General features: G+C 47.4%; 1 protein-coding gene and 1 long non-coding RNA gene across 2 annotated transcripts; one reads left to right on the top strand and one right to left on the bottom strand.

The window, feature by feature from the left end:
* The first annotated feature begins 4786 nt into the window (after positions 1–4786).
* Positions 4787–19340, top strand: LOC119283803. The gene is made up of 3 exons (XR_005139068.1): positions 4787–5557; positions 18732–18815; positions 19134–19340. It is a non-coding gene; the product is annotated as an uncharacterized LOC119283803 (long non-coding RNA).
* A 1740-nt stretch (positions 19341–21080) lies between these two features.
* LOC119269643 lies at positions 21081–31017 on the bottom strand. Its single transcript, XM_037551531.1, has 8 exons — positions 30753–31017; positions 29826–30245; positions 29323–29375; positions 28770–29177; positions 26582–28265; positions 26005–26093; positions 24648–24789; positions 21081–21972 (listed from the first exon to the last, which is right to left on the bottom strand). Exons 1-8 carry the CDS (start codon positions 30940–30942, stop codon positions 21365–21367), a joined length of 3594 nt encoding a protein of 1197 aa, XP_037407428.1. The 5' UTR covers positions 30943–31017; the 3' UTR covers positions 21081–21364.
* Positions 31018–72089: the final 41072 nt, after the last annotated feature.

A 72089-nucleotide genomic window follows, 5' to 3' on the forward strand; every position in this document is an offset into this window, starting at 1 on the left:
GATCCAGCGAGCTGAGCTCGGCTGAGGACACCCGTGCGGCGGACGCGCTCACGCTGCGAGGCAGGCCGGGAGGTGAGCTGGGTGCGCCACGCTCCGTGCGAGACGTGGGCATGTCCAGCACCTCCTTCCCTCTCCTCACGCGGACCAACTACCCCAGTTGGTCGGTCATGATGAAAGTCATCATGGAGGCGCGGCATATGTGGAAAGCCGTGGAAACCGGCGATGTTGAATACGAGGAGGACCGGGTGGCGATGGAGGCGATCTTGCGCTCCGTCCCAGAGGAGATGGTGCTCACCCTTGGCGCCAAGAAGACGGCCAAGGAAGCATGGGAGACCATCAAGACTCTGCGCATCGGCGTGGAGCACGTACGGGAGTCGAAGGCCCAGACCTTGCACCTCCAGTACGAGGAGATCCGGTTCAAGGCCGGTGAACAAGTCGACGACTTCGCCTTGCGGCTGCAAGGTCTCGTCAACGAGCTCGCAACGCTCGGAGATCCCATCGACAACAAGATGGTGATTCTGAAGTTCCTTCGCGTCGTCCCCAGGCAGTACAAGCAACTGGCCTGGTCCATCGAGAGTTTGGTGGATCTCTCCACCATGACGATCGAGGAGCTGGTAGGGCGGCTGAAGGTCGTCGAGGAGCGCGGCGACGAAGCCGACAACCGTGCTGGCGGCGAACTACTGCTCACCAGGGAGCAGTGGGACGCGCAGCTTCAGCAGCGCGGCCGCGACGGCTCTTCCGGCAGTGGGGGAGGCGCCCCCACGGGAAGCAGAGGTCGCGGCAGAGGCGGAGGCCGTGCCCAGAGCGGTGGCGGCAACCGCGGTCGCAGGCCAAGCCAGGCAGGGCGAGGCGCTGGCAACGGTGGCAAGTGCCGCTACTGCAACATGCCGGGTCACTGGATCCGGGATTGCCACAGGAGGAAAGCCGACGAGGCAGCCACGGCAACGGCAAACCTCGTCCAGGCTGACGTGGATGGTGGGCCGGCAATGATGCTGGCAAGAGTCGAGCCCGTGCAGGAGAGCTCAGCGTCTCCCACGACCACGGCCCCGACATCCACCCATTCCGTGCAGGAGGCACGGAGCCCGTCCACGGGAACCATCACTCAAGTGACAGGCCACACCTCGACAACTACGTTCTCGGGGCCTGTCGACTGGGAGGCGATGAAGGCTCGGGTGTGGGGGAGCCACACCCCGGCGACGGCGTCCCCGACAACCTCGGGACCCGACAAGATCGCGCAAGTTGGCGCGACAACGACGCATATGGCGGACCATGCTCCGACCATGATGCTGGCGACCATCGACTCCGTGCAGGAGCGCACGGAGACTCAGGTCAGCCACACCCCGACAACAAAGTGTTCGGGGTCCACCGTGTTGTCAGGAGATGGCTCCCTGACAATGGCATGTGCGTGCGGCTACGTCTTCCTCAACGAGGAGAGAGCCGTGACCACACCCACGCTTGCAGGAGGCAAGCAAAGTGAGGGTTGGTTCCTCGACACCGGCGCCACGAACCACATGACTGGTTCGGTCGACGCGTTCGCAGAGCTGGACCGCTCAATCACCGGGAAGGTGCGGTTCGCGGACGGATCCGTGGTGGAGATCCACGGGCGCGGGACCGTCGTCTTCGCCGACAAAGGGGGTGATCACAGGGCGTTCACGGACGTCTACTTCATCCCGGCGCTCACGAGCAGCGTCGTGAGTGTCAGACAACTCGACGAGGGCTGGTTCGACATCGGCATCCGGCGCGGTGTTCTCACCGTGCACGACCAGCAGAAGAGGCTGCTCATCAAGGTTACCCGCTCGCTGAACCGCCTCTACAAATTCTTCTTTCAACCCGTGCATCCTGTGTGCCTTGCCGTGGGCCATGTCTCCAACGCGTGGCGTTGGCATGCCCGGCTAGGACACCAGCACTTCGACGGGTTGCGAAAGATGGCGCGAGGCAACCTCGTTCGTGGGCTACCTCACATCGAGCACGCCGACGAGCTGTGAGATGCATGTCTTGCGGGGAAGCAGCGGCGTCTGCCCTTTCCCGAGAAGGCACGCTATCGGGCGCAGAAACTCCTGGAGCTGGTTCATGGGGACCTCTGCGGCCCAATCACCCCGGCAACGCCAGGAGGGCGTCGCTACATCCTGCTGCTCGTCGACGACTACAGCAGGTTCATGTGGGTGTTGCTCCTCGCCTCCAAGGATGAGGCGGAGCGAGCCATCGTCAAGCAGCAAGCGGCAGCAGAGGTCGAGTGTGGCCACAAGCTGCGCGTGCTGCGCACGGACCGTGGCGGCGAGTTCACATCGGCCACGTTCTACAAGCACTGCGACGAGAAAGGGGTGCAACGTCACCTCACAGCACCTTACTCGCCGCAGCAGAACGGCGTCGTCGAGCGGAGGAACCAGACAGCGCTTGGGATGGCACGCTGCATGCTCAAGGCAAAGCAGGTGCCGAGCACGTATTGGGGGGAGGCCGTGCTCACGGCCGTCTTCATCCTCAACCGCTCCTTCACAAGGAGCGTCGACGGAAAGACGCCTTACGAGGCGTGGTATGGGAGGAAGCCAGATGTACGCTTCCTACGTACCTTTGGCTGCGTCGGGCACGTCAAGATGACGCGCCCACAGCTGAAGAAGCTCGACGACAGGAGCACCCCAATGGTGTTCATGGGCTACGAGACGGGCTCTAAGGCGTACAAGATGTATGACCCCGTCTCAAAACGCGTACATGTCTCTCGCGACGTCATCTTCGACGAAGACGCGCGATGGACTTGGGAGGCGTCGGGGGAGGCCCCGGCAAGCAGTTCCTTCACTGTGGAGTACCCGATGTACTCTACAACCCCGGGAAGCAAGATCCCTGGAAGTACCACCCCGGGAATCTCGGGAGGTGTGGATCCGGGAACAGCGACCCCGAGAACACCGTCCCCGGGTACGGTGTCGCCGGACACCACGACGTCAAGCAACATGGGTCCTGGGAGGCAGTTCGCAACCCCGCCAACGGCGAGGTCGGAGCTATTCGACGCCGACGACAGCGTAGGCGCCCCCCACAGGTTTCGGCGCATGGGGATCTCCTCGGCGAAGCTGCGGCAACACCGCAACAGCCCGAGGATGAGGACGCTGATGACGACGAGGTCTTGCATCTGATGGCCGGCGAGGAGCCGACCACATTCGTGGAGGCCGAGCAAGAGGATTGCTGGCGCCACGCGATGCTGGACGAGCTGGCGTCGATCAACGACAATACCACTTGGACACTCACCACGCTGCCTGCTGGGCACCGAGCCATCGGGCTCAAGTGGGTCTTCAAGGTGAAGAAGGACGAGCACGGCGCCATTGTCAAGCACAAGGCGCGCCGCGTCGCAAAGGGCTACGTGCAGCGTGAGGGAGTGGACTTCGAGGAAGTATTCGCTCCGGTGGCAAGGCTGGAGTCGGTGCGGCTCATCCTTGCCGTGGCCGCTCACCGTGGGTGGGAGGTACACCACATGGACGTCAAGTCGGTGTTTCTCAACAGCGACCTTAACGAGGAGGTGTACGTCACCCAGCCACCCGGGTTCGTTGCCAAGGGCCACGAGCAGGGCGTGTATCGACTACACAAGGCCCTCTATGGTCTCCGGCAAGCCCCAAGGGCGTGGAATGCCAAGCTCGATGCAAGCCTTGCATCCCTTGGGTTCTCACGCAGCGCTTCTGAGCATGGTGTGTACTCGCGTGGCACCGCGAACACGCTGCTCATCGTCGGCATCTACGTCGATGACTTGGTCATCGCCGGGGCAGAGCCTGAAGAGGTTCAACGCTTCAAGGGGGAGATGCATCGTCTCTTCAGCATGAGCGACCTTGGGCTGCTCCGGTACTACCTCGGGCTGGAGGTGAACCAGGAGGGTGGTCGCATCACAATCACGCAGACGGCCTACGCCACCAAGATGCTCGAGCGAGCAGGCATGAAGGACTGCTATGCTGTGCATGCTCCAATGGAGGCACGGCTGAAGCTCAGCAAGGAGAGCCGCGAGAAAGCGGTGGATGCCACACTCTACCGTAGCATCATCGGGAGTCTCAGGTACCTCGTGCACACCCGACCGGACATCACGTTCGTTGTCGGATACCTGAGTAGGTTCATGGAAGCTCCGGCAAGCGATCACCTGGCTGCCGTCAAGCACCTGCTCCGGTACATCGCGGGTACGCTCACGCATGGATGCGTGTATCGTCGTGGCGACGGCGAGAGCTTGGTCGGGTACAGCGACTCCGACCACGCTGGTGACGTGGACTCCCGGAAGAGCACCTTGGGCATACTATTCCTTCTCGGGAATAGTCCCGTCAGCTGGCAATCGGTGAGGCAGAAGGTTGTCGCCGTATCTTCGTGCGAGGCGGAGTACATCGCGGCAGCTACAGCGGCCTGTCAAGGCATTTGGCTTGCTCGCCTTCTCGGCGAGATGCTGAATCAGGACACCGCCCCTGCGCTCATCTTTGTCGACAACAAGTCGGCGATTTCCCTCTGCAAGAATCCAGTGCTACACGACCGCAGCAAACACATCGATCTCCGCTATCACTTCATACGTGACTGCGTCGAGAAAGGCTCGGTGATCGTGGAGTTCATCAGGACTGGTGAACAGAAGGCGGACATCCTGACCAAGTCACTTGGTCGTGTCCGGTTCCAGGAGCTGCGCGACAAGGTCGGAATCATCGACGGCAAGCTCCTTCGACAAGTTTGAGGGGGAGAATGTTGAGTCAAACTTGATCTTCCGGTACACACAACGGCAACAGCAGCATTTACGTCTCAGATGCATGCATGGCTGCATGTCGGCACGGCAGGAAGTAAAATCTTTTTTACTAGCAAGAGCAGCAGGCGTGCCTTAGTAGCTAAGGAAGTAGTATAGGTCAGCAGTGACGTGGTGTTTTGGAATGACGTAAGAGCTTAGCTCATTTAGAACAGTAGGTCGGTTCAAACTGCTATATAAGCAGCAGCACACACCCCGGTTGTATGCATTCCATTCCAAGCATTTGAGCTTCATACAACTAGTATCCCGTGAGCGTCTTTCCTCGTGTGTGTGTGTGTCTTGCCCTGCACTAGTGTGTGTGTGTTATACTAGTGAGCTGAGTGCAAGTACTACCAGTAGATAGTCACGACCCTCTAGTCACAGTAGTTCGGGCTAACAAGGAGCGGGTGGCCCCTGATCCCCGGACCCTGTGCAGATACCGGCGCGTTGGGGTCAGCGAGGGGAGGCTGCGTTACGCCGTGGTGTCCCAGTGCGACGACCCCTTCGTTCTCCGTTCGTTTGCTCTCAATGGCGACGACGATTGGACACTGGAGCATGAGGTGGCGCTTAGCCCACTCTGGACGAACGGGGGCTACCCCTGGCTGCCTATGGAGGAGACACCAAGGATTGGCGTCATCGACCCCATGAACGCGAGCATCATGCATCTCACCATCGGCAACTATGTTGTCACCGTGGACATGGACACGGGGAAGGTGGTTGCTAGTGTAATTGTCTCGGCGGCGCATCAGCTTGGTCTAATCATGACCGATGGTGGTTTCTTTCGGGCATTTCTGCTCTCGCCGTGGCTTGGATCAAGCCGGATTCCTCGTGCAGGTAATCGACTTGCATGACTCATTCTTCTGAAATGCATGATTGAAAATAGCTAAGTACTCCCTCCGTTTCGAATTATTTATCGCAGGTATGGATGTATCTAGATGTATTTTAATTTTACATACATTCATTTCTGCGACGAGTAATTTAGAAGAAAGGGAGTAGTACGTATAATATAAGATCCAATTAAAGTTGTACGTTCAATTCTTAATCATGATGCGTGAACTCAAATTCAGGGGGGCATTTGACATGCATAGGCTAAGTACAATGCTCAACTATTAAGTTTGTTAATTGATTGGGAATTAGAAATGCGTGAAGCGTTTGATTTGCCTCGGCGAAAGATTGTGTAACCTCCCAAAATTGATATATTGGGAATTAGGGGCCAAACTGTAATCAAGCTTGTTTCGAACATGAGAATGGTGTTACGTTCTAATTCAATCAAACAAGGTTGTTGGCTTCGCAAGGATACGATTTGTTGACTGGTGTGGGAATAAGAAGTTCCTCTACACTTTCTTTGTTCACATTCTACTTAAGTATTGAACACAAAACTTTCTGCGTCAAACTAGCAAAGCCCAAATTGTTGTCCGGTCTAAAGCATGGCTAGGGGGTTATCTGCCAAATTTCAAAGTTACTGATGTATGTTGTACATTTTTCATCTCTTTGTCACTCGGTCTTAGGTGAAGGATGTCATAGCCTCTTAATCATTCCTCTATACTTTCTTTGTTTCACGGACTACTCAAGCTTTTTTCTTGGACGTCATAACTGCCACACGTGTGGTGTATCGGGTGGTTGTGCTGCACGCCCTGTGTGACACGGAGACGACCCCGCCCGCATGACCGCGTCCGGGCGCGCGCAGCCACAGACCGCACGTCCGGTGCAGCACGATCGCCCCGCACGAGCACGTACGGGCGAGCGAGCACGCGGCTCGCACGACTCGTTTCGGCCGTCGCCCCTCCCCGCCTGCGAGCCACACGTCCCGTGTGTCACACACCCTGCGTGTCAGTAACCACGCGTCCCGTCGCGATTGCCATGGTCCGGACCCTCTTCAGTTGCCATGTTGCCATGTTGCTGAACTACAGTTGCCATGTTGCTGAATTACAGTTGCCATGTCGGACAACTACAGTTGCCATGGTTTCTCAACTGCAGTTGCCATCTTAGGTCAAGTGCCGGATGTCATTTTTGGGCAACTGCAGTTGTTGCCATGTATGGTCTTGTCTACTACAGTTACCATGATTTAAAAAACTTTAGGAATTGCCACCTACTAACACTGGACAGTTGCCATGTAGCACTAAAAAAACATGGCAAAAAGTATGTTTCGGGTAAAGAGAGAGTTGCCATCTGCTTACAAGCACGCTAGAGGCAGTTGCCATGTACCCTGCAAAAACACATGGCAACTGATAGCTTTGGTGTGTGGGAGAGGAGACAGGCATGTGGGCGATGGTGGTATCTTTAGGAGTTGCCACCTACTAACACTAGACAATTGCCATGTAGCGCTACAAACAGACGTGGCAACAATAACATGTTCGGGTGAAAAAGAGTTGTCATCTGTTTACAATCACAAATAGGGCAGTTGCCATGTACCTCTCAAAAGACATGGCAAATGACAGCCTGGGTGTGGGAGAGTGGGAGAATGGGCAGTCGTGGGAGATGGGGAACAGAAATGGTGCGTGGCGTGCAGGCGCGACATCAATTTCATCGCACGCCCCGACTGGCGAACCGTTGACCGCGGAGAGAAAACGGCGTGCGGGCGAACTCCCTCACACGCCACACACACGAGTTGTCCTACGTGGCACACAAATTCAGTCTTTTCATGCCAAGATTCGTGCAAAAAGCGCTGGACGGCAATGAAGGCGTGTGGACGAGTTGGCTAGCGCCCACACGTGTGGGCATTAACATTTTCGTTTTTTTAGGATAAAAGAAATGCATTAAAATAACCATCAGGGTTGCAATCGGACAGTAGAATTTCTTTCAGCTCCAAAGGAACTTCTGCCATGAAGAAAAAATCACCATATCTTCTAGCCAAGTCAGCAAGGCTATGTGCTAGCTTATTCTGCTTCCTACTCACCCATCCAATCTAAAACGAACTGAAAGAGTTCAGCAGAGCCTGAATGTCATTGATTATGGAGAAAAGACTGGATTGGTTAGGGACGCCAGGTTCCAATGCTTTGGACAGAGCCATAGTCTACTCAAGTAATAGTATATTGTTGTCATGAAAAAAAGTTTGACCGCTTTAATCGGCATCAAGTTGTGGATATGGGTATGCTGTGACGATCTACTGGAAAACGTAAATTCTTCATTTGTTTTGGAAGGAAATCTCAATTATTATCTTTAGTGCACAGAAAACTCTACTGTTATAAGCTGTTTCGCGTTGGTATTGTTTTTTTAGAAAAAGGGACATCCCGGCCTCTGCATCAGAATGATGCATATACGGCCACCTTTATTAGCGAATAAAAACAGGTTCAACAATAGTCTTAATGTCTCAAACAAAAGCTGCTCACAAAGAGCTAAGGAACCAAAATAAAAGCCACAACCGGCTGACAAAAAAGAGATAGGAAAACTAATTGCCTATCCTATTACATTACCGATATCCAAACCGGCTGAAAATATCCCGTGCTACCATCTTTCATCGGATAGATCCAGTAACCAAACGCTCCTTGGCCTCCGTCGGAGTGAGTAACGACCACATACGGATCCACGCAGTGGCTTGGAAGATAACCTGCAAAAAGTGAGTGTTTGTTGTTCTGTTAAAGACCAAATCATTTCTGCAATTTCAGATAGTCCATAATAAAGCACATATTCCTACACGAATGTGTCTTGTTGTTTGGGACTCAATCCCATCCAACCACGTCCCAAATAACGTACTAATACTATTCGGTGGAGTAATATTGAAGGCAATGTTAACTGATTGCCAAAGAATCTTTGCCAAAGGACAATCGAGAAAGAGGTGTTTGACTGTTTCATCCGTATCACAAAAGCTACATCGAGAGGATCCACTCCAGTTGCGTTTAATCAAGTTATCCTTAATTAAAATGACTTGTTTGTGTACAAACCACATAAACACTTTAACTCTCAAGGGAACTTTGACCTGTCAAACATGTTTCGAGGTAGGAATAGAACTTGAATTAATGACATCCAAATACATGGATTTAACCGTAAAATCTCCATTCCTAGTAAGCTTCCAACACAACTGATCCGGACGTTGAGAGAGTTGAACATCCATCAATCTTCTCACAAGATGGAGTCAAGCTTCCCAACGGTTGCCGGCTAACGCTCTCCTGAAGCTGATATTTAGAGGGGTGGACTGGCATACTGACTCAACGGTTGCATCTCTCCGTTGAACAATACTATAGAGAGAAGGATACTGAAGCGCGAGGGGCGTGTCCCCTAGCCAAGTATCCTCCCAGAATCTCGTAGAAGTACCGTTACCGACTATAAACTTGGTCCGATTGAGGAAAACCGACTTTACTCTCATCAGTCCTTTCCAGAAAGACGAATCCATCGGCCTCACTGTCACCTGGGATAAAGTTTTGGATTGGAGGTATTTATTATGCAGAATCTGTGCCTAGGTGGCCTCGGTCTCTCGAGAAAGTTTATACAACCATTTGCTAAGGAGACATTTGTTCTTTACCTCTAGATTTTCGATACCTAGACCCCCTTGGTCCTTCGGTCTACAAATAATGTCCCACTTAGCTAGTCTATACTTCCTCTTCAGGTCATCATTTTGCCAGAAGAAACGGGATCGATAGAAGTCAAGTCTTTCCCGAACTCCGACTGGTACCTCGAAAAAAGACAATAGGAACATGAGCATACTTGTATAACGCCCTCGATGCGGCTATATCTCCCACGTGTTGAAGCACGACTTAGAGGCATAACCGCATTGAAAGCAATGTCGCAAGTGAGGTAATCTTCACACAACCCATGTAATACATAAGGGAAAGAGATACATAGTTGGCTTACAATCGCCACTTCACACAATACATGAATAAAGCATTACATCATCCAGATACAATCAAGGTCCGGCTACGAAACCAAAATAAAAGAAGACTACCCCAAATGCTACACAGATCCCCGATCGACCCCAACTGGGCTCCACTACTGATCAACTAGAACGAAACAACACAAAGGACAAGATCTTCATCGAGCTCCTCCTTGAGCTTGCTTGCGTCCTCTGCACGGTATCGTCGGCACCTGCAAGCTAGTTTTGGAAGTATCTGTGAGTCACGGGAACTCAGCAATCTCACACACTCGCGATCAAGAATATTTAAGCTTATGGGTAAGGTAAAAGGTATGAGGTGGAGCTGCAGCAAGCGACTAGCATATTTGGTGGCTAACATACGCAAATGAGAGCGAGAAGAGAAGGCAAAAGCACGGTCGAGAATCTATGATCAAGAAGTGATCCTAGAGCAACCTATGTCAAACATAACTCCAACACCGTGTTCACTTCCCGGACACCGCCGGAAAGAGACCATCACGGTAACACACGCGGTTGATGCATTTTAATTAAGATCAAGTTCAGGTTTTCTACAACCGGATATTAACAAATTCCCATCTGCCCATAACCGCGGGCACGGCTTTCGAAAGTTCAAATCCCTACAGGGGTGTCCCAACTTAAACCATCACAAGCTCTCATGATCAACGAAGGATATTCCTTCTAGCGGGAAGACCCGATCAGACTCGGAATCCCGGTTACAAGACATTTCGACAATGGTAAAACAAGACCAGCAAAGCCACCCGAATGTGCCGACAAATCCCGATAGGAGCTGCACATATCTCGTTCTCAAGGCACACCGGATAGGTCAAGCTACGAGTAAAACCAACCCTCGAGTTGCCCCGAGGTGGCCCCGCAGGCTTCCCGTTTCGGACCAACATTCAGAGGAGCACTGTCCCGGGAGGGGTTAAAATAAAGATGACCCTCGGGCTCGCGAAACCCAAGGGAAGGTTATAGGTTGTTAGTGCAAATGGTAAAACCAAGGTTGGGCCTTGCTGGAGGAGTTTTATTCAAGGCGAACTGTCAAGGGGTTCCCATTATAACCCAACCGCGCGAGGAACGCAAAATCCGGAAACATAACACCGATATGACGGAAACTAGGGCGGCAAGAGTGGAACAAAACACCAGGCATAAGGCCGAGCCTTCCACCCTTTACCAAGTATATAGATGCATTAATTAAATAAGAGATATTGTGATATCCCAACAAAATATCCATGTTCCAACATGGAACAAGCTCCAATCTTCACCTGCAACTAACAACGCTATAAGAGGGGCTGAGCAAAGCGGTAACATAGCCAAACAATGGTTTGCTAGGACAAGGTGGGTTAGAGGCTTGGTTCAACAATATGGGAGGCATGATAAGCAAGAGGTAGGTATCGCAACATAGGCATAGCAGAAGAGCGAGCAACTAGTCAGCAAAGATAGAAGTGATTTCGAGGGTATGGTCATCTTGCCTGAAATCCCGCAAGGAAGAAGAACGAGTCCATGAAGAAGACAAACGGACATAGACGAACGGATCCTCACAAACGTGACGTTATCGGAACCAACCCGACGAAGCAACACCGGAAAGAAGCGCACAACATAGTAAACAGCCAACACATGAACATGGTATGATATGCGGGATGCGGTATGCGATGCATATGCATGATTTGCAAAGGAATGATTGAACATGGCCTCAACTTGGAAATCCAAGAGTGCCACTGGAAAGGTGAGGTGATTTCAGTTGAAATCGATATAAAGATCACCGGAATCGGATGCACGGTTTGGAAATGGCAAGCAAAACAAATATGGCACCGGTCTGCGATAATCAGCGAGTGACCAACTAAATGCACCAAGTTAAATATGCTACAGCACTCAAACATGACAACAAAATACATGGCAGGGTTCCAATCATGATGCTTGACAAAAGATGAACACTGAGCTACGGCTAATTCATCCATTAACAGGTTCAAACAAGCATGGCAAAAGGGCAAACGATAACAGGTTTCAGACTTAGTGAAATTAACACAAGTCTGGAATTTATTATCAGGAAGCACACTTTAGAACATGAAAACTACATGCTACAGGAACATATCATGGCAAAGCAAGGCATGGCATGAAGCTACTCAAAGCACTTAACAAAAATTCCTTAGTGACCTTGAGCCAAAAGGGATCCGAAAATACAGTTGCAAGCATGTGAACATAGCAAAAACATAAACAGATTCAGACTTAGTGAAAAACTGGAGCATGCAAATCAGTTAACGAGTAGGCATGTTAACGAGCTCGATGCACTCACTACAGAGCATTGCATGACAAACTAAGCATACACCCCATCAAGAATACATGGCATAGAAGTTAGACATGGCAAGAACATCAACATAGCATGCACGGATCAATAGCAACATCCTCGGCAAAATCGCTAAACATGTCAACAATCTGTCAGGATCATAATTTAGCAAAAGTAGAGCTCGATTGACTCAAGCTAGGGTGCTCCATAATTGCAAACAAAGACATGGATGGATAGAGCACCACAATGTTAACAAAACATCCTTACTGATCATCCTCAAAAGAGGCACGGATCAATAGGAAACAACATGAACATATGGCATAACGACAAAATCAGGACAAGGACTTAGTGAAATTCTAAGTCCCTAAAATCAGCATTACCGATTACGCTACTTTGCAAACTTGTGCTAGTCACCACACATATCACAAAAATACATGGCAAGCACCTCTGTAAAGATAGCATGGTATATCACAAAACACATGTAGAGCTCAGGATCATAGCATGCACACATTAATCATGGCAAAAATGATAAAAAGCTATTTGATGAAACAGATCTGACAAATTCATCACATAGCCCTCTTCCAACAGCATTTCGGGCATCAAGATGAGCTCAAATGAAAATGATGCTATGATATGAAATAATGTACTCGTGATATGCTACACGCACGAATCAGAGCTACGGATGCAGAGTTATGATGCTATGAAAAGAGGCATATGAAACAGGAAATCTCAGGACTTAGACAAAAAAATGAACACACTGAGCGGCAGATAACTAAGATATGCGCTGGGCGGGGTTTAGCGGGGCTACTCACCATGGGCCTGGCCCAGTTCAGCGGAGAGGCGGCGCGGACCGGAGGAAACGGGCTGAGGCTAGAGGTGGGCCGGTCGCGGTGCGGGCCCACAGGGCTGATTCCTCGTCCTCCTCCCGATCCGATCGGGAGCGAGAGACAGGGCGGCGGCGGCGCACCATGGAGCTCCGTCGAGAACGCTGAGGACGGCGGGAAGGCCGGGACCAACGACAGGCGGCAGATCCGGTGAGGTCCGGCCCGTCCGGCGACGAGCAAGAGGGCGGCGGCGCCATGGGGACGGCAAGGAGCTCGGGCGGCGAGGACACAAGAGCACGGTGCTTCGACGAGGTTGCAGGCGGTGGCGGAGAACTCCGGCGAAGGGTGGCGCGCGGGCGCGGTGGCCGTCGAGCGGCGTCTCCGGCCAGAGGCGCATGACGGCGGGCGCGGATCCGCGCCTGCAGGTGGCGGCGGCGGCGACCGGGCCCGTGCGGGCCTGCGATGGGCTCCGCGGGCCGGCGCGGTGGGGGCGGCGCGCTGGACAGGTGGCGGGCCGTGATTGGCGCGGGACGGCGACGCTGCTGAGGTGGCACGCTCCGATTGGTCGGAGTGATGTGGCGGCGGGGTGGACGCGTCTGGCGGCGGAGTGGACATGTCCGGTGGCGCGCGGAGGAGGTTAGGGTTTCATCCGTGAAAATTTCGGGGAAGGCCACATATTTATAGGTAGAGGGAGTTAGGAGAGTCCAAATGAGGTGCGGTTTTCGGCCACGCGATCGTGATCAAATGACCGAGATGATGGAAGAGGTTTAGGTGGGTTTTGTGCCACTTTGGAGGGGTGTTGGGCTGCAACACATACGAGGCCTTTTCGGTCCCTCGGTTAACCGTTGGAATATCAAACGAAGTCCAAATGACACGAAACTTGACAGGCGGTCTACCGGTAGTAAACCAAGGCCGCATGACAAGTCTCGGTCCAATCCGAAAACGTTTAACACACGCACACGAAAAGAGATAGAAAGGACCACCGGAGGACATAGGAGCGCCGGAATGCAAAACGGACCTCGGGGAAAATGCTCGGATGCATGAGACGAACACGTATGTAAATGAAATGCACATGATGACATGATATGCAATGCATGACACGCAAGCAATGACAAGGCAACAACAGCGAATAACTGGAGGACACCTGGCGCATCGGTCTCGGGGCGTTACAACTTGTGAGCACCGAATTAATGAGAATTAAACGGTCTCCACATGACATCAGTTTGCCCTTCCAGTATCCCAACTTCTTCTCAAATCGATCATTAATGCACTTCCATTCTCTATTTGTTATCTTACGATGATGAATGGGTATACCTAAATACGTGAAAGGTAAAGCCCCCAATTCACATCCGAACAATTGCTTACACGCCTCTTGTTCCTCTTTGGCTCTTCCAAAGCAGAACAATTCGCTCTTGTGGAAATTGATTTTTAGTCTGGTCAATTGTTCAAATAAGCATAACACCAGCTTCATGTTTCTCGCTTTTACCAAGTCATGCTCCATAAAGATGATTGTATCATCTGCGTACTATAGGACAGATACACCTCCATCAACTAGATGAGGTACCAAACTACCTACTTGGCCAGCATCCTTAGCCCTCCCTATAAGAATTGTCAACATGTCGACTACGATGTTGAATAGAATATATGACATTGGATCTCCTTGTCTCAAGCCCTTATGCGTTTGGAAATAGCGACCTATATCATCATTCACTCTAATTCCAACACTTTCTTTTTGCATGAAGGATTCCACCTGTTTTCTCCAGGCTGGATCAAAACCTTTCATCCTCAACGCTTGTTGGAGGAATGGCCATTTGACATTGTTGTACGCTTTATCGAAATCCACTTCGAAAACAACCCCATCTAGTTTTTTCGTATGGATTTCATGGAGCGTTTCATGCAGGACCCCCCCCCTCTCAAGGATGTTTCGGTCTGGCATGAAAGCAGTTTGGGACAATTGCACCATAGAATGCACAATCTGCGTGAGTCTATTTGTCCCAACCTTGGTAAAAATTTTGAAACTTACATTCGGAAGGCAGATAGGCCTGAACTGCTCAATTCACACTGCCTCTGTTTCCTTAGGAAGCAAGGTAATAGTTCCAAAATTCAGATGAAACAAGTGAAGCTGTCCAGAGAATAAATTCTGGAACATCAGAAGCAAATCCCCTTTAATGATATGCCAGCATCTCTTATAAAACTCCGCTGGAAATCCATCCGGCCCCGGAGCTTTATTATTCTTCATCTGAGAAATAGCTTCAAACACCTCTTTCTCCGAGAACGGAGCAGTTAAAATATCATTCTCATCGGAAGCAAGCTGAGGGACATCCTCAATCCGTGACTCATCCAGAGAAACAAATTATCCTCCGGAGGCCCAAAAAGCTGCTTATTGTAATTAGTGATGTATAATTTAAGATTCTCCTATCCTACAATCGTCCCTTCGTCTTGCTCAAGCTGAAAGATCCTTTTCTTTCTATGCTTGCCGTTGGCGATCATATGAAAGAATTGAGTGTTGGCGTCCCCCTGGATCACCCTGCGAACCTTCGCCTGCAATGCCTACTTCAATTCTTCTTCTCGCAGGGGCTCTTTCAATCTCATGTCCGCATCTAATTTAACATGAAGTTCCGTTGAATCTAAGATCATGGACTCGGCTTTGACATCTAGGGCCTGAATAAGGGTAAGGAGCCTTTCCTTTTCAACCTTATAAATCTCACTGAGATTCTTAGCCCACCCACGCAAGAAACTTCGCAGGTGTCGAATCTTATTCTGCCATCTCTCAATCGGAGACCTTCCTCCTGCATCTTTAGGCCACTCCCTGGCTATAAGATCAAAAAATCCTTCTCTCTCGAACCATGCTAGTTCGAAAGAGAAGGAATTCTTATTCCCCATGTGCGTTGCCTCGCCGGAGTCAACCAGTAAGGGGGTGTGGTCCAAGATTCCGTGCGATAATGCCTGGACAGTAACCAGGGGAAACTTCTGTTCCCAGTCAATGCTCGCGAGGACACGGTCTAGCTTCTCAAAAGTGGGGGTTGGCAGAGAATTAGCCCATGTGAATTTTCTTCCCGAAAGCTCTATCTTTCTCAGATCCAAGCTTTCAATAATGGTGTTAAACATGAACGACCATCTGTCATCAAAATTATCATTGTTCTTTTGGTCTCTCCTTCTAATGATATTGAAATCACCCCCCCCCCCCACTAAGATTGGAATCTGCTCAGACCCGCAAATGACTAAATCCGCCAAAAAATCAGGTTTGAGTTCTGGTTGTGCAGCCCCATAGACCGCCACCAGGGCCCAATTAAACCCGTCGACCTTCGACCTAACCCGAAACTTGACGGCAAAATCTCCCATGACCACACTTCGGACTTCCAACGTCTCGCATTTAACCCCAAGTAAGATCCCACCTGATCTTCCTCTCGGGCGAAGACAGTGCCAGTCATAATCAACACCTCCCGACAATGTGTTTAGGAATTGAGGAGAAAAGTTGCCTCTTCCTGTTTCAGAAAGGGCAGTGAAGTCCAACATATGTTCGATAGAAGCCTCTGCTAGAAATCTTCTTTTAGCCAAGTCCCTCAGACCTCTGCTATTCCAAAAAATTCCTCTCATAACTCGTCATGAAATTTTTTGGTCATCCGGTTCCTAGCACTTCTACGCACCGCCGAAACTGGGTAGGTTTTGCGTTGCCACTTGCGCTTCGGCTTAGCAACTTCCTCCACCCGGTCCTCACAATCGGGTTCGGTGGGTCTACCGCAAGGATCCTCTATAGGTTCACTCTCCCCAAGAGGTAAAGAACCTTCCTCCTCCTCAATCTCAGAAGGGGAAGGAGCAAGATCTGCACAAAGTGTATCTAACACCCTGACACCCAACTGAGCAATATCTGAATCGTTCATAGGTTTAATGGCAGCTAAATTGTGAATCATGTCCAAAGCCCGATCTGCTTCAAGATCCAAGATGTCATTAACCGAATGCGAGATCTCATTATCATTGCTACCTAGTGAAACTCCTAACTAGTTTGCATTATGAATAATCTCAACATCTGAAAAGTGCAAAATAGAATTGAAGGTATTGACCGACATACCAGTAGTGACCTCAATATCACGAAGCTTGGCCGCCCGCCTGGCGCACCTCGGCTGCATGTCATCAACGTCCGGCTGGTCCTGAAGATCCGGGATACCTCCAAAGGCGATGACCTCCTCCCTAGTGGTATCGATAGGGGTAGGGCCTCCCGCCCCACCCCCACCGAGCGGATGTAGAGAGTCCTCAGGACCCGCCGCCGACACCAGCCCCGGCGAACGTAGGGGGAGAACGCTGGGCCACCTGCCCACGCTCCCCAACAGCCGCTGACAGCTCAGTCGTCGGCTCGCCCATATGCTGGCGATGGGAGATAAGAACAGGGGCCGCCTGCCCCTGCTCCTCTCCAAGAACAGCTGTCGCGCCGGCAGGAGAGGCACCCACAGAAGCCGGCGTCGGCAGGAGCAATTCCTGCGGCGGAACCGATGACTGCAGGCCCACGGAGCCAACAGACAGCGCAGGCGTGTTCACCCTGACCACCGCAGGAGAAGAAGGAACTAAGGCCTCCTGCCTCGGTCTCCCTCTCAACCTTGGGCCATCACCGAGCGGCAAAGAAAGCACCTCATCCGCGGTCCCCAACCGTGGCTCAGCAGCAGAAAGAGAAGGGGAAGAAGGGGCCACCTGCCCACGATCCTCCACCCCCTCGGTAGAGACCTCACCCACAGCAAAGTCTAAAGGGGGAAGCATGCCCTCCAACACGTCATCAGACTCCACCCGATCGCTCCACAGCCTAGGAGGAGCAGAAGCAGGCTCAAAAGAACCGAACCTCAGCGTGTTCATGGGTACCGTAGTAGAAGGAGCAGCCCAGACCCAGGCGCCTGCAAGGTGGGGCTCGGCCCGTTGGCCGTCTCAGGCCTAACATCATCCCCTCGCGTCTCCGTGTTCCCCGAACCATCATTGTTATCATGCATATCCACATTCGTCCCAGCCATAGCCTCAGCAAAAAGATCTGTATCCTCAAACTCAATATCAAGATCGAAAACCATGCCCCTGTAAGTCCACTTGACCATGTCAGGCACAAACTCAATATCGAGGACACTCACTAGCAAGCGTGCCACTCCATTAGCTCTGGTAAAAGCCATATCTACCTTCTCGGTCTTTCAGACCAGAAACCCCAAGCTAGCAACAACCCGAGCATCCTGAAGCGGCTTGTAAGGAGCCCCTGGGAAACGCAGCCAGACCTGGGTAAGAGGCTTGCCCTGCGGCTCAACTCGCTTCCACTCATGGAACTCGAGGATGCACTCAGTACCAGGTACTCTGCATAACCCAAAACTCAACATACGCTCCCAGTCCTCCGAAGTAGGAAAATCAACCTTATAAGAATTGGCATCGAGACGCTTGAGCTCCCACTCAAAGTTACCAAGAACTAACTCAGTGAGCCTGTGCATAATCTGCGCCTCGGACACATCACTCTTAGTAACTTTGACAATCCCTGTAGTTGTGCTCTGGGGTTCGTCAGGTATCTCCCTCGCACTAGGAGACTCAAAAAACATCAACTCAGCACAATAAACGCCATAGATGGTGATACTCGGCATCTGATCCCGCAGAATAGGGCACTCCCCCGTGTCATGCGTAGGCTTGAGGCAGGTATCACAAAGTTCAGTTACACATTCCCCAATAAAGTGGCCCCTCTCACCACAGCGATAGCACAACATCTTGCCTTTCTTACGAGCATACTTGGAGGTTCTATCTGCATCTGTCTTATCGGCAGTACCAACAGCATCCGACAATAAGGTCTCAGTCTCAGGAACCACAGCAGACGCCAGCGTCGTTACCACCTCCATAGCCTGTCGAGACACATCCGACACCTGGCCGGTAGCAACCACCTCGGAAGATGACGACGGTTCCGCGAACACAGGCGGAGGAGGTTGGCGATAACGGTTCCTACCACCGCGACCACCACGATGTCCTCGGTAGCCATCTCGCTGCCGGTAATCTGGGCCAGATGCCCCCTCAACAAAACCTTGATATTGTGGGCTGATGCTATGTTCAAAGTTACTATTTCAAACGTTTGTGACGAAAAGGAGCCATTTTCAGGCAAGCGGGACAATGCCAGGAACAAGACTCTGGCAGATGTTCTGATTCGCTCAAACTGATACTAGAGCAGATGAAGCATGCAAGGTACCAGCCAATATCTTTCGATACTTTCTTATATTTAATTCTTCTATGACCTTATCAGGATACTGCATTCCTTTCTATCCATCCAGCGTGTATACATATCTGTGCTCCTGCTCGGTATTCTTGGTGTGTGTTCAGACTTCAGAGAATCTGTAGGGGAGTTATTGATCTGGATAAAACAGATCAGGGGTGCTGGACAGCGCTAGTTTAGATCGCTGCTGCTGCTCTTTCCTGGGCCCTTGGGCGTACCATAAACGATTTGATCTTTTGAAGCTACCAAGCTAATCCATCATCTGGCTGACGCACTTCGTCAATTTGCAGCAACGGCGTGCTTTTTGGAGTTAGATGCAACAGGAGGTGTTCGAGATCATTTTCGACGGGATTCAACCTATCATCATCAGGGGGAGCCATTGGAGTTTGGGGAGTTTTTCTTAGCTTCGATCAAGACTCTTGCCTTTCCAAGTTTTATTTTGCTTTGTATGGCTATCTTGTAAACAGGGCCAAACCTGAAACCTGACAACTTTTGAATGGAAGCTGGGCGATAAACCTTTTCTCTAAAAGCGTCATGAATATTTTACCAAGTACTCCCTCTATGAACTAATATAAGAGCATTTAGATCACTATTTTAGTATTCTAAACGCTTTTATATTAGTTTACGGAAGGAGTACTATATACTACTACTAGTTTTAACTGGTTCCTACGTATTGATTATGAAGGCACATGATAAAAAAGAGGAAGTCAAAGATGAAAGAAGATAAAAAAAAAAAGCGAAAGTCAAAGATGAATGCACATGAAGAAGAGATTGTAGGCTAGTTCACAATGTCGAAAAAGGCTTTCGCCGCCCCTCTTTATATATAAAGCAATGACCAGAGATATAAATCCGGACACAACACGTCACCAACCCATACAACACATACACCCAAAGCAAGATACAAGGGTGTTCTTCCCCATTAATGAAAGATACGCATGCTATGCGTATCCAAGAAAAAAAAAGATACAAGGGTGCCGATGCACCGCAACACTATCCAATCGACCACCAAGCACACTAAGGAACCATTTGGGGCCGGCGAGGACCTTCCGAGACCTAGCCACCGAGAAGAAGTGAAGCATGACAATGGCGAAGTATGGAATCCAAGGCGGTGCCTTCAAGAAGGGCACGGCATCGAAACTCGCCACCGCCCGATCCTGAAGATCAAGTTTTCACCCGGAGCAACATGGAAAGAAGAGAAAACCATGACGGCGCCTTCATGAAGGAAACGACGTCTGCAGCCGTCGCCACCATCGGCCGGAGAAGACCAGGCAAGTTATGCACTCTGGTGTTAACCCTCCGCCAAACATCACCAACCATGCCACCCACTGTGACCATGGCTGCCCGACGGCACCCAAGACGCACGCTCCGCCCACGAACACCGCGTCTCCCGCCGCCAGGGCCGCCACCCTGCATCCAAGCAACTCCGTAAACACCCAAAGGCCTTGGCTTTGGCCTAGCTAGCAGCACCCGCCTATGGAGCAGCCAACAACCGCCCTGCCTCGAATATCATCAGAACCCGTTAGAGGGCACACGGCCGAAGAAAGGGGGAGGAGAGGACGCATCTGGACCGGTGCACCCCCGCACCGGCGACGGGTGCCCATCAGGGCCTCCCATCCCTCTGAGAACTCCCCACCCGACACAACCCTATGTCGCCTCACCGTGGCGGCCGACGCAGCTCAACGCGAGGCCACCAACGATAGCCCGCCCAACCATCAACAAGGAGCGCGAAGCCAACTCTCTCTCGCAGCCAAGAGCACTCACGGAGAGCCATCTCGATCTGCCCGCCGTCGTCTAAGGGCCGACACAGGGGAGGCCTGACTGGAGCTCAGCCAACACGCACCACCAGCTCGCGTGCTCTCCTTTCCTTGGCGGTTTGGTTTGCTTGTACTAGAAGACAACCAATATTTGATCATCTTTGTGTACTCATCTTGTCTTGAGTTCGTCTTTACCTCCCTTTAGCTTGATCTTGTGCTATCTTAAAACGGTCTTGTTTTGTACTACTTGAATCCCGACCTGACTTCGAGAAGACAAACAGCAGTGACCAGGGAGAAGTAAATCATCAGTGGAGAAATTGGCGTGCTCCGTATGATGGTTTTATGAAAATCATCACCAACGGGCCCTTCTCGTCTAGTACTACCTACCTCTGCTGAAGGGCAGCTCTGCTGGACGGGTGACTATAATTAACAGCATGTCACTGATGCTTTCCATGCTATTTGTTTTGCTAGAGATTGCTGGCATGGCATAAATAGCAAACTTCTAAATTCCAAACAAGAGTACGATCTACAAGATCACAAATGCAATGCTTTCCCTTATCCATCCAACTAACTGTGCACCAATGTGCCGAAACTAATTTAGCTCAAAACAACCAGAAATATATCAAAAATTTCTGTAGCCTCGACACGGGCGTTAAAACACAATGTCACTATGCCTCTGAATGACCGACTGATCCAGGAGAAACTGCAGTATGATGCCATACTGTAGTGTCAGCAGATATGTGCAAAATGGACTAAAAAGGAATCTTCTAACTGTCTGGCCATTCCAAGTGCCTGATCGGCCCTGCACTAACGTGCCACGCTCCTTCAGATAGCTCGTCAAACAGTTGGCTGTAACCCCAACCAGCGTAGCCGAGGAAAAACCACAGGTCCTCGGCAGATTGCTCGCCCGCCCTGATCCCTGCGATTACCCGGCCTGTAGCAATTATGTTTCCATAATAGAGGTCGGGTATGACTGGTGTGTAGCCCTCCAGGGCGGCTCTGGACAAACTCACAAGGTGGTAACCCTGCACCACAACAGGTCCGCCGTAGAAGAGAGGGGCAAGTTTGATAGGCTCCAGGGAGCTGTCCAGGTTCTTTAAGGTGTCCAAGCTTAACCTTTTGTTGATGATTAGTCCATGAAATCCCTCGTGAGAATCAGCCGATACAATGAGCACTCGAGCATTATCGAATGGAACTGCAGCACCAAGCTTTTCGGTGGCGTCGAGGATGGACCCCGTGACGATATGCACCTTGCGCTTTTCAGGTTGACTTGGCGGATCGGAACCAACATTGCTGCCGCTCTTGTCCTTCATGTGAAACCGGACAGTCTGCGGTGCTTCATGTTGCATTACCATCCTCTTCTTTCGCAGAAATCCTGTTTGCCAGAAAGAGCAAGGCTTTAGAATGTTTATTACATACCACAACATTACCAAGCAATACATTCATAATAACTTTCTTATTGTCTTTTGTGTGATAGTTAGGGATGCATGAGCCAGCTGTGAACCAGTCAAGTAATACATCATAGGCAATATTCCCTCAAATTTCGTTTGAGCAGAACTTTCTTGTTGTGGCACTCTACAAAGCATGGACGCGGCCAAAACAGCCGAATTGCCGTTAGTTCGGCGGGACACGGCAATACGCCATGATTCGTATATTCCCCAGTATCCCCTGATTTCCGAACTAAAAAAAAGTACACGATGTTAGGGACACAGAAAGCCCAATAATAGTCTCGGCCCAATACAGCGCCGCAAAAGTAACGCTGCTCCACGCTCCAATGAACGCGCCGCCGCTGCCTGGACTCGACGCTACTGCCACCTGGACTCGGCCTCCCGACGGCAACCACGCTCAAGCGGGTAACCCAGCAGCCTCTCCTCAACCTCTTCATATGTTTGCTCATTTCTTGATGTTGAGTTGCTGCTGCTTCCTTCCCCATGTGCCCATGCCATTGTTGTTTGATGTTGAGCTGCCGCTCACTTGAATGCTGGTGTTGCTGTTTTCATTGTTGCTTGCTGTCAAATTGTTCCAAATGGCGAGTTAACTGCTACTCAGAGGGTGCCCAGTACGAGAAAACCCCGATCGCTGCGTTTCTCGGCCAGCCAGTTAATCGGGCTGTCAGACCGATTTATCGGCTGTCAGAACGAGAAATCGGCCCGCAGCGATTAACTGGGCTGCCACTTTGGCCTATTTAGAGCCCAAAATATCCACCCCGTCCACATCTCACAGCCGCGCCCGCGTCTAGGGTTAGGGAAATTGGGGCTCCCGCGCGTCCTCCTCTCCTCTCCCGCTCACGGGCGAGCAGCCACCGGCGCCACCTCGACCACCAAGCACTGCAAGGACTCGTCGCCGATCATGACCGACGCATGGACGGACAAGAAAAGGAGCATAATGAACTTGTGTGTGCATTGCAAATTGGGGACTGCCTTTCTTGAATCAAAAGAGGCATCGACTGATGCACACACGAATCTATACATCTTAACCAAGTGGATGAATGCATTGCCAAACTTGGTATGAAGCTGAATCTTAACTACTGCATTACTTCCATTGTTCCTTTCATTGCTTTGCATCAATTTTCTTTCACTCATTGCTGGTATCATTCATTGCTTTGTAGGTGCTGATAATGTTGTGCAAGTAGTCACGGATAACGCTTCCAACAACATGGGAACAAAGGCACTGCTCAAAGACTTGAGACCAAAGATCTTCTGGACCTCATGTGCAACTCACAGCCTCAACTTAACGCTGCAACACTTCTCCTTGTTATGTAACCTAGGATTGCATATTTAGAAATTTAGTACATTAAATGGTGCTATGTGGCCTAGGATATATATGGATATGGCTCTAGTTAACCTACCAATAAATGAGTTACCGATAAATTCAGTTACATGGTCGATTTGTTGATTAATCCCGACTCGGCACCCGACCGAGATGGTGATATCCCGAACATTGGCTGTCAAGGAGCATGGCGTTTGGGAGCGCCACTGTCTGTGCCAATTGTCTGTGGGTGAGAGTGAAAGGCAGCCTGGTCTCTACTCTCTAATAGACTAATACTAGCATTTGCCATTTGATGTACTGTTTTTATTTTTAACTCTGTATATTACATGGCATCTTTTTATATATATATACTTGCCATATCCACGAATGGCTGTTTTTGGAAAATGATGTATCCTGTGTCCCCGTTGCGTAGTCGCCGTGTCCGTGTCTACGTCCGTTTTTTTTTTTTTGAGGGAAACCTTAAAATGAGCCTCCAATACCTCATATGTTCAGGATTCGGGGCAAAATTTTCAGTTCACCTTAAGCAAAAAAGACGGTAGGTGGGAGGAAAGTTTCACGTCAACCGCCACCGCCGCTAGCTCCTGATTCCAGCCGTCCCCGCCGCCGCCGACTAGCCGGCTGACGTTCCCTGCCCTTCCTCACCTCATTCTCAACGGCCATCATGCCTCTCGAGCTCTCGGGTGGCTGCGGCAACTCCACCATGGATGCGGGCTCGAGGTTGCAGCCGGGGCCTGACGGACATCGCGCCCCTCAGCGCGCGTCCTTGCGCTCTTTACTGCACGACCAGCATGCCGCCGAATGGCCAGCAGAAGCTCATCGTACTCTTGCAGCTAGCTCAACACGACGGGCAGCGAGGCGGCCGCCCGGGGACTTGGCTCTTCGGCGGGAGCGGTCGCGGCTGGGGGTGGCTGCTTATGTGGGTGATTTGGGGAAGAAGATGACCATGGGGGGAAAACAGAAAGGAAAAAAAATAAAAAAGCACCGATGGATGGAATATTCATTTTTTACTGCAGAAATTTGTGGTATCTGTTCTACCGCAGCCTGTACGGTATCGTAAAACAGTTTTGGGTTTCCTTTATAGTGGTTTTACGGTACCATGATATAAGGGATCGGCTAGAGATGCTCAAAGATGTTAGTAATCTGCACTTCTGCAGTTGTATGCTTGGACAGCAAATGAACACAGGAGGGTGAAAACTCTTGTGAACAGTAGACAAACATAGATTACAGTATTTCGCGGATCCCAAATTCTTACGTACGAGTAGACGCTGCTTTTGCACCAACCTTTATATTCCGACATATGGCGAGAATTGCTCGCATGCGACTCCAGAAATTCAATTAAATTACCCAAAGACATTCCTCCTCCATATGATATTGCGCTTTTGTTCTCTGCCGGGAAAAGCAACACCGTAGGATAAAGCTCCTCCTGTGAGCATATGGAAATAATATCAATATTAGTCAAGTAAGCACTCAATACCAAAAGAAATGGTCATGTCATGCAAGGTAACAATTCAAGTGGGCTTGAGAGGAAAAGGTTTCCTAAAATATCCACTTAAACCTGGGTTGTTGAAAAAACACCGATAGCCATATAACATACCTATGGAACTCTGAGGAATGTTGGGTGTGATATTGTAATGATCACTGGATCATTGCAAAGGTAGCAGGGGGGGGGGGGTAGCGGAAGACCAGTTTATTGACTGACGATAGATGGATACATGCATCCGTGTATAGAGGGATGCCTTACTTGGTTCTCAAGTTTTATCTTATCTAATCTCATCTCTAATTCAAGGAAAGCTAAACCGATCTCTAGCTCTGTTTTTGTAGCTAATCTTTATTTGATTGTTGCCTGGTGCTATGGTTGTGGACATACCAGTGGAAATCTAGTACCGCAAAAAAAATGTATTCAAACATTTTAATACAGAACAATTGTCTTGTGTTAAATGAATTGAAGTTCCTGGTCAGCATTCTGCTAACACCATTATGTCCATAAACTGAACAGGTGGAGGGAGTTAAAATATCCCATTATTTCATCTAGCTCTTTCAAAAGGGATTGGGCCGAGTATGGGCCAGAAAGGAAGATTTGAATTTTGCACGAACCAAATGCCAAGTTGGCCCTATCATATGTAGATTACAAAATATGCTAATTAGATTGGCCATCTCTATATTTTAGTTACAGCTCATACCACTGCTTAACAGACTGTAGATATCAGAGTGAATCTAATGGTTGAATGACGAGGTCTTTTCAGACAGACCAGAAGCTAATGTACTTCCTGCATGATTATTATCAGTGCAAGCACCTTTATTACAGGTTATGACAAGCTATGAGGTCACTTGTTCTCTTCAACTTGAGCACATGCCCTGGCTGGATGCCTTCACTAAGTGTGCAATAGTGCTACTACTCTAGCTAACTAATAGTTTAAAGAGTTTACTAAGCACCATGTTCCCCATACTCTAGACTACTAGCTAATACAACATATTCCAAGCCAAAGCATGGTAACACAATGCGGAGAACTCATTACCAGTGCTAAAAATAGGGCTGTGTTTTTCCCTTACGACAAAAAACTGGGCTCATAAGAGAGTTCTTTTTGTAAATTTGGAGAAGTTAAATAGATAGAATATGCAATCGGTTATTCATTACTACCTTGTCTGCTGATTTTAGTAAATGATGGCAATCATTTGCTGTGCAGTCCATCATGTAAATAGTTGGAAGGCCCAAGTCTCCGCCATTCTCTGCATACAATATAATGATCTTTTTTGTAACAATAAATAAATAGCATTTGAAATGTAAGTAATAAAGATACATTCTTAGCAATGAACGGGCTATAATAAAATGTTTTCTGTACAATGGTTTCCCATTAATGTTCATATACTTTGCCAGTCTGCTTTATAAGTTGTACCTTGTATTAGTGTCCTTAAAAAGAAGTCATAAAGCGTCATGGTCCACTAGGTTAAGGCATTACTTTCGTTATAGAAAATGCAAATTGTGCAGGACAATTCCAGTCTTTTCTTGCTTTTAACTCGTGAGTTATGATTCATAACACCTAGGAGCCTAAGATAAGATTATATTTTCACCAGCATAAATGGATATATGTACAGAATGACTAGCATTACATCCCAAAAAATAAGTTCACTGAGATAGAAGGAAATGTTTGCACAGTTCAAAAGACAAAGGGGCAATGTAGGCTCTCCGCTTTCAACTGATGAGTTCAGGTTAGTACCTTCAGTCTGCAAACCTTGAGCCTTCGCAAACTGAGAATTCAAACTCATATAACTTTTGAATGATCGGTGCAATTCACGGACAACAAGCTCTGTTCTCTGGCAAAACCCACACCAGGAGTTGCTGAACAACACCAGCACATCCTTCTTCCAAGCAACACCAAGAGTTGCAGTATTCAAAAATGGCGTTTCATTTTTTGAATCACAACCTTCAAATCCAAAGACCAAGCGACAAAAACTACTTGCTGTCAAGAGAGGGATAGAATTTGCCTCGTGGAAATCTTGATTGACCAAAGGCGGCCTTGGAAGCTCCTTTGAACTTATGACAGATGAGGCTGAACGATAATATGGAGAAAGACTTCGATTCACAAAACTATCAAAAAAAATTGCCAAGGAAGGGTAGCTAAATTCACTTTCCTGAGGAAAGACGTAATGCTTTTGTTGAACTGGATCAATTATTACCAGGGATGGCATTCTTGATCCACCAGTTAAAGTTCTCAGAAGCCTATGACCACCATCAGAAAAGAAGAATGAACCAACAAAGTGGTTATCTGATATACTTGAAGTTACCTGCTCCGTATATTCAGTGTTGTCACTTGCAAGGATGCTGGAAGAGCTAAATGTTGCACGTGGAGAAAATTTGCTGCCACCTTTTTCTGATTCTTCATCTATATTAAACAAATCATCCTCGGAAATGAAATTTTCAATTCTTTCAGATTCTTGACTCAGGACTGAAAATACATCTTGCTGATTTGGCAATCCTGATTTCTCTTTGTTAGAGTTCGCTTTTCTGCCATCAGGTTCCAAAAAGTCCAGAACTTCTGTAACAATTTTCTCATCTCTGTGCTTTTGTAACTTGCCATGAACTTCATTGCTGCTATGCACATCAATGGAGGCCTCTTCCCGAAGATCAGGGCTTACATCAGAGGCCTCGACGGCTTGTTGTTCCTCCATTTCTGTATCACTACAATGAAGATCATTATCATTGATACCACAGTAGTGTGCAGGAGTTTTCTCAAGTATAGTCGGTGTTTGTCCATCATCAATATATTCAACTTTTGTTGCCTTGTTGTTTTCATGCACAGAAACTTCAGCGATACCATCATTGACACTCTCTGAGCTGGCAAATAAATCATCCATTCTTTGACTTTCTTGAATTGACACGGAATCCACCACTTGGACCTCAGGATCGTCAGACAGCAACTTTAGATCATCATTTTTTGTTACAAAACTTATCCTTGTTTTCTTTGACCTATGTGCTGATCTTGTTTTGTGAATCAGTTTTGTTAAAATTTCATATAAAGGACTATTAGTACTACCTTCGCTAGCACTTCTGTATGAAATACTTTCTCCATCTCTAACAACCATTACTGACATTTTCTCACCTAAATCCATATACTTCGAGGCCAAATCATGCAACCTAGCTGTCCCAGAGTGGCCATCTGACTTACTTGTGCTCAGTGCAGAAGGATCCGCTTTTGTGCGCATTCTGGAGTTACCACTATTTAGATCACCAGAAATGACATAAGGTGGATAATTTTTCTGAGCATACTCTCGTAGTAACTTGAGAGATAACTTGCTTTCATCTCTAATTTTTAAGGAATCAGATAATCTATTGATAAATAGAATAGCTGAGGGCCTATTTGCAGGAAACGTAACCTCGCCGCCACTCGCATCAGTATCAATCTACAAATATAACATGCAACTCCAAACGTCATGGCATGATGCATGTAAAATTAGAAGCATTGGATATTTTGGATAGGCCATGAGAAAAAATAATGTAGCAGAAATTCATAAAAGACAATGCCTTTTTACCAGATAAAACAAGATATTCTGTTATAGAGATCAACAAATTACATACTCTTACTATATTAATTATGAATAAACTGGATTGTTCTCTTTATCTTTAGCTTAAGAACATTTTTTGTGAGATATATTTGCAATAAAATAGAACCTGGTTCAAAGGATTTGATTGGTAAGAATAGATAAACAAAGGAGATATGGACAAAGTAACAAGAATACAATAAACACACCATTCTGACATGCATTCTCCTCCTTTATTACCTACTAATTGACAATCACACCGAGAATACATGGAGAGAATAGCTATCTTCGTCTCAGAGTAATATTTAGCACATGTCATGTTCTTTTGGTAAATTTATAACGTACATGAAACGGACTTTCACTGACCTCTTTAACGTCAAGATTATGATAGGATTGCAGCAGGCTTCTTAGGTCATCCTCCTCTTTTGCTATAACTGAACAGGATGTGCATCCCAGATAATGAACACTGAGGAACCATGTCTCTGAATTGCTTGCATTGGCAATATCCAATGAAGATAATGGTAATTTTTCAGTAACAAGGCCAAATCTAACTTTCTCCGGAGGAAGAAAGTGTTCTCTTGACAGGGCAGTAAGCTTTGCATAGAAGCTTTCAAACTGTTGGAACTTTTGCACTGTGCACAACTTACTATTTTCATCAGTTGATATTCTAATGTGATCTGAGACACTTTGATTTGCTGTGGTAAATCCACCTTTCCAAGGAGAACCAGTAAGCTGACTCCCACCTCCAAAGGTCAGTTCATCATCTTCTATAACCTGTTTGTCATCTCAAATAAGTACATTTTCAGGGATCTGTCCTCATATATGCTCAACCGTCATGGTTCAGACAGACATGAGTCCTCTCAAAAAAAAATCAGGAATATTAACCAGAGATAAATGCGACTTTCTTTGCTAAACTTACAAGCTCTAGACGCCCATCTGATTGTCTGGTCACTGTCTTCCCAGAAACGTCAACTGTATGATATCAATGAGTATAGCATCCAAATGTCAGAATCGAGTTGACATGATTTATCATCCATTCAGAAGTTTTATGGTGATCATGGAACATGAAATAGAAGGATTAAGGTAGATCAGTTTGAAAGAATAAGGCAGACCACCTAAAACTATGTCATCCTGAGTTTCCGATTATGGATATTTTACCAACTTACACCATGTGTTCTTGTGAGATCTTGAATCATTTATTAATCATTAACGTTGGTCAAGATGGAAACCTAAATTTAAGGTGTTTCTTCCCGTAAAGTTCTAAAAAAATGCATGCTCACTTTTGAGAGAAAGGGAGAGAGACAAAGAGCTATTCATGAATCGTAGTAACCAACCTCAATTTTAACAAGTGCCTCGTCACAAAGCAGAAAACAATACAAAATGTTGGATGAATCGAGGACAGATGACACAGAGTTGACTAACCATTCTCTGCGTGAGTTTTTGATGGAGTGACCCCACTGCTTCTGTTGCTTCTGTCACTAGCCAATCGAGTAAACCAACCACAGAACTCAGACAGAAGTACAGCTCTGTCAGTTGATTGAATAAACTCCTCCACATCATCTTTTGTATGCAAAGCCACAAAAGGGGCCTCCTCGTGCTTAAGTGGCATGATATGTCGTACTGAATACAATATATCACGTGCACGAAGCTTTCCTTGATATTTGAACTGTATGGATTGTTGGTAGTATATGAACTTTGTTCCTTCAGTTGCACCAATAGCATCCGACAGCAACTTCTCAGAATTTCTGTACACAACCATCAACTTAAGGCGACCTAGCTCCATCTCCTCGGTTGCGACCAGCTGCTGTATTTCGGCCATCAGTGATCTTGACTCACCATACCCTATAAATGATCATAAGAAATAGCGGTTACAGTGAGTTGGGACTCAATCTCATGCACACATTCTCATTTTCTGGAGCATGTGGGGCTTACCCAGATGGTAATGACTATGGAACAAACCTTGTACGTATTTGGAAATAATAATGTCGAAAACGTGAAATTGTGGAAAATTCATCGTAGTTTAAGAAGCGGCTCCAAGTCAATTTGGTCAAATAAAAAATGAAAAGACAGACTGCCTAAAATTGTCCAGGATCGTGTCATCGTGCAGAGTTTTGGAGTAAGAAATCGCACGGTTTGCCTTGTCATGTCGGCTGCATCAAATACTTCCTTGGCGCAATGGATTTTAGTGATTGCTTACTTATCCTTCCATGTACTTCAGAACTACTAGATTTCGAATGCAACATGGACAGAAAATTCTCGACTGTTTGATTCAACAACTTGACCTTGGCAACTACTCATGCAGTCAGAAACCAGAGCTTTCAGCTAGACAGGATAGGTCGGAGGGCTCACATGGCATGGTGACGACGAGGAGGATGTGGGGGTGGAGCCGGATCTGGGAGGAGAAGTTAGCCCTGGTCAAGACCTGCCACTCTGGGCGGCCAGCGGTGGCGCCGAAGCTTGACGCCGCCTTTGACTGTGGCGCGACGAGGAGGAAGGAGATAAGGAGGTGCGGCCATGCCGCGACGAAAAGACGGCGCATGGAGGCCGCCGTCCTCGGCTCCTCGCGGCCGGAAAGAAGATTTTTCTTTTTTTTTGAGAGAGAGAGAGAGAGAGAGGGGAAGAGGAAGTTTGGCGACACCGAGCGTATGATTAGTTTTTGGGCAAGTACATGGATGAACCCATGGCTCGGAAAGCTTATTTCTAAATGACAACAAATTGTGAAAAGTGTTTCATGCACACATCTTGACACTATATGTGCGGGCAAAAAGTTTAGCAAAAAACAACTTTTTTGGCCTGTGTAAAAAGACAAAAAATGTGTCGTGGAAAGTTATTTAGTAGCACTAAAATTTATCTTTTTCAAGGAGGCAAAAATAAAATATGTTTTTTCGCAAAACTTTGTGGGGCGCACACATGTTATAAGATGTATGCATGAAATTTTGTTTTGAGTTTTTTGACACTAAAACGTGTTTTAAATGCATTCTTAAAAAATGGATTCATATACCCATGAGTTCAGAATGTCTCTAGTTAAGCATATGATTATTTATGTAGTTGTCAGGAATGAGAAGACAAGGTTGAGTAAAATGCATCGAACCACCACAATAGCAGCATCATTAGCGAAAAACAGTCACTTTATAAATCATGGTAAAAACCACCGCACCAAAAAATTAACAGTGACAAAAAAACTAACGATAAATGCTAAGTGCTTTGATAATGTCACTAATTACTCGGGTCCACCTGTCAGATTGAGTTGGCAAAAAAAGTGCCATGCGGACATGTTGTCTTGGTATTCTTCTTTCTCCTCCTCCTCTCTCCTTTTCAACACGCACATCATGCCTACCAGCCAGTCATCCATGCCGCGGTTTATATATGGAGCTCTCACACTGCAGCCGTCACAGTCCAATGACGCAAGTACACAACACCATCGTACCCCTGGCAGCGCTGGCCCTCTCGTGTCGGCAATATCTCATGTCTGTCGTGGCGGCGGCATCGTCGGTGCAGCGTGGCTGCTACTCCTGTAGGAGTTGTTGGATTTCCCCGAATAGAAAGGGTGATGTAGCACAATAGCAGAAAGTAATTTTGTGAAAAACCGAGGTTTAATCAAAACAGCAGGAGTCCACAAGCTAACAAGATAAACGACACCCAAACAGAAATAAAATAAATGCTTGCACCCAACTTGGCAAGGGGGTTGTCAATCCCTCGTCTTACTAGTCGCAAGGTTAAATGCAAATAGTGGATGATAATAATATAGTGGAACGGTAAAATAATGGAGAGTAAATAAAAGAGCAATTATGTAAACGCAAGGATTAATGAGAATAGACCCGGTCCATAGGTTTACTAGTGGCATCTCTCTCGAAAGCAGGTAATGGCATAGTAAATAAATTATTATTGGGCAATCGACAGAAAAGCAGCATTCACAGCTATTATCATTCATGGCATAATCCTGTATAGGGATCACGTCCATGATAAGTAGACCATAATCCAACTGCATTATTACTTCAGCCCGAAACCGCTATCCAGCATGCATATGAAAGTATTAAGTTGAATAAAAATTAGAGTAACGTAATAAGAAAGATGACATGATGTAGACAGAAAGAAAATCTAGCAATAAGATTAAACCACGTCGATTTATCCTTAATGACAACAATGCAAATATATTTTGTCCATTTTTGTCAGTGGGATATAGGACACCGCAAGATTGAACCCACTACTATGTGATACGTCTCTAATGGTATTCATGCTATATTTATATCAATTCTATATGGTTTTGATGCACTTTTATGTTATTTGTATGGACTAACATATTAATACAGTTCCCTGTCAGTTCCTACTTTTTGTTCCGCAAAATCCATACCTAGGAAGGTCCAAACGCGACGAAAATTTACGACGATTTTTTCTGGATCTAGAAGCTTCAGGAGGCAACCAAAAGAGGCCCAAGGGGTCCACAAGCCACTAGGGCGTGCCCCAGGGATGTGGTCGCGCACGTGGCTTGTTTGGTGTGATTCCAACACTAACAAATCCTATAAATAGAGAAACCCCCAGAAAAAACCTAGAACTTTTCCTCCACCACCGCAAGCCTTTGTTCTGAAGTGATATCGCCTAGAGGCCTTCTCCAGCACCCTACCAGAGGGGGAAACATTAGGGAGGCCATCTTCATCAGCCTTGTTGCCTCCATGGTGATGCGTGGGTAGTTCATCCTTGGGCTGAGGGTTTATACCAATATCTATGTGTTTGATCTCTCTCTCTCTCTCTCTCGTGTTCTTGATTTGACACAATCTTGATGTATCATGAGCTTTGTTAATAAAGTTGGATCACATGATGTCCACCTCCTTTATTTTTGTGGTGAATTGAGTCTTGCTCTTTGAAGTTTCTTTGTGGGGTTTAATACTTTGGATTTTAGATCACTTGATGCATGTCTTAACTTGCGGATACCCGCGGTGACATTGGGGTGTTCTAGGTGGCATAAAGGTTAATTGATGTGTATCATTTGGTGTTGTCATAGTATGATCTCTAGGACTATTCGTGATAATTTGGGGGTGGTTCAATAGATTGATTAGAATGGCAACTTTGAGGTGGTTTGCTACCTATGCGATTTCATCCTACTTTCCCTGATAGAAATAGAAACTTTGGAGTGATTCTTTTCCTCACTTTGCGGGATTGTCATGTGATTCAATTATGTTAATGATGTTGAGAGATTGCACTAGCAAAAGTATGAACCATGGGCCTTATTTCTAAGCATTGATACACTGTTTTTACTCACTTTTGTTACTTGTTACCTTTTTGTTTTTATTCTTCAGATTTCAAAAACCTATTTCTACTATCCATATTACACATCTATCATCACCTCTTCGCCGAACTAGTGCATCTGTACAACTCACAGTTGTATTGGGTGTGTTGAGACACAAGAGAGTACTTGTATTTGATTGCAGGGTTGCTTGAGAGAACCACCTTCACTTATAAGTTATAAGTACATATGTTGTTGTTCTGTGTGCAACGACATCGCACACGGACCATACCGGGGAACCCCTCGATGATGATTTCATCAATCGCTCATAATTGTATACCACCAAGCGTTTGCCCAGAACACACACGGCTTATTAGCAGCAATCGTCTGTATTATTATCGGTCTTCGCACGCATTTCTGATTACAGACCTGTTTGCCGCGTATCACACGCATCCTGTTAAATTGAACCGTTTATGTTCTCTTGGCTCAAAGCAAATAGTTCATCCAAGTGAATCGTATGCCGTATATTGCACACACCTTGATTTGGCTGACCGTTTCTTTTGTGTTGCCTAATTACAAACAATTCATCCGAGTGAACCGTATGATGTATATCGCACACACCTTCATCTGGCTGCCTATTTATTTTGCTCCTCCTTATCGCAAACAGTTAATTGAATTGAACCGTATGCCCTACATCACACACACAACTAAAATGTGAACCGTGTTTGATGCATCTCTCATCGCAGACGTTTTACACCTTTTTGACGGTTTTTTACACCATCGTTTGTGATTAATGCATCGCACATAGTTTGGGCGAAGGGTCTCTGATCGTAGTGTCGCGTTAGCAGCATCCTATAATAGTGTAGGGTGCTCAAACACCCAAGAGTAACAAGATCCGCATGGGATTAGTGGTGGGAATAAAATTTCTCTTGGTGGAAGTGTAGATCTGGGCCTTCTCAACCAATCCCTAGAAAATCAACAAGTTTGATTGGCTAGGTAGAGAGATTGGGCGAAAGTGAGCTTTGGAGCAACAATGGAGCTTGGGGGAAAAGAGGTAGGTCTTCTTGGGGAAGAAGACCCCCTTTTATAGTGGGGGAAGCAATCCAACTGTTATCCCCTCTTTAGCCCGCACAGAGCGGTACTACCGCGAGGGGGAGCGGTACTACCGTTGGCCGCAGCAGTACTACCACGGAGACTATGAGCAAGGGCCTCAGAGAGGAAGGGGCACAAGAGAGAGAGAGCCTGGGCGGCACTAGCAGTGGTGGTAGGTGTGGTACTACCACTTGCAAGCGGTACTACCACTCCTACTACCGCGACTCGTCGGTCTCGAGTCGAGGCGGTACCAGCGCGAAACTGGAGCCATACTGTCGCTGATAGCCATGAGTGATACTACCGCTGCGAAGCAGCGGTACTACCGATTGAGGCTACCAGCGGTGCTAACGCTCCGGCCCAGCGTTACTACCGCTGGCTCTTCCCATGTGTCATTTCCGCGATAAAGGTATACTCCAAGAAAGAGGGAATGAGCTAGGGGTGCGAAAAAGATGTGAACGTGTTGATTCCACCCTAGCCTTTCCGATACGGACCGCCTCTTGATAGTACGGTGTCTCCTATGACTCAAGTCCACCAAAACTGAAACGAAAGAGACTACACCGTCCTCACCTTGAGCTCTGAGGGGAAAGAATTGTCTCGTGCCAATGAATGAATATCTGAAATGCTCAATGCACACGATTAGTCCACAAAAGCATTGCCATCAATCGCCAAAACCACTTAGAGAGAGACATGCCCTAACACCCGGCCATGTGTAGGTGGTTGCCGCTGGATAAACAGGACCCCGTGGTAGTACGCAGTTTCCACTAGATGAATAGGACCACAAGGAGGCCGCCACACACCACAGCCGGTTGGGGGTGGATGAACAGGACCCCATGGAGGCTGGTTGAATAGTAGCCCGTGGATGAACAGTGGCTGGTGGAGGCTGGAGGAGGTCGACGGTGGATGAACAGTAGCAGGTGCAGGCTGGAGTAAGTCGATGGTGTATGAACAGTAGCCCGTTGTCGGTGTCAAAACCGGCGGATCTCGGGTAGGGGGTCCCGAACTGTGCGTCTAAGGCGGATGGTAACAGGAGGCTGGGGACACAATGTTTTACCCAGGTTCGGGCCCTCTTGATGGAGGTAAAACCCTACGTCCTGCTTGATTAATATTGATGATATGGGTAGTACAAGAGTAGATCTACCACGAGATCAGAGAGGCTAAACCCTAGAAGCTAGCCTATGGTATGATTGTATGTTGTAGTTGTTGTGTCCTACGGACTAAAACCCTCCGGTTTATATAGACACCGGAGAGGTTAGGGTTACACAAGGTCGGTTACAAAGGAGGACATACATATATCCGTATTGCCTAGCTTGCCTTCCACGCCAAGTAGAGTCCCATCCGGACACGAGACGAAGTCTTCAATCTTGTATCTTCATAGTCTAACGGTCCGGCCAATGGAGATAGTCCGGCTGTCCGGAGACCCCCTAATCCAGGACTCCCTCAGTAGCCCCTGAACCAGGCTTCAATGATGATGAGTCCGGCGCGCAGTATTGTCTTTGGCATTGCAAGGCGGGTTCCTCCTCCGAATACATCACAGAAGAATTTGAATACAAGGATAGTGTCCGACCCTGCAAAATAAGTTCCACATACCACCGTAGAGAGAATAATATTTCCACAAATCTAATCTGCTGACACGTTTTGGCAACACGACATTATGCCACTGCCCGGTAATTATTCGAACCATTTTTCTTCAAGCAGCCTCACACGTAGCGCGAGGCGGTTTCTTGACACGTTTTGTCAAAGCAGAGATCATGCTCTCCTAATTACGGGATTCTCATCAATACGATCGTGGGTAACCCAACCGTATCTAGGACTCCTAGATTATAGGAAAGTCCCAAACGGCTACAGAGAGGACGCTTGATATTCACCCTCTTTATAAAGGGACAAGGCTTTTACTTTTTTTCCCTCCCGTGCTCAATCGAATCCTTCCCCCGCTCGAGTTCTAACACCCAAAGCCTAGGTTAGGTGCTCCGGATCTTCAGTCATGTTCGGATCTAGCCTTCAAGGCCGGTGGATGCCCTCCTCCGTTACGGAAGAAGACATCAAGAAGTTGAGGGAGGCCAGATACCTGACCGCCGAGGTTTCGCATCGGCTGCCTGCTCGAGGGCAGGTCGTCCCTACTCCTGAACCCAACGAAGACATCGTGTTCATCTCCCACTTCCTCCGAGGTTTAGGCCTCACTCTGGATCCCTTCGTCAGGGGGCTGATGTTGTATTACGGGCTAGATTTCCACGATCTGGCCCCGGACTCCTTTCTCCACATCTCATCATTTATTGTTGTATGTGAGGCCTTCCTCCGCATTACCCCTCACTTCGGCCTATGGCTCAAGACCTTTGACGTGAAGCCGAAGATGGTCGAGGGGCAGCATGTAGCGTGCGGAGGCGCATTAATAAGCAAGATTGCCGGAGCTCCATGGCCAAAGGGTTCTATTCCAGAGGTGTACGGATTATGGCAACAGGAGTGGTTCTACATCACAGCTCCCAGAAGTGCCAAGTGGGTGGCTGCCCCTGCTTTCCGCTCAGGCCCTCCACCACAACTGATGTCATGGATTAGCAGAGGGCTGAGCTGGGGTCCCGCCAAGGATGTGCCTGTACTGCAAAGCCGCATTCAAAATCTCTTCGAAGGAGATTTCAGTTTGATTATGGTAATGCAAGTCATGCTGGTTCGACGAATCCAGCCATGCAAACGCCGGCCTCTTCGCATGTGGGAGTTCAACCCAGAAGGACCGCGCGCTATTCAGGATTTCCTCGGCCTGACGCACAAGGAGATGTATAGATCATTCTTCAGACCTCAGATAGAGTGTCCGGATACTACCAAGGACGTGGGCCTCAGCAGCAACCGCCGACCAAGTAAGTTATCCTCTAGCCGAACACACCGTCTTTCATTTATCATGACGTTATTCTGAGAAATCGCTCTTTGACCAGGACTAGATAACAAAGGCAAAGATGATTCGGTGTTTGGCCCCCCTTCCTGAGGGTTTGGAAAATCCGGTACTGGAAAAGATGCTCGAGCTAGCACCTTGCCCGGAGCCCTCAAAGGAAGACAAAAGGGGGAAATAATGAGGGCGAAAGCGGGCCTCCATCGCTACCTATTCCGACCGAGGGAACGAGCGCCTCCGTGAGGGCGGATAACCGAGGGGAGGAATCGGACATTCTCTCACCCCGGGGGAGGAAGAGGACTACCTCTGAAGATCCGGAAACCAAGGTTTCCAAGCGGGAGAAGAAATCTCCACCAGAGGGTCCTGCCTTGGAGGGTGCTCTTGCCGCACAAAGTCCGCGCGAGGATCAGCCCTCTAACGAGCTGTAAGTAATTAAAAAGTACTTTAATAGTGAAGATGTATTACCTGACCTCTAAGGAAAATAACCGAAGTATTTATCTTGCAGTTCGGATATTTGCCCTTCTCAGCAGAGCTCGTCTTCGGGGGATCTTCTTCCGGAGATGATGGAGAGCGAAACGCCTCCCCCGGACTCCTCCGCTCAAGAAGCAGGCGACCTTGAAGTGTTGTCACGGAGGGCCTCTCCAGTTCTGGTGAGGCCAGAAGATAATCCTATAGTCACCCGAAGTCCCCAGCGTCCGGCTCTCGAAGAGAGCAAACATAAGAGTCCGGCACCGACTGGTATGCGGTTGGACGTACTGAGAGAGCTGTTGGAGCGAGCGGCCATCTCAGAAGAACACCGTACATTGATGGGTACGGTGATGGAAAGGATCTCATCCGCCGAAAGCGGGTTGCATGATGCCTTTATGAGTCTACTGACGGGCTTTGAGGTACGTAAAATGATGTACATTTGTGATGGTACCGCACATTTTTAGGTGTGCCCTGTGTATATAGTAGCCCCTGAGACTCTGGTTGTTGCCGAGAACGGTGGCAAATAGAGGATCATAGTCCTAGGCAATAACCATACCGCTTTAATGTGCAGGTAGTGGGAGCTCCGGTGGCTAGCCGGACTCATGAGTTTGCCAAACTAAAGCGGCAACTAGATGCGGCGGATGCCGACATCGAGCTTGTTAACAAGAGGCTTGACGAGGCACATGGTAAGTGTTATTTTCTGGTGAATGCCACATAGTAAGAGCAGCATGATGGCAGTATCTTTAATATGTTGTGACTACAGATGGAGCTGCCATCGTGGAAACCCTGTGGGCGGAACTTGCCCGAGCCAAAGAACAAGCAAGGATTAGTGATGCAGCTGCTTTGAAGGCGGACGAAGAGTTGAAAGCCGAGAAGGCCGCGCATTGCGAGAGCAAAGAGAAGATGGCCAAGATAGCCGTAAAGTTAAAAGACACGGCCAACCGTTGCCAGTTCCTTGAAAAAGAAAACCGAGTGAAGGCAACGGACCTTGAAAAGGCCACGATGGCGAACAAAGACACCCGCTCTGCTATGTGAGCGAAGAAGGAGGAGCTGCATGAAGCCGGGGGTATTGCGGCTGGGAAGCCCTTCATGCTACGGAGAAAGTTCGGGGATCCACGGTATGCCCCTCTGGATCGACTGTGGAGTTCGGCAGATGCATATATGGACTTGGCGGCGAGCGCTGCCGATGCGGCCAAATACTTCCAAGGTCAAACAGATCGTGAAGTGGACAAGTTGTTCTGGTTGCAATTCAACGTTCCAGAGCGTCCGCTTCCATTGACTGATCAGCTAGCCGAATGGGACGAACTAAATAGGTTGTCCGGACTCGCCATGAGGTCTGTCGTGGATCAGCTGTGGCCGGAAAAGCCGAAGTCGAACAGCCATTTCAGCTTAGTGCAGCAGTTCCTTGGTGCGGTGCCACGCATCAATGTGACAAGAGGTCGGTGTGCATAAAAGGCTCGTGGATGGCCATTGCCCGTGTTAAAGCATACTGGGCGGAGATGGATGCTACCACTGTTGCGGCGCAGGGTTCAACCATAGGCCGGGTGGCTGCCGAGCACTATTTCGGAGAGGTTCTCGAGGGTGCTCGTTTGATAGAGGCCCAGTGCTCGAAGAATATTATGTTTGAGTGACATGTATTCCCATTGTAAACACAATGTTTTTATGAAATTTATTAAGGCTGTGTTTATACTTTTGCCTAAAAGTAATATGATGCCTCCTGTGCGGCCGTTTATGTATACATGTGTATAACCTGAAAGATTGCAATCGTCGGCTTCAACCCCCACGCATATAATGCGGAGGTGCTCGCAGAAAGCGCATGTTCACACTTAATCCAACTCTTGGTCCTATTAAGGAGGTGATAGCACAGCGAACGAGGCAACCGGACTATGATGCTTTAACACTTTCACTTAGCCATAGGAGTTTGACGGTGGGGCTACTATATAGCCCCTGGTGGCTCCGCACTCTCTCGAACTCGGGGTGCGTATGTGCCTGGCCGGAAAACGGCCCTTCGTTAAGGCGGAGGAATTCTAACATTCCGATAGGTCATCGAGTGGTTGACCAGTCTCACGCTATATCATGACAGTCAGTTTTCGGCTTTCTCTATTGAGATGCTCGTCCGGATGACCCAGGGCACAATCGCAGTAGTTCTCCTAGTGCTACCTTAGCCGATAGAGCGGAATGTAAGGTACCAAAACATAGGAGCCAGGCAAACCCAACATTTGACCAAAGACATGATTCGGAGCCGATGCATATAAGGCCAAACTCGCGACGCCGAACACTCCCTAAGGTATTCGGTCTTTATGGTATAAACTGGGCCTAAATAGTGCCCTTTGTAAGAAGCCCCTTGTGTCCAGGTACGGGCGTTTATTCTGACGTGGCCACATGCCAAGACGTCAGCATCCTTCTCAATTGTATTTGAGAATCCGAGGGATGTGTATCAACAAGAGACAGTAAAAAAGGTTTACGCAGGGTCTTAATCTAAAAAGAATCCTTGGAGCGGGTCCCTGCTGCACGTCTGTGCCTGTGTCTCCGTTGTGCCGTATCCTGGACGGGTGTAGCACGATGGTCATCTGTAAAAGAGAGAAACTTAGGTGAAAAGTTGTCGTGCAAAAAGGTAGGTTTGAAGAAACCATGTATAATTCAAGATGAGTAAAAATTGCCACTTGTCTGCGCGCGTTGAGCCCCTTGTATTTGTAATAGGGGTGTGTCTTATCAAACCTGTATGAGTTAAATATAGTTGCGCCGGACTCGTCTAACCGTGTCCGTGGTCTTGACGACCTATCAAATGCTTTAGCTGGTGAGGCTCTTTTTAGTGTGCGGCTGCCAAGGCAGTCACACTCTCTTCGTCGCGTAGGGATCGCTTAATATTTCCATTCACTGTAATGATGCCACGTGGACCGAGCATCTTAAGCGTAAGGGAAGTGTAATGCGGTATTGCATTAAAGCAAGCGAAAGCTTCGCGTCCAAGTAGTGCTTGATAGCCACTTTGGAACGGAGCAATGTGGAATGTTAATTTTCACTACGGAAGTTATCAGGGAAGCCGAATATAACCTCTAGTAGCAGGGAGCCCGTGCAATGAGCCCCTGGGCCTGGCGTTACTCCTTTAAGGGTAGTGTTGCTGTGGCAAATTTTCGTTGGGTCTATCCCCATTTTGCGGATTGTGTCCTGATATATCAGGTTTAGACTGCTGGCACCGTCCATCAGGACTCGTGTGAAGTGGTATCCGTCAATTATTGGGTCTAATACCAAGGCAGCCCATCCTGCACGTCGGATACTTGCTAAGTAATCCTGATGGTCAAAAGTGATCGGTTGAAACGACTAGTGGCAGGACTCCGCGGTGATAGGCCCTTGGGCATATTTATCTGGGAGTACCGCTTTGTTTCTCCCCTTTATCACGTGTAACACGTTTACTGTTTTGACTTCTGGTGGAAATTTCTTTTGTTCCCCAGTGTCTTGCTTGAGAGGCTCATCCTCGTCCTTGCTTGGTGTATCCTCCCCCTTGTGTACAGCGTTGAGCTTGTTGGACTGCTTGAAGACCCAACATTCTCTGTGGGTATGATTAGCAGGTTTACCAGGGGTTCTATGGATCCAACATACTTGGTCCAGAATTTTGTTTAGGCCGGACAGTTCGTCTCTGGCGCCTTTAGAGGGCGGTTTTTGCTGACTTGGCCAAGAGCTTTTGAATCCGGCGTTTACTGCCGTGCTCTTCGTGTTGTCTTCTTTATTCCGGCGTTTGTTATTGTTGTTGCGCCGTGATTTCCCGTTTCCATCTCTAACTTCGGATGTACTGGGGTTGTTGGTGCTGCATCTGGCTAGCCAACTATCCTCACCCGCGCAAAAGCGGGTCATGAGGCTTGTTAATGCTATAATTGTTCTCGGCTTTTCTTGGCCGAGGTGTCTGGCAAGCCATTCGTCACGGACGCTATGCTTAAAAGTTGCCAAGGCTTCGGCGTCCGGACAGTCGACTATTTGGTTCTTTTTAGTAAGAAACCTGTTCCAAAGCTTTCGGGTTGACTCTCCGGGCTGTTGAGTTATATGACTCAAATCGTCCACGTGTGGAGGTCGGACATAAGTCCCTTGAAAATTTGCCCGAAAAGCGTCTTCGAGCTCTTCCCAGCTTCCAATGGAGCTTTCGGGGAGGCTTTTAAGCTAGTGCCGAGCTGGCCCTTTGAGTTTGAGGGGTAAATACTTAATGGTGTGGAGATCATCTCCTCGAGCCATATGGATATGGAGGATATAGTCCTCAATCCATACCCCAGGGTCTGTTGTTCCATTGTATGCCTCTACATTTACGGGTTTGAATCCCTCTGGAAATTCATGGTCCAGCACCTCGTCGGTGAAACATAGGGGGTGTGCGGCACCCCTGTATCTGGGTGTACCGTAGTGTTCGGATGTTTGTTGTGTTGCATCGTATGCTGGAGCGCGCTTGCGTGGTCCGTAGATGGATCTGGTTGCGCCGTCCTTTTGGTGCGAGCCCTCGTGTGGATCACGTATTGGCTTATCTGTGGCGTTGTTTGCTGCTCTATGTTGGCCGTGAGGTCGTCTATCCGGCCAGGTGGCCGTTTTGATTTTTGGTTGCGGGGGATCTAAGGCCTCCTCATCAAATTCGGGTAGCAACTTCCGCTTCGGGTAGCTCTTGGTGGGGTGATTACCGCCGTACTTTGCTGCTGCATTGAGTACTTGGCTCCATCTGATTCGGAGTGTGTCTTGTGCAGCCTTGAGTCTTTGCTTCTACTTTTTTAGACTCCTCGCGGTGGCAACAAGCCTGACGGGCATTATGTTGCTCCGGCTGTCTGTCCGGTGTGAGGTCATCCGGACTATTATCTTTGACAGAGTCAGGTTGTTCGGTTTGATTCTCCGTATTGCCGTGATCCGGCGATGGTTCACCCTGCTCTAACGCTGGGTCTATTTGATCGTTGTTTCTGTCGAGGTGGGATTTGGAGCGGCGGTTACGCTGCCGTTTTGACTGCTTCTCGAGGGGACAACCCCTCGTTGCGTCCTTCCGTTCCTCGTCGTCGTTTTCTTTTGGTGAGTCCACCATGTATACGTCATGTGGTGAAGTGGGCGTCCAGTGCCCTGAGGGCAGTGGTTCCTGTTCGTCTCCTGCATCGTCGTCCATACCGTTGATGTCTTTGGAGTCAGAGTCGAGCATGTCGGTTAAGTCATCGATAGTGGCTATTAAGTGGGTGGTGGGTGGGCAATGAATTTCTTCGTCATCCGCATCCCAATCCTGTCGGGCATAGTTCGGCCAGGATTCTCCTGACAAGGAGAGAGACTTTAATGAATTCAGTATATCACCAAAGGGCGAGTGTTGAAAGATATCCGCGGAGGTAAACTCCATGATTGGTGCCCGACCAAATTCGATCGAAACGGGCGCAGGCGGTTCGGAGTCCGTGGCCGGAGAAGTATCCGGCAATTTAACAACACGGCTCTCATGCAAGGTAGAGTCGATGTTCGGCTCGATCGCCGCTGAGGGTAAGGCCTCCGTGGCGGGGTCCATCCACCTATCCGCGGAAGGCGCAACTGGCTCCGAATTGAGGGTCGGAGCGGCTGCCGGTGCGATCTCCTTAACACTGTCCGATGGTAGAGCTAAGTCATACTCATCGTGGCCGCGTGACGCACAAGGCAGAGGCTCGAATCCGTTGGAGATCAAGTCTCCACGGATATCGACCGTGTAATTTAAGCCTCCAAACCTGACCTGGTGGCCAGGGGCGTAACTTTCAATCTGCTCCAGATGGCCAAGCGAATTGGCCCGTAGTGCAAAGCCACCGAACACGAAGATCTGTCCGGGAAGACAAGTCTCACCCTGGACTGCATCGCTATCGATGATAGTAGGAGCCATCAAGCCTAACGGCGACGACACAGAGGAACTCTTAATGAAAGCACCAATGTCGGTGTCAAAACCGGCGGTCTCGGGTAGGGGGTCCCGAACTGTGCGTCTAAGGCGGATGGTAACAGGACGTTGGGGACACAATGTTTTACCCAGGTTCAGGCCCTCTTGATGGAGGTAAAACCCTACGTCCTGCTTGATTAATATTGATGATATGGATAGTACAAGAGTAGATCTACCACGAGGCTAAACCCTAGAAGCTAGCCTATGGTATGATTGTATGTTGTAGTTGTTGTGTCCTACGGACTAAAACCCTCCGGTTTATATAGACACCGGAGAGGTTAGGGTTACACAAGGTCGGTTACAAAGGAGGAGATACACATATCCGTATTGCCTAGCTTGCCTTCCACGCCAAGTAGAGTCCCATCCGGACACAAGACGAAGTCTTCAATCTTGTATCTTCATAGTCTAACAGTCCGGCCAATGGAGATAGTCCGGCTATCCGGAGACCCCCTAATCCAAGACTCCCTCACCCGTGGAGTCCCGTTTTGCGGTATGCCACACCCCTCCTGATGAGCAGGACCCCGTTTTGACCGCAGGCGGTCGAAGAGAAGTCCGTTTCCTCTGTTTTGCGGTACGCCTGACCCCTCCCGATCAACACGATCCCTTTTCGATCATAGGAGCTCAAAAAGAAGTCTGTTTCCTCCGTTTTGTGGTATGCCAGACCCCTCCCAATGAACAGGATTCTGTTTTGACCGTAGGTGGTCAAACAGAAGGACGTTTCCTCTGTACTGTGATACGTCAGACCGCGTTTCGGCTGTTCCGTCCAATCCGGTTGGCTCTCGTTGAACAGAACGCATTTTGACCCAGTCGGTTGCCCCCCGATGTACACGCCGTTGTTTCTCCATTCTGACCCAGTCGGTTGGCTGCCGATGAACAGGACACTGTCGCTGTATGCGTTCGAGACCATGCCCGTATGTATGTATGTGGCTGTCTTTTTTGCAGCGTGGTTGTCATATGTGTACAGGATTTAGACAGGACAACCTAAACTGCTACTGCTCCTTACTCGGCCACGGTTCATTGTGGCAGACAGGCCGGTCGACTGGTATGTACGTACATGTCTGCGACTACATAGACAACGATACGTACGCTTCGACCTGGTGGGTCCTAGCTATCAGGGAGGATAAGAACACACTTCCTTGCATGTGAAGATATAACTAGTGGGTCCCAGCTATCAGGGGAAGGAATCATTTTTTGCGTAATAAGAATGCACTTTCTTGCATGCGAAGATGTAGCTGGTGGGTCCAGTTATCAGCCTTACCACATACAGTCCTCTTTTGATGGTTGTCGTTCGTTGACCACGTTGACAACACCGCACCGAGAGCACCAACACGGTGGACGACGGCGAGGCCTAGGAAGGGAACGGACCAAAGTCGGTGAAGACACGATAGTGGTTTCCCTCGCGAAAGAGGGGGTATGAGGGTTGATTGGTTTGGCTGTGGTGTGAGGCTGTCGTTGCCGAAAAATAACACGGGGTGTGGTTGAGTAAAGGGAAGGCCCGACTAGTGGTGGGAGTAGGGTAGGGCGGTGATGCCTGCGCAACAGCACAACCGGCCATGGGAGGCGGGAGCAGGCGGTATGGTCGAAGCTAGTTTAGGCGGCTGGAGCAAGCAGATCAAATGTTGAAGAAGCAACATGGCGGTTGGATTAGCATTCAACGGTCACTGCTGCTAGAATCGTTTTGTTGACTAAGTTGACAAAACCCTGCGTACGCATCAACTTAGTAGGGCCACAAGTCAGCCTCCAAACTTTAGGCCCATAAAAGACCGTCAAGGAATTGGGTCATACTCGGCCATGTCTGACATTCGGCGTGTTAACGACCCACTATAGATTTGGGCCACTTCCATCCTGTTGTGTTTTTCGGCCTGTTAACGTTGGACGAAATCCATGGGCCATACGTGGCCCAACGTCACATTGGGCCTATTTAACGACCCATATAATCGTTGATACAAATCAAGCCCGGTTGCACTATTGGCCTACTAAAGGCCCGTGTAGTAGGTCGGTGCATTTACGGCCAGTCTGGATTTCGGCCTGTGAACGATCCACATTGTAAATGGGCCACCATGAGCTGAGATACATTTCTCCCTACTAATGACCATTGGGTTATCTGGCACATTTTAGGCCCAATCATCTTTTGGCCTCCTAAAAGCAAGGGGCATAATCTAGCCCAATTAGGGCCCAATCCGACTTTCAGCCTATTAAAGGCCCATGTTATTTATGGGCCATATTAGGCCTACGAGATATTTACACATGTTAATGGCATGTTGTTGCGACGGGCCCAAATTATGTTTAGGCATGTTAAAGGCCCACTGTGGGCACAACCCTATCAAAAATAAGAAATCTTATGCTTATTTAGGCCCAGATACTTTTAGTTGGCTACATGCCCTTTCCGACCCATAGTCGTTTTTAGCCCAGTTGAAATTATGGGCCCAACGAATGTTGGCCCGTTGGGCTCCTACGATGCTTTTGGCCCAAAGGAGATCGATGATGCCGAATACATTACTAAGATAAACTTACACTATACAAAAATAGCATCGTAATTTCTACGGCCTTTAGCAGCACGATAAATGTTGTATCACAACAAAATAAATTACAGCCATACAACAAAAGGCTTGTTGGCATAAAAGTATACAGTTGTAAGGGCATTTTTATCCCTTAGTTGTTTTGGTGATTGATGACAATGCTTTTACGGACTAATCTTGTGCATTGAGTATTTCAGATATATCATGACTAGGCACAAGACGATTTGGTGCCCCTCGAAGACTATTGAAGACGGCGTTTCTCTACTTTTCTTTTTGGTGGTTTTGAGAAGTAGGAAAGCCGTACTATTAAGAGGGGGTCCGCTTTGGAAAGGTTTGGGTGGAATCATCACGTACACGTCTTCTCCTTTTGCACCACCTTTCCTTTGGCACTTTGGATCATCGTCCGTCTTTTCTTGTCTATGCAAAATGTCATGTTTGCTGAACTTGGGCATGCGGTAGTACTGCTCCTAAGAGCAGTAGTACTGCAGGCCCTTGCAGTAGTACCGGCCTCTGGCGCGGTAGTACCGCAAGTACCCACGGTAGCATCGCTTCCTTGGAGTGGTAGTATTGTGGTCTCGGACCAGGCGCTGCAGCTTTTGCGGTAGTAGGGGCGGATGTAATTTTTTACATCCGCGTCCTACGCGGTAGTACCGCGCCAGGGGCGCGGTAGTACCGTGTGATATGGCCAAGCTCAGCAACATGCGCAGCAGTAGGGGCGGATGTAATTTTTTACATCCGCGTCCCGCGCGGTACTACCGCTCCTGGCTTACGGTACTACCGTGTCGGATTTTTGCATAGAGCCCAACTCAGCGGAAGTTGCCACAGATGTATTTTTATACGACCCTGCCTTCCCAAATCTAGGCTATTCGTGCCTTGCGGTAGTACCGCAAGGGGGAGCGGTAGTACCGCGCCAGCGGTTCTACCGCCCTCTGCCTCACAGCTTCGGGGCTAGTATAGATACTGTTGCATGGGCGGTACTACTGCAGTGCCTTGCGGTAGTACCGTGTGCCCTTGCGGTAGTACCGCGTCCCCGGTGCGGTAGTACCGTGCTTCGCAGGCTGAGTTGGTGGATAACGGTTGGATTTGTTCTTCCACTATATAAGGGGTGTCTTCTTCGCCGAGTTGACTACCTATTCCATCCCCAAGCTCCATTGTTGCTCCAAGCTCCATTTTCGCCCGATCTCTCTCCCTAGCCAATCAAACTTGTTGATTCCTTAGGGATTGGTTGAGAAAGCCTAGATCTACACTTCCACCAAGAGAAATTTGATTTCCCCCACTCATCCCTTGCGGATATTGTTACTCTTGGGTGTTTGAGCATCCTAGACGGCTAAGGTCACCACGGAGCCATATTCCATTATGATGAAGCTTTGTGGTGTCGTTGGGAGCCTCCGTTAAGTTGTGGAGATTGCCCCAACCTTGTTTGTAAAGGTCCGGTCGCCGCCTCCAAGGCCTCCAATAGTGGAATCACGGCATCTCGCATTGTGTGAGGGCGTGAGGAGAATATAGTGGCCCTAGTGGCTTCTTGGGGAGCATTGTGCCTCCACACCGCTCCAACGGAGACGTACTTCCCCTCAAAAGGAAGGAACTTCGGTAACACATCCTCGTCTTCATCGGCTCCACTCTTGGCTATCTCTTGCCTTTACTTGTGCAAGCTTATTTGTGTTATATCCCTCGCTTGCTTGTGTACTTGTTCTTGTTGCATCGTATAGGTTGCTCACCTAGTTGTATATCTAGAAAACCTACTTTGATGCAAAGTTTAAATTGGTAAAGAAAAGCTAAAAATTGTTAGTTGCCTATTCACCCCCCTCTAGTCAACTATATCGATCCTTTCAATTGGTATCAGAGCCTTGTCTCTTTATTAAGGACTTTGTCGTCTGAAGAGTATGGTTGACACCGTAGACGGTGTGGAGGAGCACTCCGGTGTGAATCCGGTCTCGTCTACAACCGATGGGGGAACCGCGGTCTCTCGTGAGGAATTCAATGTGGCTTTGGACACATTGAAAACCTCCATGATGACCGAGGTTGAAAGCATGTTTAGTAAATTCTTAGAAGGGCTTAAACTATCTACCGCACCGATGAAAGTGGGTGATCCCACTAACAAGGTGATGGATGCTAACTCTGACAAGGGGGGAGCTACTAGTGAAAAGGCTCCTTCTTCTAGTGGTAAAATTGGCAATGACATCTTTGCCCATGTGGAACCTCCACTTACTTATGGTGGACCAATTCCTTCCACTCATTTGAATCATGCCGGTCCTCCCCCTAAGATTGTGAAAAATGAGGACTTTGATTCTTGGGTTTATCGCTTTAAGCGTCATTTGAACCATGTTAATACTAACCTTTGGAGAATCATAGAAGAAGGTTTTTATCCGCATGACCGAAGCAACTTCACCCCTAGAGAAGCCGCGGATAATCAATTCAATGAGAATGCTCTCTTCATCATCCAAGATGCAATTCCACCCGAAGATCTTGCTCATCTCTGACCCTTCACCGTGGCCAAGGATGCTTGGCGGCATGTTGTTTCCCTCTACAGGGGAAGCGCAAGCATTCAACGCTCCAACTATGAAGTAGTGTAAGATGAAGCCGATGAGTTTGCAATGAAAGAAGATGAAGAACCTGGTGAGCTCTATCAGAGATTAACTACTCTCGCGGTCTCACTCTGAGATCATGGGAGCAAGGATACGAATGACAATTGGATCAAGCGCAAATTCCTCAAGGCCATGATGCCTTACCACAAGGCCATGTCCTCCGTCATTCGTCAACGACCGGACTTTCACACTTTGTCCTCAAGTGAAGTGTTGGATGAGTTTATGGCTATGAGTATCTTGGACAAGACCGCTGACAATGCGGTGTTACGTTCTCAAAGAGCTAAGAAGCCCAATCTTGCCTTGAAGGCCAAGGCTAGTGTGGAGGAAGAGGACGAAGAGGAAGAAGAGGAGAGCAACCCCGAAGATAGAAAGTATGCTTATCATGAACACATGGCTCTTGGTTCAAGGCAATTTTGGAGCAAGAAGAACACAAGGCCCAACTTCAACAAGAACAACTCAAGTGGCGCGAAGGTCAAATGGGGACTTGCTAAAATTGTGGCAATGTGAGACACTTTGTTACGGAATGTCCTTATGAGAAGAGGAAAGACAATGGTGGCAAACTCATCCGAAAGGACAAGGCCAAGTCTTTTCCCAACAAGAGAAACTTCACCAAGAAGACTCCTCCTAAAGGGTTGGTGGCTCAAGAAGAGTACCATGAGGATGATGATGATGAAGACGGTGAGTCGGTTGCCATGGCCTCCGTTGCCTGTGCAACAACTCCGTGGGTGTCTCTCTTCGACTCACCCAATGAGAACTGTTGGGGAACGTAGTAATTTTAAAAAAATTCCTACGCACACGCAAGATCATGGTGATGCATAGCAACGAGAGGGGAGAGTGTTGTCCACGTACCCTCGTAGACCAAAAGCGGAAGCGTTAGCACAACGCGGTTGATGTAGTCGAACGTCTTCACGATCCGACCGATCCAAGTACCGAACGCACGCCACCTCCGAGTTCAGCACACGTTCAGCTCGATGACGTCCCGCGAACTCCGATCCAGCAGAGCTTCACGGGAGAGTTCCGTCAGCACGACGGCGTGGTGACGATCTTGATATTCTACCGTCGCAGGGCTTCGCCTAAGCACCGCTACAATATTATCGAGGATTATGGTGGAGGGGGGCACCGCACACGACTAAGAGATCAATGATCAATTGTTGTGTCTATGGGGTGCCCCCTGCCCCCGTATATAAAGGAGCAAGGGGGGAGGCGGCCGGCCTAGGAGGAGGGCGCGCCAAGGGGGGAGTCCTACTCCCACCGGGAGTAGGACTCCTCCTTCCCTTGTTGGAGTAGGAGAGAAGGAAAGAGGGGGAGAGGAACAAGGAAAAGGGGGCTGCACCCCTTGTCCAATTCGGACCAGAGGGGGGCGCCTCCTTCCTTTTGGCCTCTCTCCTCTATTCCCGTATGGCCCAATAAGGCCCATATACTCCCCGGCGAATTCCCGTAACTCTCCGGTACTCCGAAAAATACCCGAATCACTCGGAACCTTTCTGATGTCCGAATATAGTCGTCCAATATATCGATCTTTACGTCTCGGCCATTTCGAGACTCCTCGTCATGTCCCCGATCTCATCCGGGACTCCGAACTCCTTCGGTACATCAAAACTCATAAACTCATAATATAATTGTCATCGAAACCTTAAGCGTGCGGACCCTATGGGTTCGAGAACAATGTAGACATGACTGAGACACGTCTTCGGTCAATAACCAATAGCGGAACCTGGATGCTCATATTGGCTCCCACATATTCTACGAAGATCTTTATCGGTCAAACCGCATAACAACATACGTTGTTCCCTTTGTCATAGGTATGTTACTTGCCCGAGATTCGATCGTCGGTATCTCAATACCTAGTTCAATCTCGTTAGCGGAAAGTCTCTTTACTCGTTCCGTAATACATCATCTCGCAACTAACTCATTAGTTGCATTGATTGCAAGGCTTTAGGTGATGTGCATTACCGAGAGGGCCCAGAGATACCTCTCCGACAATCGGAGTGACAAATCCTAATCTCGAAATACGCCAACCCAACAAGTACCTTCGGAGACACCTATAGAGCACCTTTATAATCACCCACTTACGTTGTGACGTTTGGTAGCACATAAAGTGTTCCTCTGGTAAACGGGAGTTGCATAATCTCGTAGTCATAGGAACATGTATAAGTCATGAAGAAAGCAACAACAACAAACTAAACGATCAAGTGCTATGCTAACGGAATGGGTCAAGTCAATCACATCATTCTCCTAATGATGTGATCCCGTTAATAAAATGACAACTCATGTCTATAGCTAGGAAACTTAACCATCTTTGATTCAACGAGCTAGTCAAGTAGAGGCATAGTAGTGACATATTGTTTGTCTATGTATTCACACATGTATTATGTTTCCGGTTAATACAATTCTAGCATGAATAATAAACATTTATCATGATATAAGGAAATAAATAATAAATTTATTATTGCCTCTAGGGCATATTTCCTTCAGTCTCCCAATTGCACTAGAATCAATAATCTAGTTCACATCGCCATGTGATTTAATATCAATAGTTCACATCACTATGTGATTAACACCCATAGTTCACATCGACATGTGACCAACACCCAAAGGGTTTACTAGAGTCAATAATCTAGTTCACATCGCTATGTGACTAACACGCAAAGAGTACTGAGGTGTGATCATGTTTTGCTTGTGAGAGAATTTTAGTCAACGGGCCTGCCACATTCAGATCCGTAAGTATTTTGCAAATTTCTATGTCAACAATGCTCTGCACAGAGCTACTCTAGCTAATTGCTCCCACTTTCAATATGTATCCAGATTGAGATTTAGAGTCATCTGGATTAGTGTCAAAATTTGCATCGACGTAACCCTTTACGACGAACCTTTCGTCACTTCCATAATCGAGAAACATATCCTTATTCCACTAAGGATAATTTTGACCAATGTCCAGTGATCTACTCCTAGATCACTATTGTACTCCTTTGCCAAACTCAGGGCAGGGTATACAATAGGTCTGGTACACAGCATGGCATACTTTATAGAACCTATGGCTGAGGCATAGGGAATGACTTTCATTCTCTCTCTGTCTTCTGTCGTGGTCGGGTTTTGAGTATTACTCAACTTCACACCTTGTAACACAGGCAAGAACTCCTTATTTGACTGTTCCATTTTGAACTACTTCAAACTCTTGTCAAGGTATGTACTCATTGAAAAACTTATCAAGCGTCTTGATCTATCTCTATGGATCTTGATGCTCAATATTTAAGCAGCTTCACCGAGGTCTTTCTTTGAAAAAACTCCTTTCAAACATTCCTTTATGCTTTGCAGAATAATTCTACATCATCTCCGATCATCAATATGTCATACATATACTTATCAGAAATGTTGTAGTGCTCCCACTCACTTTCTTGTAAATACAGGTTTCACCGCAAGTCTGTATAAAACTATATGCTTTGATCAACTTATCAAAGCGTATATTCCAACTCCGAGATGCTTGCATCGGTCCATAGATGGATCGCTGGAGCTTGCATATTTTGTTAGTACCTTTAGGATTGACAAAACCTTCTGGTTGCATCATATACAACTCTTCTTTAATAAATCCATTGAAGAATGCAGTTTTGTTTATCCATTTTCCAGATTTCATAAAATGCGGCAATTTCTAACATGATTCGGACAGACTTAAGCATAGATACGAGTGAGAAACTCTCATTGTAGTCAACACCTTGAACTTGTCGAAAACCTTTTTCGCGACAATTCTAGCTTTGTAGATAGTAATACTACTATTAGCGTTTGTCTTCCTCTTGAAGATCCATTTAATCTCAATGGCTCACTGATCAATGGGCAAGTCAATCAAAGTCCATACTTTGTTATTATACATGGATCTCATCTCAGATTTCATGGCCTCAAACCATTTCGTGGAATCTGGGCTCATCATCGCTTGCTCATAGTTCGTAGGTTTGTCATGGTCAAGTAACATGACCTCCAGAACAGGATTACCGTACCACTCTGGTGCGGATCGCACTCTGGTTTACCTACAAGGTTCGGTAGTAACTTGATGTGAAGTTACATGATCATCATCATTAGCTTCCTCACTAATTGGTGTAGTAGTTACAGGAACAGATTTCTGTGATGAACTACTTTCCAATAAGGGAGCAGGTACAGTTACCTCATCAAGTTCTACTTTTCTCCCACTCACTTCTTTCGAGAGAAACTCCTTCTCTAGAAAGGATCCATTCTCAGCAATGAATATCTTGCCTTCGGATCTGTGATAGAAGGTGTACCCAACATTTTCTTTTGGGTATCCTATGAAGACGCACTTCTCCAATTTGGGTTTGAGCTTATCAGGTTGAAACTTTTTCACATAAGCATTGCAACCTCAAACTTTAAGAAACGACAGCTTAGGTTTCTTGCCAAACCATAGTTCATATGGTGTCATCTCAACGGATTTAGATGGTGCCCTATTTAACGTGAATGTAGCTGTCTCTAATGCATAACCTCAAAACTATAGTGGTTAATTGGTAAGAAACATCATAGATTGCACTATATCCAATAATAGTATGGTTATGACGTTCGGACACACCATTATGCTGTGGTGTTCTAGGTGGCACGATTTTGTGAAACTATTCCACATTGTTTTAATTGAAGACCAAACTCGTAACTCAAATATTTGTCTCCGTGATCAGATCGTAGAAACTTTATTTTCTTGTCACGATGATTTTCCACTTCACTCTGAAATTCTTTGAACTTTTCAGATGTTTCAGACTTTATGTTTCATCAAGTAGATATACTCTGCTCAAATCATCTGTGAAGGTCAGAAAATAACGATACCTGCCTCAAGCCTCAACACTCATCGGATCGCATACATCAGTATGTATTATTTCCAATAAGCCAGTTGCTTGCTCCATTGTTCCGGAGAACGGAGTCTTAGTCATCTTGCCCATGAGGCACGGTTCGCAAGCATCAACTGATTCATAATCAAGTGATTCCAAAAGCCCATCAGCATGGATTTTCTTCATGCGCTTTACACCAATATGACCTAAACGGCAGTGCCACAAATAAGTTGCACTATCATTATTAACTTTGCATCTTTTGGCTTCAATATTATGAGAATGTGTATCACCACAATCGAGATCCAACAAACCATTTTCATTGGGTGTATGACCATAGAAGGTTTTATTCATGTAAATAGAACAACAATTTATTCTCTTACTTAAATGAATAACCGTATTGCAATAAACATGATCAAATCATATTCATGCTCAACGCAAACACCAAATAACACTTATTTAGGTTCAACACTAATCCCAAAAGTATAGGGAGTGTGCGATGATGATCATATCAATCTTGGAACCACTTCCAACACACATCGTCACTTCACCCTTAACTAGTCTCTGTTCATTCTGCAACTCCCGTTTCGAGTTACTACTCTTAGCAACTGAACCAGTATCAAATACCGAGGGGTTGCTATGAACACTAGTAAAATACACATCAATAATCTGTATATCAAATATACCTTTGTTCACTTTTCCATCCTTCTTATCCGCCAAATACTTGGGGTAGTTCCGCTTCCAGTGACCAGTCTCTTTGCAGTAGAAGCACTTAGTCTCAGGCTTAGGACCAGACTTGGGCTTCTTCACTTGAGAAGCGACTTGCTTGCCGTTCTTCTTGAAGTTCCCTTTCTTTCCCTTTGCCCTTTTCTTGAAACTAGTGGTCTTGTTAATCATCAACACTTGATGCTCTTTTTTTGATTTCTACCTTCATCGATTTCATCATCATGAAAAGCTCGGGAATCGTTTTCATCATCCCTTGCATACTATAGTTCATCACGAAGTTCTACTAACTTGGTGATGGTGACTAGAGAATTCTGTCAATCACTATTTTATCTGGAAGATTAACTCCCACTTGATTCAAGCGATTGTAGTACCCAGACAATCTGAACACATGCTCACTGCTTGAGCTATTCTCCTCCATCTTTTAGCTATAGAACTTGTTGGAGACTTCATATCTCTCAACTCGGGTGTTTGCTTGAAATATTAACTTCAACTCCTAGAACATCCATATGATCCATGACGTTCAAAACGTCTTTGAAGTTCCGATTCTAAGCTGTTAAGCATGCTGCACTAAACTATCAAGTAGTCATCATATTGAGCTAGCCAAACGTTCATGACGTCTGCATCTGCTCTTGCAATAGGTCTGTCACCTAGCGGTGCATTAAGGACATAATTCTTCTGTGCAGCAGTGAGGATAAACCTCAGATCACGGATCCAATCCGCATCATTGCTACTAACATCTTTCAACTTAGTTTTCTCTAGGAACATATCAAAAATAAAACAGGGGAGCTAAACGCGAGCTATTGATCTACAACATAGATATGCTAATACTACCAGGACTAAGTTCATGATAAATTTAAGTTCAATTAATCATATTAGTTAAGAACTCCCACTTAGAGAAACATCCCTCTAATCTTCTAAGTGATCACGTGATCCAAATCAACTAAACCATAACCGATCATCACGTGAAATGGAGTAGCTTTCAATGGTGAACATCAATATGTTGATCATATCTACTATATGATTCACGCTCGACCTTTCGGTCTCAGTGTTCCGAGGCCATATCTGCATATGCTAGGCTCGTCAAGTTTAACCTGAGTATTCCGCGTGTGCAAAACTGGCTTGCACCCGTTGTAGATGGACATAGAGCTTATCACACCCGATCATCACGTGGTGTCTGGGCACGACGAACTTTGGCAACGGTGCATACTCAGGGAGAACACTTTTATCTTGATATTTAGTGAGAGATCATCTTATAATGCTACTGTCAATCAAAGCAAGATAAGATGCATAAAAGATAAACATCACATGCAATCAATATAAGTGATATGATATGGCCATTATCATCTTGTGCTTGTGATCTCCATCTCCGAAGCACCGTCATGATCACCATCGTCACCGGCGCGACACCTTGATCACCATCGTAGCATCGTTGTCGTCTCGCCAATCTTATGCTTCCACGACTATCGCTACCGCTTAGTGATAAAGTAAAGCATTACAGCGCAATTGCATTGCATACAATAAAGCGACAACCATATGGCTCCTGCCAGTTGCCGATGACTCGGTTACAAAACATGATCATCTCATACAATAAAATTTAGCATCATGTCTTGACCATATCACATCACAACATGCCCTGCAAAAACAAGTTAGATGTCCTCTACTTTGTTGTTGCAAGTTTTACGTGGCTGCTACGGGCTTAGCAAGAACCGTTCTTACCTACGCATCAAAATCACAATGATAGTTTGTCAAGTTGGTGATGTTTTAACCTTCGCAAGGACCGGGCGTAGCCACACTTGGTTCAACTAAAGTTGGAGAAACTGACACCCACCAGCCACCTGTGTGCAAAGCACGTCGGTAGAACCAGTCTCGCGTAAGCGTACACGTAATGTCGGTCCGGGCCGCTTCATCCAACAATACCACCGAACCAAAGTATGACATGCTGGTAAACAGTATGACTTATATTACCCACAACTCACTTGTGTTCTACTCGTGCACAACATCAACGCATAAAACCTAGCTCAGATGCCACTGTTGGGGAATGTAGTAATTTCAAAAAAATTCCTACGCACACGCAAGATCATGGTGATGCATAGCAACGAGAGGGGAGAGTGTTGTCCACGTACCCTCGTAGACCGAAAGCGGAAGCGTTAGCACAACGCGGTTGATGTAGTCGAACGTCTTCACGATCCAACCGATCCAAGTACCGAACGCACGCCACCTCCGAGTTCAGCACATGTTCAGCTCGATGACGTCCCGCGAACTCCGATCCAGCAGAGCTTCACGGGAGAGTTCCGTCAGCATGACGGCATGGTGACGATCTTCATGTTCTACCGTCGCAGGGCTTCGCCTAAGCACCGCTACAATATTATCGAGGATTATGGTGGAGGGCGGCACCGCACACGGCTAAGAGATCAATGATTAATTGTTGTGTCTATGGGGTGCCCCCTGCCCCCGTATATAAAGGAGCAAGGGGGGAGGCGGCCGGCCTAGGAGGAGGGCGCGCCAAGGGGGGAGTCCTACTCCCACCGGGAGGACTCCTCCTTCCCTTGTTGGAGTAGGAGAGAAGGAAAGAGGGGGAGAGGAACAAGGAAAAGGGGGCTGCACCCCTTGTCCAATTCGTACCAGAGGGGGGGGCCTCCTTCCTTTTGGCCTCTCTCCTCTATTCCCGTATGGCCCAATAAGGCCCATATACTCCCCGGCGAATTCCCGTAACTCTCCGGTACTCCGAAAAATACCCGAATCACTTGGAACCTTTGATGTCCGAATATAGTCGTCCAATATATCGATCTTTACATCTCGACCATTTTGAGACTCCTTGTCATGTCCCCGATCTCATCCGGGACTCCGAACTCCTTCGGTAAATCAAAACTCATAAACTCATAATATAACTGTCGTCGAAACCTTAAGCGTGCGGACCCTACGGGTTCGAGAACAATGTAGACATGACCGAGACACGTCTCCGGTCAATAACCAATAGCGGAACCTGGATGCTCATATTGGCTCCCACATATTCTACGAAGATCTTTATCGGTCAAACCGCATAACAACATATGTTGTTCCCTTTGTCATAGGTATGTTACTTGCCCGAGATTCGATCGTCGGTATCTCAATACCTAGTTCAATCTCGTTACCGGCAAGTCTCTTTACTCGTTCCGTAATACATCATCTCGCAACTAACTCATTAGTTGCAATGATTGCAAGGCTTTAGGTGATGTGCATTACGGAGAGGGCCCAGAGATACCTCTCCGACAATCGGAGTGACAAATCCTAATCTCGAAATACGCCAACCCAACAAGTACCTTCGGAGACACCTGTAGAGCACCTTTATAATCACCCACTTACGTTGTGACTTTTGGTAGCACATAAAGTGTTCCTCTGGTAAACGGGAGTTGCATAATCTCGTAGTCATAGGAACATGTATAAGTCATGAAGAAAGCAATAGCAACAAACTAAACGATCAAGTGCTATGCTAACGGAATGGGTCAAGTCAATCACATCATTCTCCTAATGATGTGATCCCGTTAATAAAATGACAACTCATGTGTATGGCTAGGAAACTTAACCATCTTTGATTCAACGAGCTAGTCAAGTAGAGGCATACTAGTGACATACTGTTTGTCTACGTATTCACACATGTATTATGTTTCCGGTTAATACAATTCTAGCATGAACAAATAAATATTTATCATGATATAAGGAAATAAATAATAACTTTATTATTGCCTCTAGGGCATATTTCCTTCAAGAACATCATCGCCAAGTGCCTCATGGCTAAAGCCACCAACAAGGTAACCCCCAACATCAAAACTACCATCATCAATAATCCTTCTTTGACGGATTGCATTGATGAACATGAGGGGTATAATGTGGAGGAGAATGAATTTGAGTCTTTTATGAGTAAACTCAAGGGTAAATCCAAGAAGCACTTCATTGCTCTCTTGGAACAACTTGGTGAAGCCAATGACATGATCGAGGCTCACGAAGATACCATCTCTAAGATGGAGGGGCATAGTCGTGACTATGCTGATGAGATTTCGGATCTTTCCAATTCTCTTGAGGAAGATCGAGGTTTTCTTTTGGCGCTTGAGGAGTCATACAACGACGACCACGCTAAATTAAAGAAAGATCTTAATCATGCACTGGTTGTATCTTGTGTGCTAAACTCCGAGAAGGCCAAGCTTGAGGTTGATCTTGCTAAACTCAAGGAGGAGTTTGATATACTTGACAAGGCTCACAAGGCCTTGAAAGGTGTTCATGCTAGCCTCAAGGAGTCTCATGATCAACTCCAAGTGAAGCTAACCAAGGAGAAAGCCACTTTTCCTCACATGGTTTTAATTGATAATGCAAATGCTACTAACCCTTGTTGTGAGCATGTGCATCTTGTCAAGGATAATGCAAAGTTGAAGAAGCAACTTGAGAAAGGCCTTGTGTCATGCATACAAGGTGAGAAGAACCTCAACGACCTTTTGAGCAATCAAAAGGAGGTTGTGGCCAAGGAAGGGATTGGGTTCACACCCAAGTCCAAGAACAAGAAGAAGGAAGACAAGGCCAAACGACCTCCCCCTCTCAAGCAAACTTTTGTGAAGGAGGGAGAGGGTGCTTCCAAGGAGAAGAAGAAGACCATTGTGAAGGGTAGTGATGCCAAGAAGGGCAATGCTACCCCTCCCAACAAAGCCGGCAACTTTAACCCTACGTATGTGTTATGCCGTGCTAGTGATGGACATGTGTATGCCAAATTTGTTGGTTCCTCCTATGAGTACATTGAATGGTCTATTTGGGTTCCTAAGACCCTTGTTACTAACCTCAAAGGACCCATTACAAAATTGGTACCTAAAACCAAGCATTGATCTCTTGTAGGTGTTTTCTTACGGTGCGGGATCGTGGTTTCTCGATAGTGGAGCCACTAATCATATGACCTGAAGCAAGGACTTGGTGGTGGATGTTCACAAGATTCCATCTATGCCCACCAATGTCGAGTGGGGTGATGCCTCATCCTCTAAGGTACTGGGACTTGGCAAGGTTATCATTTCTCATGATCTCACGATCGAGAAGTTCATGCTTGTTGTAACGCCCTCGATGCGGCTGTATCTCCCACGTGTCGAAGCACGACTTAGAGGCATAACCGCATTGAAAGCAATGTCGCAAGTGAGGTAATCTTTGCAAACAACCCATGTAATACAATAAGGGAAAGGATACATAGTTGGCTTACAATCGCCACTTCACACAATTACATGAATAAAGCATTACATCATCCAGATACAATCAAGGTCAGACTACGGAACCAAAATAAAAGAAGAACCCCAAATGCGACAAGGTCCCCGATCGACCCCAACTGGGCTCCACTACTGATCAACTAGAACGAAACAACACAAAGGACAAGATCTTCATCGAGCTCCTCCTTGAGCTTGGTTGCGTCATCTGCACGGACTCATCGGCACCTGCAAGCTGGTTTTTGAAGTAATTTGTGAGCCACGGGGACTCAGCAATCTCGCACCCTCGCGATCAAGACTATTTAAGCTTATGGGTAAGGTAAAGGTATGAGGTGGAGCTGCAGCAAGCGACTAGCATATTTGGTGGCTAAACATACGCAAATGAGAGCGAGAAGAGAAGGCAAAGCGCGATCGAGAAACTATGATCAAGAAGTGATCCTAGAACAACCTACGTCAAGCATAACTCCAACACTGTGTTCACTTCCCGGACTCCGCCGGAAAGAGACCATCACGGTTACACACGCGGTTGATGCATTTTAATTAAGGTCAACTTCAGGTTTTCTACAACCGGACATTAACAAATTCCCATCTGCCCATAACCGCGGGCACGGCTTTCGAAAGATCAAATCCCTGCAGGGGAGTCCCAACTTAGCCCATGACAAGCTCTCACGGTCAACGAAGGATGTACCTTCTTCCGAGACATTCCGATCAGACTCGGCATCCCGGTTCTACAAGACACTTCGACAAGTCAAAACAATTCCAGCAACACTGCCCGAATGTGCCGACAAATCCCGATAGGAGCTGCACATATCTCGTTCTCAGGGCACACTCAGATGAACACTATGTACAACTAAAACCAAACCTCGAGTTTCCCCGAGGTGGCACTGCAAGTGGCTCTGTTTGGACCAACACTCAGAGGAGCACTGGCCCGGGGGTGTTTAAATAAGATGACCCTTGAGTCCGCGGAACCCAAGGGAAAAAGAGGCTAGGTGGCAAATGGTAAAACCAATGTTGGGCATTGTTGGAAGAGTTTTATTCAAGGCGAACTATCAAGGGGTTCCCATTATAGCCCAACCGCGTAAGGAAGGCAAAATCCGGGAACATAACACCGATATGACGGAAACTAGGGCGGCAAGAGTGGAACAAAACACCAGGCATAAGGCCGAGCCTTCCACCCTTTACCAAGTATATAGATGCATTAATTAACTAAGATATATTGTGATATTCCAACAAAAATATCCATGTTCCAAACATGGAACAAGCTTCAATCTTCACCTGCAACTAACAACGCTATAAGAGGGGCTGAGCAAAGCGGTAACATAGCCAAACAACGGTTTGCTAGGACAAGGTGGGTTAGAGGCTTGGTTCAACAATATGGGATGCATGATAAGCAAGTGGTAGGTATCGCAGCATAGGCATAGCAAAAGAGCGAGCAACTAGCAAGCAAAGATAGAAGTGATTTCGAGGGTATGGTCATCTTGCCTGAAATCCCGCAAGGAAGAAGAACGAGTCCATGAAGAAGACAAACGGACGAAGTCGAACGGATCCTCACAAACGCGACGTTATCGGTAACAACCGGAAGAAGCAACACCGGAAAGAAGCAAACAACATAGTAAACAACCAACACATAGGCATGGCATGATGCACAACCAAGTATGATGCATGTCCAGTTTAAATATGCATGGCATGGCAAAGTGCACAAACAACCCTACAAATTAAGTGGAGCTCAATATGCAATGCATATTGACGAAACACCACATTTAAGTTATTTAGTTTGATCTCGTTTATGTACCCAACAATATTAAATGTTGTTGAACATGGCAAGAGGGTGAAGCAAAGAAAACTACCTATCTAGGCAAGTTTAAATGAGGCCGGAAGCAACAAACACAATTCCGGAAAACTCCTCGTGAGCATATTATAGATTCGGTACTGTTCTGCCCTAAACAATATTTTAGAGTTGTTAGACATGCAAAGTGATGCCACCATGTTAAACTAGACATTTTCCACCCCATATACATATAAAGTTTATTAAATTCGGAGTTACGGTTATTAAGTTATGAATTAAATCATTTTAACATGGCATAGGAGCAATTTAACCAAACATCATTTCAAACATTTTAAACATGGATGAAAGTTGGATATTATTAATCTACACAAAATTCTATGCAAGTTTCATATTTTAAGTTTTTACATTTGATGCATGGTTGGTGAGTTATTAAATGCATGAAGAACAGGGACTTTTCTATAAAACAGTCATCTCTGGAATAATTGGACAAATTCGCAGCGCACAGGAAAAAAGAAATATGGACCGAATCTGAGCTATCGGGCTGAACAGGATCAGGCTGGAGGAGTCTCACATCGGGCCAAGGCCTGGCTGGAAGAAGAGGAGGAGAAGGGCCGGCCCACGGGACGGAGTTGACCGGTCCACGCGCGCTGGGACGAGGTCAACACGGGCGAGCGAGGCAGAGGCTCGAGCAGGCGACCACCTGCTCGATGCAGATGATGCAGAGGCCGCGGCGGTGCGCACGGGAGGTCGGGGATGGACGGGTTCATGGCGGAGGCGGCGAGATCCAGCGACCCCCGGCCGGATCTGGCGTGGAACGACGGCGAGGATTTGCGTGGGAGCTCCACGGAGGCAGTGGCGTGCGGCTCATCTCGTTCGTGAAGCAGGGGACGGCGCTGTGGCTCCAGAGAAGCAGGACGCCGGCAGACGGTGGGGAAGGGGTGATAGGGCGGTGAGGTACGGCACTCCGGCAGCGGTGCCTGTCCAAGGGCAGAGAGAGGGTCAGGGAGAGAGAGAGACAGGCGAGGAAGAGGAGCGACGGGGCTGGCCTGAGGACGGGGTCGCCGGCTGGCAGGTTCGCCGGGGCGGCGCGGCATTGGAGGAGCTCGGCCTCGGGAGCGCTCAAGCGCGGCTGTGCTGGTTTGGTCCTTTGCTGCCCTGGAAGGAGGCTCAGGCGAGGAGGACGAGCATGAGGTGCTCAGGAGCTTGGGCTTGGGAGGACCGACTGATTGGTGGCTCGGCTGCGATCTGGTTGGGTGGAGAAGGATCGGGAGGGATCCCGATGTGGAAGAGGACTGGCGGCGGCAGCTGGGAGGATGGGACAGATCCCTAGGTTTTAGGGTTGCCCACTATTAATATTGCAAAGTGATTTAGGGTAGAGACTATCACGTCCCTACGATCGCAATCGGACGGTCGCGAATAAAATAGTTAGGGAGTCCAAATAAGAAAATGGTGATGTTTTGTAGATGTTTGGGGATGATCCGGACACGACAGTGACGACTGCTCGGGTCGGGTCCGAGACAATTTTCGGACACGCGCGCGAGGGGTCGGTGCACTGTGCAGAGAGGGTTTCAGACCGTGCGGTCGCATCGGACAACTCCGGAAGCGAAGAGGGGAAGGAGGATGGACTACGTGGGCTGTGGCGAGACTGCGATGGGGAGAAGAGAGAGAGAGGGCCCGGCATCTGTTTCCGGAGACCGAAAACGTCCGACGTTAGACCGACTATAATGCCGCTATAGTTAAACGTTGGGGCGTCAAACGAACCCCGGATGCGATGAAAGTTGGCAGGCGACCTACTAACACTATAACAACACAGCATGCCAACTTTCAAACCATTCCAAGAACATTTTCCGGCCACTTATAAAATACTATTTCGGACATGCCGCGGGCGCGTGCAAGTGTGGCTGGGCTCAGAACGGATAACGAAGAGAACGAGGAGGCCGGGACACATGCAAGTTTCGAAAACATGATGATGCAATGCACGTGATGACATGACAAGATGCAACACGCAAGCAAATGACATGGAAACGCCGGCGAATAATTGGAAGACACCTGGCACATCGGTCTCGGGGCTTTACAACACTCCACCACTACGAGAGGATCTCGTCCCGGGATCTAGAATGGCACCAGAGGGACAACGGAAGAGAAAGAGAATAGGTAAAACTAAGTTGCTTCTTTGAAAAACGAGTGAAACCACGAACCTTGAAGAGGTTAAGCTATTTCGAGAAAAGAATACAACAGAGATGAACAAAGTTGAAAACACTCCGTTAGAAAAAGAGGGACAAGGAAGAACAACTTCGGGCATCACTCCGATGGAAAAGAGATGCAAGACTTTATAAGATGAAAAGAACTAGAAGAGAAGACACAACACTCCGGTTAGATGGATAAGCACAGGAAAGAACATGATATTTGATGAAACGAGATGATGGTTGAAGGAAGCAATAGCACAATGCCTCCGGAATGAAAGAATTGAAGTTGGATCGTCGGAACACAATAACGGAGAAGAAAATGGCAACTCCTGCCACAAAAGAGCTAGAAAAGGCATACTTAGGAGAATGGTCGAACGGAGTAGTTGGAAGACCAACAACGAAAAGAGTAAGCTTGTAGTGGTCTTATGAAGAACATCTCAAAACTACGAGGTGAAATTTTTCCACTAACGAAAATGATAAATTGGATTGATACGAACAAGGAGACGAGAAGATTATTTCACTGGGAGGATAAATGAAGAACTTGGGTGATTTATAAGCACCATAAATAGCAACAATCCTTAGGGAAAGCTTTAGGTGAAATATAACCCAAGATAACTCCAACGAAGGGATTGATGGATTTAAAATATCTCATCCTTGACAACATGTGAATCATGAAACATGAACTCAAATTATCAAGAATGACATCATACCACCTCTATTGATACGGAAGGAAGAATTGCACTCCGGATTGCAAGAGGAAGAATACTTGATCTCCTCCGAAAAGAAACTTGATGAACACTTCGAGAAGGAATTAAATCCTTTATGAACCATCATGTAGAACCTTCATGAAGAACTCCGGTAAACAAAAAGAATAATGAAAATAAAGAGAAGTTGGAAACACAAGGTGAAACCTTGTAATGATTTAGATGGATCCTCGTGGTGATATAATTGAAAGAGCTTGGAACTCCGGGAAAGAAAGATGAGCACTTGAACCCAAGAATTTAATCATCGTGAACAAACTCCGGAAGAAAAGATTAACATATGGATGAAACAAGAATAAGAATTACATTATGCTTATCCTTCACCAATTTAAATTGATGACAAACAATGGATTTGACATATTACTTATTCTCGTTGAAAGGATTAAGATAGATATAGCGTAAACTTGAGAAGGTCTTCCACGAACCACTGGTAGGATGAAACAACGAAATAATGGATATGATAAACGAATGACAAGAAGTCTTGAACGAACCACCGTAAGAATTAAAAATGAACAAAGAAAAGATAAGGAAGACATCGGTAAGAATTTAGCAAATGAACGAAGATGCTTGAGAGAATTTAGATACATGAGAATGAAGAGATCACGAGCCGATAAGAGAATACTTGAATGACGCACCAGTATGATTTGGAGAACGAGAGCTGAAAGCTGGAATGAATAATTATGAGATGATGGGCTCCAAAGAATCAAAGTGAAAAGACTCTTGAATTGCTCCGGATGGGTGAAAAGAATTATCACGAATGAAAACAATTATGAGAGGACGGCATAAGGCTAGCACCATGAATCTTGAAGATAATGGAGCAAGATTAAAGAGAAACTCTTCTCCGGTCTTCAAAATTCCGAGAATGACGACGAGAAACACCACCATGAATTATTTAGACACTCCGGAAGAATCAAAACGAATAGGTTGAGCCAATGATGAAAAGAATTGTGAAAGATCTAGGAGAAGGCATTTGACTGATGATAAATCATTCTTACGTCAAACTTTGAAAATAAATTTGAGGATAGCTCCAGGAAAATAAGAAGAGTCAGGTAAGATCCTGGGAAAAGACCTGTGGGTTAGGGCCCACTCAAAAGAAACACCGTTGAACAATTTGAAGGAGAGATTGCACCGGTTGAATTAAATGACTTGAATGAGATAACAACCTCGAAAGATCTTGAATGAATGCAGAGTGGAAAACATGAATCTTCGAGATATCTTGAGCACTCCGGAACAATTAAATAGCGAGAAGTGAATGAATATGAGGTGCACCGGCATGAGAAGGTATTTTTAACGAGGAAAAAAATATGATCAATAACGCTTGAATTTAAACCACCGGAGAAGAAAAATGAGTGAGGAGTGACGAACTTGAAGCTCCGTTAGAATCTTCATGAGAATCACCGGATGCGAACATTGAAAGAAAAGAATGGAGAGACTCCCATCGATAACATGGATACTTGATAAAGAAATCTTAGTCCTTCAAGAAAAAGGGTGGGTGGGCGGGAAAAACAAAGGCAACTTGGAGACGGATGAAACAAACACCGTTGAGAAGAACTGATACTAGATCTTGCGGATGTTGAAAATGGACGGATCCGCTTGAAGAGAAGCACACCGGTTGAAAAGGTTTGACATGACAATCTCGATTATCGAGAAGGATTAGTATTCGCATCGGAGTATGAGAACAACATTTGGGGAAGGTATGGAATCAACACTTGACATCGAAGCAACTCGAATACCACAAGTCAAAACAAAACAAAGGATTGGCTTGCGGAATAAGCCGGAACAAACATATGATAGAGATTTCGTCCGAAGTTTTTGTGGTGGGGCCTACACGGGCTCGATCATACAGCACCATCATGTACAAGGCAGTGCACGTGACATACGAAGCGTCCCCGAGTCGGCACAGCCAAGGGCTCTTTAAGACACAACGAGACCACTTTAAAACCAACCGTGGATAGGCGGACCACTAGACGTCGAACCCCAATTTCATATCATACATCTGTCGGAAAGATATCCTAAGAGCTACTTGAATTCCCACTTATAAACTCCCGAAATTTTCCGATTATGCAATCAGGTGTTGGGGATACAGGGAAGCATAATATCTCACCCAAAACTAACAAATCCTACATCCAGCTGTATCCATCCTTCAACACATAACCAAGAAACCTCCGGAAATCATCTACCTCAACCTTCGAAAAGCATCCGTTATACGAGTTATGGCAATACTCCCGAACTCCCGCCCCAGTACTGGGTGGCGTCGAGGTTATCTCACCAACAACTGCATAAAAGAGATTTTCGATGTCGGCGAAACTAAACTCAGGTATTCCAGAACTGCAACGATAAAATTGTGACGACAACACCTCGGAGCTCAACTCCCCGGGACACTGCCACAACCCCTAAATGACAGGAGGCACCAAGAACAATGTTCTCGTCACAAATCGATCGGAACGATTCCATGATACCCGCGTGATCCTAAATAAAAATTTAGTGGAATTTGAGAAGAGAAGAGTCAAAACTCTACGTCAGGATGCCTCACCAGAGCGATGAAGGGACTGGGGAGTAAAAGAATTCCTAAACTCTCTGATATATAATTCCTAAATGACTCAAAACATTTTTTTAGACTCAACAATGTCAGCTAATTCGATCAAGCAGGGGGGCTCCTAAGGTCGGGGAAGGCTCTGATTACCAACTTGTAACGCCCTCAATGCGGCTATATCTCCCACGTGTCGAAGCACGACTTAGAGGCATAACCACATTGAAAGCAATGTCACAAGTGAGGTAATCTTCGCAAACAACCCATGTAATACAATAAGGGAAAGGATACATAGTTGGCTTACAATCGCCACTTCACACAATTACATGAATAAAGCATTACATCATCCAGATACAATCAAGGTCCGACTACGGAACCAAAATAAAAGAAGAGCCCCAAATGCGACAAGGTCCCCGATCGACCCCAACTGGGCTCCACTACTGATCAACTAGAACGAAACAACACAAAGGACAAGATCTTCATCGAGCTCCTCCTTGAGCTTGGTTGCGTCATCTGCATGGACTCATCGGCACCTGCAAGCTGGTTTTGGAAGTAATCTGTGAGCCATGGGGACTCAGCAATCTCGCACCCTCGCGATAAAAACTATTTAAGCTTATGGGTAAGGTAAAGGTATGAGGTGGAGCTGTAGCAAGCGACTAGCATATTTGGTGGCTAAACATACGCAAATGAGAGCGAGAAGAGAAGGCAAAGCGCGATCGAGAAACTATGATCAAGAAGTGATCCTAGAACAACCTACGTCAAGCATAACTCCAACACCGTGTTCACTTCCCGGACTCCGCCGGAAAGAGACCATCACGGTTACACACGCGGTTGATGCATTTTAATTAAGATCAACTTCAGGTTTTCTACAACTGGACATTAACAAATTCCCATCTGCCCATAACCGTGGGCACGGCTTTCGAAAGATCAAATCCCTGCAGGGGAGTCCCAACTTAGCCCATGACAAGCTCTCACGGTCAACAAAGGATATACCTTCTCCCGAGACATTCCGATCAGACTCGGCATCCTGGTTCTACAAGACACTTCGACAAGTCAAAACAATTCCAGCAACACCGCCCAAATGTGCCGACAAATCCCGATAGGAGCTGCACATATCTCGTTCTCAGGGCACACTCAGATGAACACTACGTACAACTAAAACCAAACCTCGAGTTTCCCCAAGGTGGCGCTGCAAGTGGCTCTGTTTGGACCAACACTTAGAGGAGCACTGGCCCGGGGGGGTGGGGGTTAAATAAGATGACCCTTGAGTCCGCGGAACCCAAGGGAAAAAGAGGCTAGGTGGCAAATGGTAAAACCAATGTTGGGCATTGCTGGAAGAGTTTTATTCAAGGCGAATTATCAAGGGTTTCCCATTATAGCCCAACCGTGTAAGGAACGCAAAATCCGGGAACATAACACCGATATGACGGAAACTAGGGTGGCAAGAGTGGAACAAAACACTAGGCATAAGGCCGAGCCTTCCACCCTTTACCAAGTATATAGATGCATTAATTAAATAAGATATATTGTGATATCCCAACAAGAATATCCATGTTCCAAACATGGAACAAGCTTCAATCTTCACCTGCAACTAACAACGCTATAAGAGGGGCTGAGCAAAGCAGTAACATAGCCAAACAACGGTTTGCTAGGACAAGGTGGGTTAGAGGCTTGGTTCAACAATATGGGAGGCATGATAAGCAAGTGGTAGGTATCACAGCATAGGCATAGCAAAAGAGCGAGCAACTAGCAAGCAAAGATAGAAGTGATTTCGAGGGTATGGTCATCTTGCCTGAAATCCCGCAAGGAAGAAGAACGAGTTCATGAAGAAGACAAACAGACGAAGTCGAACGGATCCTCACAAACGCGACGTTATCGGTAACAACCCGTAGAAGCAACACCGGAAAGAAGCAAACAACATAGTAAACAACCAACACATAGGCATGGCATGATGCACAACCAAGTATGATGCATGTCCGGTTTAAATATGCATGGCATGGCAAAGTGCACAAACAACCCTACAAATTAAGTGGAGCTCAATATGCAACTCCGTTGCATGTTGACGAAACACCACATTTAAGTTATTTAGTTTGATCTCGTTTATGTACCCAACAATATTAAATGTTGTTAAACATGGCAAGAGGGTGAAGCACAGAAAACTACCTATCTAGGCAAGTTTAAATGAGGCCGGAAGCAACGAACACAATTCCGGAAAACTCCTCGTGAGCATATTATAGATTCGGTACTGTTCTGCCCTAAACAATATTTTAGAGTTGTTAGACATGCAAAGTGATGCCACCATGTTAAACTAGACATTTTCCACCCCATATACATATAAAGTTTATTAAATTCGGAGTTACGATTATTTAGTTATGAATTAAATCATTTTAACATGGCATAGGAGCAAATTTAACCAAACATCATTTCAAACATTTTAAACATGGATGAAAGTTGGATATTATTAATCTACACAAAATTCTAAGCAACTTTCATATTTTAAGTTTTTACATTTGATGCATGGTTGGTGAGTTATTAAATGCATGAAGAACAGGGACTTTTCTGTAAAACAGCCATCTCTGGAATAATTGGACAAATTCGCAGCGCACAGGAAAAAAAACAAATATGGACCGAATCTGAGCTATCGGGCCGAACAGGATCAGGCTGGAGGAGTCTCACATCGGGCCAAGGCCTGGCTGGAAGAAGAGGAGGAGAAGGGCCGGCCCAGGGGACGGAGTTGACCGGTCCACGCGCGCTGGGACGAGGTCAACACGGGCGAGCGAGGCAGAGGCTCGAGCAGGCGACCACCTGCTTGATGCAGATGATGCAGAGGCCGCGGCGGCGCGCATAGGAAGTCGGGGATGGACGGGTTCATGGCGGAGGCGGCGAGATCCAGCGGCCCCCGGCCGAATCTGGCGCGGAACAACGACGAGGATCTGCGTGGGAGCTCCACGGAGGCACTGGCGCATAGTTCATCTCGTTCGTGAAGCAGGGGACGGCGCTGCGGCTCCAGAGAAGCAGGACGCCGGCAGACGGCGGGGAAGGGGCGATAGGGCTGCGAGGTACGGCACTCCGGCAGCGGTGCCTGTCCAAGGGCAGAGAGAGGTTCAGGGAGAGAGAGACAGGTGAGGAAGACGAGCGACGGGGCCAGCCTGAGGACGGGGTCGCCGGCTGGCAGGTTTGCCGGGGCGGCGCGGCATTAGAGGAGCTCGGCCTCGGGAGCGCTCAAGTGCGGCTGTGCTGGTTCGGTCCTTTGCTGCCCTAGAAGGAGGCTCGGGCGAGGAGGACGAGCACGAGGTGCTCAGGAGCTTGGGCTTGGGAGCGCCGACTGATTGGTGGCTCGGCTGTGATCTGGTTGGGTGGAGAAGGATCGGGAGGGATCCCGATGTGGAAGAGGACTGGCGGCGGCGGCTGGGAGGATGGGACAGATCCCTAGGTTTTAGGGTTGCCCACTATTAATATTGCAAAGTGATTTAGGGTAGAGACTATCACGTCCCTACGATCGCAATCAGACGGTCGCGAATAAAATAGTTAGGAAGTCCAAATAAGAAAACGGTGATGTTTTGTAGATGTTTGGGGATGATCCGGACACGACGGTGACGACTGCTCGGGTCGGGTCCGGGACAATTTTCGGACGCGCGCGCGAGGGGTCGGTGCACTGTGCAGAGAGGGTTTCAGACCATGCGGTCGCATCTAACAACTCCGGAAGCGAAGAGGGGAAGGAGGATGGACTAGGTGGGCTATGGCGAGACTGCGATGGGGAGAAGAGAGAGAGAGGGCCCGGCATCTATTTTCGGAGACCGAAAACGTCCGACGTTAGACCGGCTATAATGTCGCTATAGTTAAACATTGGGCGTCAAACAAACCCCGGATGGGATGAAACTTGGCAGGTGACCTACTAACACTATAACAACACAGCATGCCAACTTTCAAACCATTCTGAGAACATTTTCTGGCCACTTATAAAATACTATTTGGGACATGCCGCGGGCGCGTGCAAGTGTGGCTGGGCTCAGAACGGACAACGAAGAGAACGAGGAGGCCGGGACGCATGCAAGTTTCGAAAACATGATGATGCAATGCACGTGATGACATGACAAGATGCAACACTCAAGCAAATGACATGGCAACGCCGGCGAATAACTGGAAGACACCTGGCACATCGGTCTCGAGGCGTTACACTTGTTGAGTCCCTTGCATACAATTTACTTTCCGTTCGTCAACTCGCACTCATGGGCTTTGCCACTTTCTTTGATGTTGATACCGTGGCCCTCTTGTGGAGCAGGACTCTTAAAGTAGCCTTTGTTGGGCATGTCGAGAATGGTCTCTATGTGATTAACTTTTCGGAGCGACCCCCTAAGACCGCGACATGCCTAATGGCTAAAGTTGACGTGGGATGGCTTTGGCATCGCCGTTTAGTCCATGTCAATATGAGATCTCTGCAAAGTCTTCTCAACGGGGACCATCATGGACTAACAAATGTTAGTTCTGCTAAAGATCGTTCTTGCAGTGCTTGTATCGAAGGAAATCTACATGAAAAGGCTCACCCTCCCACGACTGTCATTTACTCGAAGAGGCCTTTGGAGCTTCTTCACTTGGATCTCTTTGGGCCTCCATCCTTTGATAGCCTAGTGGGTAGAAAGTATTGCTTGGTGATTGTGGATGATTATTCAAGATACACTTGGGTATATTTCTTCAAGAGGAAGAGCGAGACCCAACAAACCGTCATTGACTTTGCAAATGAAGCCCAACGTCAACACAATGCAAAGATCTTGACAATAAGGAGTGACAACGGCACCGAGTTCAAGAACTACACCTTGGATGGGTTTCTTCGTGATGAGGGGATCAAGCATCAATATTCCGCACCATACACCCCTCAACAAAATGGTGTAGCGGAGAGGAAGAACCGGATGTTGATGGATGCGGCAAGGACCATGATGGCGGAGTTCAAGTCTCCATACAACTTTTGGGCCGAAGCCATCAACACTGCGTGTCATGCATCAAATCGGCTCTATCTCTGCAA

Source organism: Triticum dicoccoides, chromosome 1A (assembly GCF_002162155.2).
Source record: "Triticum dicoccoides isolate Atlit2015 ecotype Zavitan chromosome 1A, WEW_v2.0, whole genome shotgun sequence".
Taxonomy (NCBI): Eukaryota; Viridiplantae; Streptophyta; class Magnoliopsida; order Poales; family Poaceae; genus Triticum; species Triticum dicoccoides.

Excerpts from the sequence above, each read along its gene's own strand:
- LOC119269643 (XM_037551531.1), bottom strand. The coding sequence starts at position 30,942 with ATGCGCCGTCTTTTCGTCGCGGCATGGCCGCACCTCCTTATCTCCTTC. Across the intron at positions 26,094-26,581 it reads TCAAGGTTTGCAGACTGAAG|AGAATGGCGGAGACTTGGGC; the intron begins GTACTAACCTGA and ends TATTGTATGCAG. Across the intron at positions 21,973-24,647 it reads CCATATGTCGGAATATAAAG|GATTTCTGCGAAAGAAGAGG; the intron begins GTTGGTGCAAAA and ends TCTGGCAAACAG.